General features: G+C 34.6%; 2 long non-coding RNA genes across 8 annotated transcripts; one reads left to right on the top strand and one right to left on the bottom strand.

The window, feature by feature from the left end:
- Window positions 1–16,804: 16,804 nt before the first annotated feature.
- LOC133179794 (uncharacterized) lies at window positions 16,805–44,716 on the bottom strand. Of its 7 annotated transcripts, XR_009720170.1 has the most exons (5): window positions 44,530–44,716; window positions 24,817–24,924; window positions 19,456–20,318; window positions 17,792–19,179; window positions 16,805–17,170 (listed from the first exon to the last, which is right to left on the bottom strand). It is a non-coding gene; the product is annotated as an uncharacterized LOC133179794 (long non-coding RNA). The 7 variants fall into 7 exon arrangements; XR_009720171.1 differs by lacking the exons at window positions 24,817–24,924; window positions 44,530–44,716 and adding an exon at window positions 23,080–23,496; XR_009720173.1 differs by lacking the exons at window positions 24,817–24,924; window positions 44,530–44,716 and adding an exon at window positions 23,195–23,496.
- An 8,533-nt stretch (window positions 44,717–53,249) lies between these two features.
- Window positions 53,250–57,437, top strand: LOC133180050 (uncharacterized). The gene is made up of 4 exons (XR_009720257.1): window positions 53,250–53,392; window positions 54,432–54,487; window positions 56,624–56,758; window positions 57,153–57,437. It is a non-coding gene; the product is annotated as an uncharacterized LOC133180050 (long non-coding RNA).
- Window positions 57,438–72,089: the final 14,652 nt, after the last annotated feature.

Here is a 72,089-nt window from a genome sequence, read left to right as displayed (position 1 = left end):
ATCAAACCCATACCTCTTACATTTCTCGAGATATAAGGTGTGACAGACGGACGGACAGCAAGACAGACGCCAGGTAAATTGATCGCTAAGTGCTGCTCTGCTCTGCAGGCGACACAAAAATGTTTGTTTGATTGTCTGTTTGTTGTTTAACGTCCCTTGAGCTGCCAGCATTTGCCAGTGGAGGGCTGCAAATTCAGACCTATACTCGACACTGAAGGCCATTGAGCAGTGCGGAATTTTTTTCATGCCGGCACCTACTGCTAAAACGTGACCTCGGTTTATACGGCCTCATCCGAAGGACCATACTCCACGTTCTGTAGTGAAATTGTTTGTTTGTTTGTGTGTTAACGTCCCCGTCGAGATTTTTCACTCATATGGAAAAACCACCACTTGCCGGTGGAGGGCTGTAAATTCGACACTCAACGCCATTGAGCAGTGAGGGATTTTTATCATCCCAGCACCTACTGCTACACGGGACCTCGGTTTATACGGTCTCATCCGAAAATCCAGTCTCCACGTCCCGTAGTGGAATAGTTTGTTTGTTTGTGTGTTGTTTAACGTCCCTCTCGAGATTTTTCACTCATATGGAAATGCCACCACTTGCCGGTGGAGGGCTGCAAATTCAGACCTATACTCGACAATCAAGGCCATTGAGCAATGAGGGATCTCTTTCGTCCCAACATCAACTGCTACACGGGACCTCGGTTTATACGGTCTCATGCAAAGGACCGGTCTCCACGTCCCGCAGAGGGAGTCGAACCCACGACGTAAAGATTAACTCCTTACTCCGCGACTCTAGAGCAAACACTCAAACCACTGCGCCACGCGGGCGACGTGGTGGTATTCGAAACCACAACTACGAATCGTAGGGGTAGAAACATTTTGATAAATGTATTATCATTATGAAAATCATGTTCTGACTTAAACCTGTAGAACGCAATTTCATTTTTTTCTGGGACGGGGCACAAACAATCAAATTTTTTTGATATCTAAGCAAAAAAAAATAATAAAGATAAAAACATAATTGCGGGGGGGGGGGGGGGGGGCACGACCATATAGCTTTAAGTTATATAGTGACTAAGAAGGAATAACTTGTCATTTGTCAAAGTCTTTTACCTAAACTCTTCACTTTTAATTGTCAATGACAGATTCTTGTTACAAAGTGAAAAGTATACATTTATATGTAGTACAGCTATCCATCTCATATGCATAATCTATTTAATGAATCGTTTTATCCTAAAGGGAAAGTGAAATCTCAATCAAAATTTGTCACAAATACTGGACTCTCTGATTAATTATAATATACATGTAAGAACGGATCGTCAATTAGGACTGCAGGTTTGATAAATTCACAGCATGCATCTTCAGCCTTAATTAAAACGTTGTTTCGAAATATTACACTGTATCTATAAAAGCGTAAAATTAGAATTGACCTAAAGAATATTTTACACCACAGGGGAAATGCTTCCGTGGCACCAGAAGTTTACAATTTTGATTGACAGGTGTAGCGCCGTGCATGGATTTCATGTAACTATGTACAAATAAGAAATGAAGGGATCTAAAGAAAAAAGTTATTGTGATTGACATTGTAATTAAAACAGAAACAATTAACAGTAGTTTGGCTGTGCTTGCCTTTCTGACATTTGAAGTAAAGTTTAAGAATAACTTATCATTGAAATGAAGTTGTAAAAGTGTATTATCAATTATTTTCATTTTCATCATTAGATGTGTGCTAATAAGTTTGTTATATTCAAGTCCATGTATATGTACTCCTTGTACATTTTTTTTTTCAACCGCGCTTGCAAGTGTAATTAAATTATAAAAAGTTAACATACTTCTTAAATGCATGGCATTTACGTTACACAGTTCTGGACTTTAGAAATAATTAAGCTTATAGTTTTGGCGATATTTTATCGTATGCTAAAAAATATGTATTACATAAAACACGTATTTTAAAAAATTCAGCACAATATAGCCTTTCAGATACTTATACATAGAAAATCAGATTACATATAATATGAAATATTTTATTGAATATTATGATCTCTTCTCTGTAAACAGGTGTGTTTTGAAGAGGACATTGAAGGCGAAAAGGGGCTCGAATAGCCGCCAGTTTTTTTTTCTTCGGAAAGCTGTACAGTTATCTTGGACGACATATCGCGTACAAGTACAGTGTACAAAACAGCAGTGAAAATAAAAATAATGAACTCAAAGTTTAATTCTCTTCTCTCAATTACTTTGTGAAACATAATTACCAACAAAGATATAAGTTTTTACCAGAGTGTATACAAAGCGACTTTTCAAGCGGTACATGAAAGCGTTTGACGCGTGACCAGGTACGTGTAATTGCTTTCAAAACATGCATACTCAGACTACAGTATCAGGTAGCGCAGGTTGCTGACCTGTCAATCAAATCAGCAGCTATTGTTTCATTTTTGTATGATTGGCGGGCGGTATGTTATCGATCTTAAGCTAGGTAGATTTTGTGGGCGTTAATGGAAAATTGGGTGTTTAATAAAAAGCACATGTACTTGTCATATGCTGGAGTTACAAAACTATAGTCGACAGAGTTTTTCACACAGCATGTTAAAAGTTGGTGTAATCATAAAGATAGCCATTTTAAAAAGAAAATAATGTAAAAAGGTTTAGCAATGCGTCTTGTTTTCAAAATATATCTCTTTTGAATTCTTTGTCTACAAACCTTGTGTGTCAATTTAGAATTATCTGCAGAATTAACCACACGCAATGAATCTCCGAAATTAAACACATAATAACACATAATTGAGAAATAAATCGTTTATTAAATACATGTATGCAGTTTAAAGATTAGGATTCATGAAATCGGGGACCTTTATACGTCCTTAATAAAATGTTTTGGATTTAAATTAAATCAAATTAAGATAAGAATAAATGATTTAATTGAATGATCCGGTCTGATTTAAAAAATAATTTTCCGTAAATCATTGTGTCAGCAAAATGAATATAGAACGACAATGTTTTGTGTATGAGCACTAAAAGCTGCTTCCTCGGCTACATAATTAGGTTACATAATTGTAAACAAACACAAAACCCGGGTATATGTGAAACGCAGTTAAATGCAGTTAAAGACCGATTTATATTTTGCTTACTTTTTTTAAAAAATTTAATATAGTGTATGTGTCAACATTAAACGACGAAAAGATGTTTTGTTTACGAACGCAGGTCACTGGTTCACACGCAATGGATCTCTTGTAATTTCGGCCACAATAATTTAATAAGTATATCACCAACATGACCAACATAGATAAGATGAAATAATTTGAAAGATCCGATTTGACTAAAAAAAAAACAATTATCCGTACATAGTTGAGTTTGCAAAATAGATTTAGAACGGCAATGCCTGTTTAGTGTATGGCCACTGATCACTGGATCTAGGTCACGCGTGATCGGGGGATGGCCGGTTACGTAATTATAAACAAAAACAAACCCCGAGACGTATTGAAAATGTGGGACTCAATAATTTGGAATGAAACCACAGAACACGTAAAAACTTATTTTAAAGTAGTATTAGTATTTATTTTGGATAGGTTTATCATTTATAGCAAGTTTATTTCAGTTATGCGCATAAAGATTTCACCTTCACTTGTCTAATGAAACTAGTTACCTGTATATGGGTCAAGCTTCTAGCTCATTTATTAAAAAAGACTCGAACAAAATAACAAGTTCACGAGATCAATAATATGTTAAAGAACAACTTTTTTATCGACAGCTATATCGAAATATTTACCGTTTTTGAGTTATAAAACGAAAACTTTCAAGGACCCTAGATCCCTAATTTAAGGGACCAGCCCCTTTTTGGAGGTGCCAAATGAAAGACCTTAAAATTGTGCACAACTTTTATTCAACATGTTTTAACAAAATATTTTTAGTTTAAAAGATACATAGGAAAATATGTGTAAATTTTCGCGCTTTTAGGCGTTCTAATATTTGACCCCTATCTAGCGCCATTTTGAACACAGAAATCAAAAAACAAAAATAGATGTGCACAACTTCAATGCTTCTATTAATTAAATTCGGTAGAATTTCTTCTCCAGCTTGTGTAGTCTCTGAGCCTTTATCCGGAAATGAAGAGTCCTAAATTTTCATTTAAAGGGAGATAACTCAAAAGCGGAAGTGGATTTTTGACATGTTTGACAGCATTCTGATAGAGTTTTGTAACGTCTACAAACCCTGCAAATTTGAGCAAAATCCGTTGAGAAATGAGCGAGATATGAGGCCTCAAAGTTGGCGTCTAGAAAGGAGAAGAAAAAAAAAAGAATAATAATCTTAACCATCAGAATCAGTAGAAGGTCTTCCGTTGTGACGGAAGACCTTAATAAGTTTATGAAATTTTTTTGGATCAATACATTTGTAAATGAACTTCTCCGAACAAAGACCTTTCTCTTGTCGCAGACATGCTTATGTCATCAATATTAGAGTTGCCTGATAACTAGCATGGCCACAGCAGACATGAAATATATGAAAATTACCAACATTATTAAAGCTCGAAGGTACATTCAAAGTATACAGTCATTCTCCCTGATTCCAACAGATCACTGGCAGAAACGAACTCTAAAATCTTGGACTCAATTGAAGACATCCTACCCAGCCGCTTAATATACGCCAAGCGTAAGGAGAGCATCTCACGAATTAAGATCGGGAAGTATTTCGTCTTGATTTAGAGATAAACTCCACTGTGAACTTACCTACCTACCTAAGAAATACATATTTTTCCAATTTCTCCACATATTTTATATTAAATGTAGTTTTTGATATCGATCACTGTTTGTTATTTTGTAACTTTTCATTTGTACAATATTATAAATGCGAGGACATATTTTCAGAATCTTCAATCTTCCTTTAGAATTGAATTATCATTTAATTGAACGATGTAACTAGTGAAAACAAAAAGTGTACACTTTTTAAAGATTACCTTTACAGATGGAAAAGTTAACTATTTTAAAGAAAAGGAAAAAAAAAAGCATGCAAAACGTGTTTATATTTCTTCGTCTATATATATCGTCTCTCTCTCTATATATATATAAAGCCTTATGAATAACATGCATGAAGTTAAAAAAACAAATTTGATTACTTTAGAGTGGAGCCATCAACATTCAGAAAAAGGAGCTAGTTGAGAAATTGATATGACAGATTCCCTGAATGCTCTGAATGTTGAACGCAGTAATCAGAGGAGGGGATATTGGGTCCTGCTAAACCGGATAACCAAGTAAGAGCCATGACCATCCGCTCTGCCCGTCAGCAGAAAGATGTAAACATTGATGCTGATGTGCTGGAGGCATGAACTTCAATTTGATAAATTCTGAAGACAGATTTTTAAATGGGTATTACAGATATTGAATATGCTAGTTGGATTATAAAGAAAATGGATATTAGGGCTGCAGAATAAATGGAACCTAACGCTCCATCCAAAGATGCAAAATCCATTAAGAAAGAAAAGTTCCGGAAGTAGTTTTTTTTCCTGCAGATGCAAAGAACCTGTGCGAAAAAAAAAAATCACACAATCAGCTTCCCATTCTGTGCTTTCCACTCATCCTGTACCATCCACTTCTTCAGGTGCAAAAGTTTCAGCCATGACATCTCTTACACTAATCCGACATACACCACCAAGGAATTTTGTAGGAGAGAGCCTGGAGAATCTCCACGAGTAAACCTTGTAATTATAAGAAATTGTAAATTTATTTAATTTGTTTAGTGAACAAAGTAAGTTTTAAGAGCATGATATTATTTTTTATATTATTATTAATAATAAAACCGTAAACTTGAATGAGTTAAAGAATGAAGAAAAGCGTTAAAATGAAGATGAAACATTCAAAAGTGTTGATACGGAAATGATCGAGAAGAATTTGACAGATAATTAGGAACTCTAAAAATAATCATTTTCAAAGAGTAGTAAACATTTAAAATACTCTTCTTATCAGAACTTACCACGATTTCTTTTTTTAATCCATCCCTATGATTGGTTGTGGAATATGTACCACGTCTGTTTAATGCATGTTTAAGTCTCTTGTTGAAATATAAAGATGACCTGAGCGAGTATGTTGTTCAACAGCTTGATATTTTTCAGGGCTTACATGCCTGTAGCAAAAGAACGAAACGTGAAATTTCCCATCAGCATACTTTGACCCTTTCTGTTAAAAATGTGTTCTAACTGATCACACGTTCGCAGCTGATTTTACTGTAGGGCGAACTTCGTCAACCCCAACAGCAAGAAAGTAGCTTTGGTTCTACATTAGTATCCATTAGTATTAGCACATTAGTATCCACGGAGGAATTGAAAGATAAAGCAGAGAGGAAAGACATGGATGTTTGTATGTTGTGATGATAGACCTCACAGCCTTTATCAACGCCTGTTTGAAGGACGCCGTGATCAGTGACCTGTGCAAGGCATCCTTTATAACCCAATCTGCCTACAGAGAACACCACAGAAAATCTCCACAATTATTCCTCACCATCATGGTCAAAGGAGTTTGATTGGCTCTATATGAGAAAGGCGCAGGGCATTATGAAATGAATGCAGTCAAAGCCTTTTTTGAACTCAACTGGGTTCCACTTTTAGAGAAAATGTGCAAATTGATGGGGTTTGTATCAGAAAATGCGAAACACTTTGCAAAAACCTGCAAAGATCAACATGTTGCTGGCAGCTTCTGCTTACATTGCATACAACAGTTTTACAAGAAATAGTCGTCACATACGCTCGATTTGCAAATAGCAGTAGTCAGTCAATATCTGTAGAGTCTTTTATTAAATTCTATAAAGAAAAAATGACAGGAAAAAACAAATTGTGCTTATCTAAATATGCAAGTGTTTTGATTTTTTTAGGCAATCATTAACTTCAGAATGGGAATCAGAAGTAACAATGCTACACTTGTTTGAAGCGCTAAATTTCATAATAAAGAATTATTTTATGGCCGTTTTCACACTTATGATCTTTTGATTGATTGTATGTTGTTTTGTCTCCCTTTCGAGAATTTTTCACTCATACAGAGACGTCACCATATACCGGTGAAGGACTTCAAATTTAGACCCTTACTCGGTTCTCAAGTTCATTGAGCAGTGAGGGTTCTTCATCGTGACACCTAACATCCATATATTACAATTATATGCATTTGATTAATTGTATAATCCTTTTGCCAATTTTTATTTTAAAAGAAAATTTTGATTTGGTTGTATAGGGTCATGAAGGTAAGAAATAGCAATACATGTAGAAAGATTAACACTAGACATGTACATTTTTCTAAAATTATTCCCAAAATTGTGTATTTCGCCGATTCCATGAGAACTGTTCAGTTTACATGTGGGTAGTACGTGACCTTTGTGTACGAATACAGTACAAGAGCGGTATATCGTGCCCGATGTCATATAAGCGATATATTTTTGTTTTTACAAATATAATCGGGCGGGTGCTTCAACTACAACTAGCTATCAAAGGAATCGAAAAAAGAAAAGCTAACAAATTTAGATACTCATGGTACTTCCCGAGTCAGGGATCGACACTAACTTTAAAACCTTAGTCGCCCGCCGGGCTAACAATTTCTCATTTCTACTAGCCCTGATCATGAATTAGTTGTTCAGCAGCTAAAAGCGACGAGGGGGGGGGGGGGGTAGAGATGCCAAATCCTGCATTCTGGCTATATTTTTCGGTAAAATTATGTCATTTTATGACCGAACCAAAGACTTTTATTTCACATTCACAGTCATTCAGGGTATTCTAAATCATTTTTTTTTTACATTTTGACTGCAAACAATCTGATTAAAAAATTATAACTGGTTATTTAGTATTAAAGAAAAGTCAGGTATTCAGATTTCTTTACATCAAAACTTCGTTTTATAAAAGAAATACATCTCGATACCAAAAAATATCTTCTTAAGTTGCTGTGTTGCATGTAGAAGCGTCATTATATAAAGGGTCTCTAAGTGAGCTCTTAAATTTAGATACCGGTTGACTCCGACACATAGTGTTGAAATTATGATGGGATTGTGCAAGGGGAGAGTCTTTTTCATTTCGAAGATGTTGGAGAGAGATGACATCTGGTATACCAGAAGAAAATATGGACAGACTGGAAGCTGCAAAGGACAACATCACCTTAGCGTAAACTATTTTTAAGAAAAAGGTTTAAGAAGAATGCTTCTACCAAAGTCCAGAAATTTAAGGAAATGATGGTCCTGTGCAAAGCAGTGACCGATTTTGCTTCGCTGGGGACAATTGATTTTAATGAAAAGATGGATACTTAAACTAACATGTATGATGCGTGGCTAAGTGGGGAGAAAGTCATCTTTACAACAGGCGATTGAGATGTAGATGAACCGTATTTTCGCGTGAAGACACCAGAAACACCAATAATATCTCCATCTCCAACCAGCAAAAATAATACGGTTCCCTCATCTTTTTCTAGTGAGAGTATTAGGGATTGTCCTTCACCATTACCTAATTAGTTCTTACATCTCCACTTCTACATGAAGACAGAAGAAAAACGACGCCTGCGCCTTCACACCCCCTTGTGGAACTTGCACTCCAGAGAGAAAGATAGCACCTATGCCTTCACCATCATCTTTTGTAACTTGCATCATAGAGGATGTTTCAATGACAAATCTTCCACAACTAGTTAACCCCCCCCCCCCAAAAAAAAGAAAATGAATAAAGTTTAGAGAAATTATCACCAATATTCTCTGCTTCAAAGATTATAGAAGATGATTTGCTGACATCGGAGAGCCACGAAAGTATTGCATGATTTCAAGACTCTAAAACACCCCCCGTAAGAAAAAATGTTGGGTTCAAGAAAAGGAAAGAAAATTGGTACCAATCAAGACAGAGATTATTGAAAAAGAAAGAGTTAAGGTGACGAGAAAAAGAAAGAAAATCTGAAAAGAGTAACCATATTGGATGAGAATTAATTAGATACCCAAGAGAGAGGTTCATTTACATCTAGATCAATGCTGCTCAAAAATCATTATCAGAGCAGTTCTCAAAGGTGCATGGACTACAGGGCACAATTTTGGCAGTTACCTTCAGTTTTCAGTTGAAACTTGTGATTTTGTGCAGATCCTTCGTGATGATGATTAATTGTATGTTGTTTTACGTCCCATTCAAGAATTTTTCACTCATATAGAGTGAAATATATGGAGATAACGAACAGTATTCAAGCTCAAAGGTCCATTAAACAATACAAAATAGGAGCAGAGCAAACACGGACCTCTAAACATCAGAGGTGGGATCAGGTGCCATGGAGGAATGAGCATTCCCTGCCGACCGGTCACACCCGCCGTTTGCTCATTGTCATGATCGGGAAATAACGGAAAAATCCGTCGACAATTCAGTGTGTAAATAATGGCCTAACAATTAGTATGAAAAACGTCAGTCAGCATTTGACTCAATGATAAATTGTATTTGCTGACAAGGTCATTGTATCGACCATAGAACTTACGAAATGAGACGTCACCATATACCAGTGAAAGGCAGTGAGGGATCTTTATTGTGCCAACGCCTGCAGTGACACGGGGCCCGGTTTTTAAGGTCCCATCCGAAGGACCTGCAGTTTTCACTCAAAGTGCCGAGCGCATGGCGAAGGAACAGTTGCTACCCATTTTAATGACGTCGAGCTCTTGGAGCTAGAACGTCATCTAGCAAGCGCCCAGTTGAAATCGCGACCGAATGTAAGCGACCGAATGTGTCAGTCGATGCATCCGCAATAGAAAATAGCAATAGTTATAAACCAATTTCTTTGAAAACGCTCAAAATGAATAAAAGCTTGAAAATAAGATTGCATCAATTATATCTGCAATTAATTCTATTACAAAACAAAGATATTATGTTTAATTCTGACACACACAAAAAAAAATAATGGTTTTTGCGGATGAATTTCTGTAGAAAGGGTTCGTTGAATGACATGAGTAACATTTCAGAACGATAACCGTGTAACACAAACAACAGGATGTAAAATAATTAGCAAATTACATAAACACGAATACTACAAGACTTAAAAGATTGAATTTCTAAATCTTAGCTTTACATATACAATCTTCTAACCAACTCTATCCTAAAAACCGATGATATTGACCAGTATTGCTGTATTTCTCCATTTCCTAGTATACCGTATACCACGCCCGATCGTAACTCGATCGTAATTGTAACAGAACAGAATCTTGGTTGTAGTTTAGATGCAATCACTAACACAACGCTTTGACATCGGCAATTAGAAAAAAATATTATATAAATTCATGAAATACTTCATAGTTCTTCAATTGACGAAAAAGAATTTAGCCTAAACATGTTCGACGGTGTCTGGTCAATTCGAACCCTGCTCCATTCGGACCATGACATAAGGCCCCAGACTGTAATTGTGACATTTTGTTTAAAACTATTTTTTTATTATTATGTCTCCTGAGTCACTCAATTGACTTACTGCTATCTTCAAATTCATAAAGATCTTTTGAAATTGTTTTTCTTGTTCGACGTCAGGCTTTTGATTTATCGACTTGGGTCAGGCGCGGCCGAGATTCGAATTCGCGACCTCCCGATCACGAAGCGAGCGCTCTACAGACTGAGCTTCCTTAAACGGTTTGCCTATTCGAAGTAGACATTTTAATAATGTGAGAACGATGTATGAACCCTTTACAAATATAAATGTGAATACAATTTTAGAATATTTACATGAAACTGATTTATACAGTAAAATTTAAAAGTGAATAATTTTAGCAATTTTGATGACAAATCCATAGAGCAATTTATTTTTTGAACAGTTTACTAAATTTTTAAAATTTTATAGCCGTTGGATGGGACGTTAAATGGTGCCCCGTGTCAAGGATTACAACCCCCTTGGCACGTAAAAGATCGCTTCTCTGGATTTCGAAAAAGAGTAGGCTCACTGAGGGCCCCCAGCGAAACCAAAAACCCTTCAAATACCGGTCAAATATACTTAATTTTCCGTCGAAATAGGGCTGAAATATTGCCGACTCGGCGTTAAACAATAATCAATCAATCATACTTTGCACACTGAATTGTCAACGGATTGTCCCGTTATATCCCGATCATGAAACCAGAGATGAACATTGGTAATGGAAAAGAGTGGTAGCTGAATTTACCGAGAAATTAACTAGGATCAGAACCCTTCGATTATTTGTTTCAACAGTTGAGAATAGTGTGGAATCTTTATATCAAGGAAAACCTATTTCGGTAGACAGACACCTCGGCCCAACGACACCTCGGCCCGTCGCGCTTGACACCTCGGCCCTGACAGGTCGGCCCAAAATTATTGACACCTCGGCCCATACTAAAGACACCTCGGCCCAAGGAATTTTTTTTTAGAATAATTATCTGTATTCACTATGGTAATATAAATGTATGTATGTTTATAATGACGATATGTATACGATAAACGGGCAAATAATTTCAGAATTTTTGAACGAACGACAGCATAGATGTCAGTTGCTGTATTTATTGAGTGGGAGATAGGAGATCTATTTATTTATTTATTTTGTTGCTTATGAAAATGCAACTTTATTCATTTCATAATATTTAGAATTCTTTTACTTAAAAATCACTTTGTAGTAGGGGCGTATTGTACAAATAACTATATATAATAATTATATTTATAAACCAGTGCACAGTAGCATATGTCCTTAGGTATTCTGTCCTGATCAATAAGATGTCTTAATTAAGGTCTTCCGTTTCAGACGGAAGACCTTATAGTGATTCTACTGTTTCTTTTTATTATTATTTTTTTTTTCCCCTTTTCTTGTAAATCGGATTTCTCAGAGATGGCTGGACGGATTTTCCTGAAATTTTCAGGGATGATAGAGAATGAAAATACGCTCAGGCGTTTTTTTCATTTTTTCAAAATTCACTTCCGGTCGTCAGTTATGTCCGATTTCCGCTTTTTTCAAAAAAGTTTTGTCCGAGTCATATCTCATAAACGGTAAAAGATGAAGACACCAAACTTATATGAGTAATAGATCTTGATAATTAGGCAAAACCAATCGGGTTAACATCGTGCGCCGTCACTTCCGGTCGTCACAGGAAGTGATCAAAGAAATCGAAAATTTCAACTTTTTATTTTTTGAAACTTTTTTGCATCACATTATAGCATCTTGTTTGTAGTTTCGAAATATATCAGTCTCACTGGAAACAAAAACGACAACTTCCGGTTATAAGAGAAGAACTGCATATTTTCAGTATTTTTCTCTCCCATAAATATTTTTTATGCGTAATGTATTTGAAATGGTTTCTAGATATGTTATTCAGACTGCAAATGTCTACAGTAACGTCAAATATCCTTGTAAAATTTACTTCCGGTCGCCTGGTTTCCTGTCCTCAAAATGAGAAGTTATTATAGCTAGATCTCGTAAACGGTAAGAGATAAAGACACCAAACTTAAAGGAGAGATAGATCTTGATGAGTATGCAAAAACAATTTGGATAAGATTGTTCGCCGTCACTTCCGGTCGTCACAGGAAGTGATCAAAGAAATTAAAAAAATCAATTTTTCTTTTATGAAACTTATTTTGCATCAAATTAAAGCATCTTCTTTGTAGTTTTGAAATGTAGCAGTCTCACCGGAAACAAAAACGACAACTTCCGGTTATAAGAGAAAAACTGCATAGTTTGAGCATTTTTCTTTCCTATAAATATCTTTTATACAAAAACCATTTGTAATGATTTTTGGATATGTTATATAAACTGCTAATGTCTACAGTAACTTCCAATATCTTTATGAAATTCACTTCCGGTCGCGTGATTTCCTGTCCTCAAAATGAGAAGTTATCACAGCTAGATCTCAAAAACGGTAAGAGATTAAGACACCAAACTTATGAAATAATAGATCTTGATAAGTTGGGGAATTCCTTGTTATAAGATTGTTATAAGATTGTCCACCGTCACTTCCGGTCGCCACAGGAAATGATAAAAGAAATCGAAAATTTCAACTTTCCTTTTATGCAACTTTTTTTGCATTACTTTTTAGCATCATATTTGTAGTTTTGAACCATATGAGTCCTACCGGAAACAAAAACGACAACTTACAGTTATAAGAGAAAACCTATATGATTTGAGTATTTTTCTTTCCCATAAATACTTTTTATAGATAAAGTATTTGAAATGATTTTTGAAGAAGTTAATCAGACTGCTTATGTCTACAGTATCATCCAATATCTTTGCAAAACTCACTTCCGGTCGCGTGATTTTTTGTCCTCAAAATGAGAAGTTATCATATCGAGATCTCGAAAACGGAAAGAGAAGAAGACACCAAACTTAAAGGAATACTAGATATTGATGAGTGGGCAAATCCAATTGGATTACAGCTGTCACTTCCGGTCGTCATAGGAAGTGATCAAATAAATCGAAAATTTCAACTTTTCTTTTTTGAATCCCTTATGGCATAACAGTTTTGCATCTTATTTGCTGTTTCGAAATATGTCGATCACTCCCACCGGAAACAAAAACGGCAACTTCCGCTAATATGAGAAAAACAACGTAAATTTGAGTATTTTAATCTCCAATAAATATCTGTTATAGAAAGAGAATTTGAAATATTTTTAGATATATTATTCAGACTGCTACTGTCTATAGTAAGGTCAAATATCCTTGTAAAATTTACTTCCGGTCGAAAGATTTCCAGTCCTTAAAATAAGAAGTTATCATAGCTTGATCTCGAAACAGTAATAGTTCAAAAAACCTAACTGATATTATTAATAAACCTAGAGGAGTAGGAAAAAGATATAAGATTAAATGCATCAGCATTCTGGTTTAAAGAGATAGCATCTTTATTTCGATGTTTAACTTTCCCATAAATATCACTTATAGCCGAAGTATTTAATATATATATATATATATATATATATATATATATATATATATATATATATATATATATATATGAATAGCTGCAGAACTGTAGCTCTCTGCTTGAGAAAATTCGGACAGATAGAGCAGAGAGCTACAGATCCAAGCGTTGTAAAAACCTTCGATTTACGCCGACCTTTTTTCGTCGCTCATTATGGGTATTTTTTTGTGTATTTTATACTTCCCCAAGCTTTGGAAATAATTTTAAATGGTATTTAATAATTATTCATACATTCAACTTCAATTCCTGATCATTTAATTACTTACCTCTCAACGCTAACAAATGGCTGTTTGTGGTTACGGACGTCGAAATGGAACTCTTTAACCGACATTACAAAACTATATACAGGACTGTTTCGGACCGTTAAAAGGTAAACAAAGGTCAAATATAAGAGTTAAAATACGTGGACTGTTATAGGATACCATTCTAGAAGCATGAGAAAGATTAATCTACACGAAATAAATACCTAAAGTAGCGACAAAAAATCGTCGGCGTAAATCGAAGGTTTTTACAACGCTTGGATCTGTAGCTCTCTGCTTTATCTATCCGAATTTTCTCAAGCAGAGAGCTACAGTTCTGCAGCTAATATATGAAAGGTACTCATAATCAAAATTCGATTATCGTGTAGACTTGAAAATTGAAGAGTTGTGAATTACCTGCGTTTTCATCACAGCGCGAAAATATATATTCCGTAAAACAAGTTTACAACATGAAAGATATACACATTCGTTATAATTATATACTTAATGTCAACAGTTTTATATTCGGAACTACACATTTGGATGTTTGACATATCTATATGAAGAAAATGAAACTGATATCACTACAAATTTCAATTATTTGGATCTACAATTCAAAAAATCATGTTTACAAACATACAATTTGTACAAGCCTGGATTTATGAAGACGATTACCCTCATTACGAAAATTATTATTCTTGTCATTATGGGTATTTCCTGTGTGGACAGAGTGGTGGATCTGTGTGGTTTTTATGTCACGTCATATTAAAATAGCAGGTGCGTGCTTAAAAAGATAACAAGGAATAGATATGTAAAGTATGAAAGCTTAACCCTTCATATTAAAAGTTAAGGTCAAGTTTTTTTTTTAAGTAGGTCAAATACAGAAGGTCAAAAATCTTGTTATCCAATGAAATGTGTTGTCACAAGGAATAAATGTGTGACGTATGAAAGCCCTGGCTCTTACCATTCAAGTGTTTTTTTAAAGTGGGTCAAACTCCAAGGTCAAAGGGTTTAAGTGCTTGCTATCTAATGAAAGGTCTTGTAACATTACATATGTGAAGTATGAAATCCCAAGCCATAACTCTTCAAAAGTTATAGCCAAGGTTAATTTTTATAAAAAGTGGGCCAAACTCCAAGGTCAAGATCAGAAGTCAGAGTTCTCCAATGAAAGGACTTTTCACAAGGATTACATATGTGAAGTATGAAAGCTCTAATTCTTTCCGTTTTAAAGTTATGGCCAAAGTTTTTTTCCATGAGATGGAAATCTCCCAAGTCATTGTCAAAGTTTTTGCTATCAAATGAAAGGTATTGCCACAAAAAAAAACCTAGGTGAAATATTAAAAAGATAGTATTTACCACTCAAAAGTTATGGCCAAAGTGAAAATTAAAGATGTATGCGTAAAAAGTGGGTCAAACTCTATGGTCAAGTTCAAAATTGGTGGTACCTAAAGAAATGTCTTGTCACGAGGAACAAACCTGTGAAATATGAAACTCATAATTCCAGTAATTCAGAAGTTATGGGCAAGGTTTAAATTTTTGTGATGGACTGACAAACTGACGACTGAGATTTAATGTCACCACGCTTTTGGTTACGATGTTCCCTGCGCTAACAAATTTCGAGAAAACTCGCATATAGATCACAGTCAAGGTCACAAGGTCATTGACCTTGGTGTCTATTTAAAGAACTTAAGGAGGAATGCCACACCAAATTTTAATTTTATAGATCTATTAGTCAACCTTTTTAAACAAAGGTTTCAGCATTGAAAGGCCGATTTTAGCTCTTAATTTTTTATATGATTTTTTTGATATTTTTCCAAAGAAAATGGAAAAAATATGTATGAAAATAAAACATGTTATTTGTGAATATTTTTTAAACTTGTGGATAAAAATCTTTTGAAAACCAGTCATACATGTAACTGGGGAAAACATGTCTGTTAATCATATTTATAAAAGAAATTGAAACGAAATAGCCAAATTTTAAATAAATTAATCATTTAAACTTTGACCAAACTCGATCAAAATTTAACCGACTCCAACCATGAAAGTACAATTAATGGAAATAAATAACATTTCCCCAGCAACACTAATCTTATTAGGTGTAAAAAGGGTCAAAGATTATTGAGCTTGACAATCAAGTAGATTTCTTCATTGTAGCTACATGAAAGAGGCAATAAATTAGTATTTTATTCATTCTGTGTTAATTTTGATCGGGATCAGTTTTATTTTGATTGGGTTAGTCCAAATATTAAAAAAAAAATGATTCTCTAGAATTTCTCAATTTCTTTTCAATTTCATTTTAAAATATGATTAACAAACATGTTCTCCCTCGGTGCTTAAAAATATATCTAAATCCAGGAATCCATTTTTTGTTTGCGTCATCTCATTTTTCATCTGCCCTTAAGCCTTTGGTGCAGGTGACAAAGCTAAGTTTAATAGAAGTACAAGAGAAAAGAATGTCGTGTCTGTAATCCCAATATACATCCCAATTTGGCTTTGTTGTTCTTGAGAAGATTTTTTCATGTATATTCCTTTGTAAAATATTGTTAACTCATATATATTCACTACCTGTGGATGCTTTCATATCAAATGGGTCAAACATCAAGAAACTCGATTTTCACCAATATCTTAAAACATTCCAGAATATAAGGACCATAACTTTCATAAAAAATACAAACTTGAAATTGATGTGCAAGTCATCTTTATTAAATTAGCATATTATCTATATACATGTATAAAATCCAGAAAACTAATTACATATAATAGTATGTTGGAAAAATAGAATGACTAACAAAAATGGTTATCATTATAAGCCTATTCCTTTTTACGACAGGGTCATTTCTATGTTTAATTAGCACCATAAAATATGGCAAAAGTGAATGGTGAACTTAAAACATCTGCCATTTAATTAAAATCAGAAATCTTTTCAAAAGTTTAACTCTTTCACTCAATGATATTCATTCATTTCACTTTGAAGAAAACTGGGAAAGATAAAGTTGGTTCAAGGGAGTTGTTCAACATCAACAGCCGTTTCCTTTTTTACTTTTCTTGAAAAACAGTTCTGAAAATAAATTGGACAGATTATTCACAAATAAAGCCGACATTTATTTGTTCGTTTTTTTTTTTTGTTTTGTTTTTGTCTGATTTCAAGTATTGTATTTGTTATATTATGTTTTTTTTTTAACTTATAACATTGGTGAATATTGGCATAAATTAGCAATACAAATGCATGAGCTTGCAATTGGTCAATACCAGGGATGGCATGGGAATTACAATGCATTTTTTATTGACAGGTAACAATTTACATTCAATATAGAACAAACTGAAAAACAATATAAAATTCATTATGTACGTTATAAAAAGTTTTCATTTGCAATAACGAAGGTTCACTTTTGCCTTTTCTGGCCCTGTGAATATCTGACCCCCCCTTTCTAGATCCGCCAATGAGAATCACTTATAATGTAGATGTCTTATATGCAAATAGAGGTTACAGTATCATAAATATTTTTTGCGATTTTTAAAACTTTTTTCTCGTATCCAGGTAAAACATTTTATTTCGAGTATATTAATAAAAGAACTATTTATTATATAAATAAAAAAAACATGCCAAAGTTCAAAAAGGGTCATAACTATGGTTTCAAACCTCAAAATGTGCCCCATAATAAGGGAGTGAAAATTTTACCTGCACGGTACAACAGACTGTCCCAGCAGATGCATCAGATGGTTTCAGAAACTCCTATAGCTGCGGAAGGGCAGGAAATGCTCGTGCGGCGCATGTGCCACTATCTCCTTAGGCCGAAGGGACCGAAAGTTGAAAGCCCTCCAAAGTGCCTAAATACAAATGAATCAGAACAGTAAGTCAAATTTTGTATAAAACATTTATAATTGAGCAATAGTTCATAAAAATTCTAACAAATCAAGTCTTACTTACCTTTCATATAACTAAATATGGGAAAAAATGGACAATACTAGGGTAGGATACATATTACATACTATTACAAGTAAATAAATGTAAATTAATACATGCAAAGTAAAATGTAATACATGCAGTTGAAAGTCATATAGGTACATAAGAAAAGAAATCAGAAGCATTCATTTCAAAGAATTAAATTTATATGATGTTAAAATTTCTTATGTCTTGTCAGACAGTCTAAGGGAAGTAACTCTAATATGTGCTCTCATGTACTGAAAACTTCCATCTGTCTCAAGCAAATGAAAAATGGTATATTTAGGCTATGTAAATTTAATTCCTTGGTTCTCAGGCCAACTTTCTCCAAAACAGATGCGGGAGGGCGGCATTTTATTTTTCATTTAAATGGCAAAAAATTAGATGAGGGAGGTATTTTTTTAATTTTTAATTTCCGAATTTTCTTAAACATAAAGATAATTTTTTAAATTACAGATATACTTTCCATTTCTGGTCAAAATTACTGCTTTATCCATTGCTTAACAACGTAAATATCGTAGGTAATGTCCTTGAATGTATTTTCAAGCGAAGGAGCCAAAATCTCATTGTAAATTGCTACCGGAAGTGATATTTGAATACTAAACTACAAAACAAATGAGGTCGGAAATTATTTTCCCGGATTGGTCTCCGCAATATCAACTTTTTATTTTATCAAAAAAACAATAAAATCAGCAATGCGGTTACCTCAAAACAGATGCGGGCGGGCCTGAGAACCAAGATTTCAATTTTATTTGGCCTTACTAAGATTGGCTAATCAAAATTCCTATTTACTGCTACACCTTGAGAAAACAGCCGAGATCTGGAATGAGGTGATCTCTCTCCACCTGCAAGGGAATACGGGGTGCGATGGAACGCTTGAGTGAGATCTGGCATTTGATGAGAGGCGTGGTCTGGGAAGCCGGATGGGCCTTCAATGTACCAAGTGTCTATATGTATCAAGGCGGTACAATCTGTATGAGGAGGTAGAGACCAAATCCCCAGGTAGGAAAGCTGCCACTGTTAACTATGTGCTTCAAGTTGGCCTTAGTCAAACCCCTATAGGCAATGATGGAATGAGGAAAATCTTTCCTTCTACCAACACTCCCCCTCCTACGAGAAAGTCTCTACAAAAGACATCAAACAAAATTATGCCAATTATTGGAAACCTTAACGAGGCTGACATGAGTAACCGGCTGGTGGATGTCAACACTCTAAGGGGAAGTGGCTCCCCACATGCCATCCCTGTACAGTGCGATGGCATGTACAATAACCCCTTGTACTCGGGGGTGGGTGAGACACCCTTCCAGTCAGCGACACAGACTGTATACTCATTTGCCGAGAATGTCACAACAAGACATCAGATGATAAAAAAAAAATTTGTTCAAAGCATGGACACTTACTTGATGAGGGCACTTCAAACCATCAGTGTAGTCCTGGGGGGTGTGTGGGGCAAATCTACCCATGCACCATACCATTCAGGATGACTTCACTTGGACTCGGGAGGGGATGGCGGAACTCCTCTGCAAAGATGGACTCAAGGTAATCATTGACATGGACAGCTCTGTTGGTTGAGCTGCAGATTCCCTCTATAAGGACAATCTGCTGCAAAATATCCCAGTTCACTATATTGACACTCGACACTTGTCCAAGTCAATCAGAAAGTCAATTAAAAGAGATCAGAAACTTTCAGAGGTTATGCCAAAGAGAACCAATTAAAGCAGAAAAACACCAAACTTTTGCATAATTTTGCCCTAGATGCTGTTGACAGATGTACAGCTGAGATTAATCAAGCTCATGCAGTACATATGCTGGAGATGCAGATAAATTAAAAAACAAGCTCTCATATGCCAAACTTGCAATTGTGAAATGTTACATGGGAGACCATGCATCATGCAGAAAACATTCTCTGGTGTGCAAAGGGAAAGTAATAAATAACTGGGTTAGCAAGATTTCTTATTTAGGTCAAGGTTTTACAATACCGTCTTCCACGGAAAATGAGGCAAGGCTCCATGCCTGCATCTCTAAGAGGTTGTCTCCAGCTGTACTGGACAGGACGATCAAAAACACCAACTCGCAAAAGGTTGAAAGCTTCAACAGAACTCTGCGACGATCCCTGCCTTGAAATGTTACTTTCACAAGAAACTTTGCTGGTCGGACCCACAGTGCAGCTCACTCATCAAATCATGGTCTGGGCAGCCCACTCCAAAGTCTCTGTGCAGGGGTTGGTGTCCCCATCCCCACTGGTGGCCAAGTGGACCAGACCCTGAATAAAATAAAAAAATGAGCATGAATAAAATAAATCGTATCAGAAAACTCAATCGTATAAAACAAAAAGGGTAATTAAACGTAAGATATTATATAAACTTTAAGAAGAACATCAGGAAGAAGTAAAATACAAGAAAAACATGATGTTAGCTGAATGCCCGAGGCAATAAGAGAAATCCCCCTGAACACAATTATTCGAAAACAGGAAATAAACAAGTTGATATTCAAAAAATATATTTTAAATTACTATAAAAAATGCATTTAAGGTGGTGAGCCCCACAACAAAACCCCTGGTCCTTGCAGTGGATCCTCTCCTGGTTAGTTGCATGCGGCTCCAGAGTAAGGTGCATCGGGTCGATGCATAACTTCTCATGGCAGAGATAACTGACCTCCAGGCCTGCAAGTGCAAACTGCGACCTAGTCTGTCTCTTCTCTTCCATAAGAGCTACCTGATGCATCCTCTCGACTGTACTGCCCTCCTCCGGCCAATTTACCCTCATCTTCCAATACCCATTTCTAGCCCTCCCCCTTGTCCAAAGCCAGCAACCCCCAACCTTTTCACTTAATGAGGCTAATTTCTCCTTCAGGGTCTCAAATATATCTGGCATTATTCTTAGCTTACTCGATAGGGAAAAGAGTACCAATTAATTTCCTACAGAACTCAATACAAATCTTAGGCCCTCTGAGTACTTACCTATTGTAATTTCAGACATATCCTTGGTATCATTGGAAAAATTTTTCTTTGCACTTACAAAATATACTGAAAACAAGAGGCCCAGGGGCCACAGCGCTCACCTGAGCACATCAGCTAGGAAAAAACACATATCAGATCAGAACTGAAAGTTAATTTAAATTGGGGGGGGGGTGAATTTTAACCCCCAAGGGGATCATAATTTGAACGAACTAGAATCTACATTACCCGAGGATGATTCCATACAAATATTACTAATCCTGGCTTTGAAGTACTTGAAAAGAAGATTTAAAAGGGTTTCCCTATATATTTCTATGTAAAACTTTCGTCAGCTATTTTTGCCACACCCTTACCCCGGGGTCATGACTTGAACAAACTTGAATCTACACTACCTGAGGATAATTTCACATGAGTTTCATCTTTCCTGTTTTAATGGTTCTTGAAAAGATTTTTCCTATATATTCCTATGTAAAACTTTGATCGGCCATTTTGGCTCCGCCCTACCCCCGCGGGTCATGACTTGAACAAACTTGAATCTACACTACCTGAGGATGATTCAACATGAGTTTCATCTTTCCTGGCCCAGTGCTTCTTGAGAAGAAGATTTCTAAAGATTTTTCCTATATATTCCTATGTAAAACTTTGAACAGCCATTTTGGCCCCGCCCTACCCCCGGGGGCCATGACTTGAACAAACTTGAATCTACACTACCTGAGGATGATTCCACATGAGTTTCATTTTTCCTGGCCCAGTGGTTCTTGAGAAGAAGATTTTTAAAAGATTTTTCCTATATATTCCTATGTAAAACTTTGATCGGCCATTTTAGCCCCGCCCCACCCCCGGGGGTCATGACTTGAACAAACTTGAATCTACTCTACCTGAGGATGATTCCACACGAGTTTCATCTTTCCTGTTTCAATGGTTCTTGAGAAGATTTTTAAAAGATTTTTCCTATATATTCCTATGTAAAACTTTGATCGTCCATTTTGGCTCCACCCTACCCCCGGGGGTCATGACTTGAACAAACTTGAATCTACTCTACTGAGGATGATTCCACATGAGTTTCATCTTTCCTGTTTCAATGGTTCTTGAGAAGATTTGTAAAAGATTTTTCCTATATATTCCTATACAAACTTTGAACGGCCATTTTGGCCCCGCCCTACCCCCCGGGGCCATGACTTGAACAAACTTGAATCTACTCTACCTGAGGATGATTCCACATGAGTTTCATTCTTCCTGGCCCAGTGGTTCTTGAGAAGAAGATTTTTAAAAGATTTTTCCTATATATTCCTATGTAAAACTTTGATCGGCCATTTTAGCCCCGCCCTACCCCCGGGGGTCATGACTTGAACAAACTTGAATCTACTCTACCCGAGGATGATTCCACACGAGTTTCATCTTTCCTGGCCCAGTGGTTCTTGAAAAGAAGATTTTGTTAAAATGCCATTAATTTTTTTAAAAATCATGATTATCTCCCCTTAGAAAAGGGCGTGGCCCTTCATTTGAACAAACTTGAATCCCCTTCACCCAAAAATACTTTGTGCCAAGTTTGGTTGAAATCGGCCCAGTGGTTCTTGAGAAGAAGATGAAAATGTGAAAAGTTTACGACAACGACGACGACAAAGACAACAACAGACGACGGACAAATTTTGATCAGAAAAGCTCACTTGAGCCTTCGGCTCAGGTGAGCTAAAAATATAGGGTCCCATGGCGTTTATAGGTCAAAATGGCCCTTTTCTGCAACTTTGAGAGATCGGCAGTAAATAACATGTTATGTCAAAAATCAATCCCCACTCCTAAAACTTCCCCTGGCTTTTCTATACTTTCTATAATATTTCCCCATTCCATCATTCATTTCAAACATTAATATTTTTACTTTAAAATTAAGATAATTACTTACCTGAATTTAGCCAATCAGATAATGCCTACCCATTCAGTACTCGACTCTACATGCGCCACAAATAAAGCCATGTGCACATCCAAGGTTTGGTACTCTCACTCCTATACTCACATTGTTACCTACCTTGGAATTAGTCAATTTAGTAATTTTTAAAGACTTTAAGCTTACCCGAGTACATGTATGAAATTTGAGTCCTGCAACCTCAGCGTCTTGGGTACTGTGACCTTCTGAACTGATGACACCCTACTGCGGCCAACTGTGTTAGACTAAGATAATTACTTACCTGAATTCAGCCAATCAGATGATGCCTACCCATTCAGTACTCAACTCTACATGTGCACATCAGAGGATTTGGTACTCTTATTGAAAGAAAGCAAAGAACCAAAGATCCATAGCTACCTTACAGACGATTCGGCCTACTCAAGTATTAAAAGAAAATCACTTGTTTCTACTTATAGATTATACACAAAGCTTTTCAATTCAAAATCAAACTCCATGTATGTAATCATTTGTGAACCAGTGTTATATTTTCAAAGTTGCAAGTTTGTTGCATGACAGTAATTTTACTTGCTCTAAACAAGATTGTTTGAAATTTTAAAAATAATACAGGCTAACAGCTATGACTTTGGGTTATTAAAATAGTTTAAGACTCTTTTCCCCAAGATACTTTCAATATGCAATGTTGTATTATATATCTCTTTTAAAAATTATTTATACATGTATTTATAAAATGAAAGAAAACATAGGAAAATGCACACAGAGAAAAAAAAATCATAATTAAGTAACACGCACTGTGAGACTCGAACTCAAGATTGTTATGTCATCAATCCAGCATTTTTTTTTTTATCTTTTATGCAATGTTGTATTATACATATCTTAAAAATTATTTAAACATGTATTTATTAAATAAAAGAAAACAAAGGAAAATGAACACAGAGAAAAAAAAATGAAATCGTAATTAAGTAACGTGCACTGTGAGACTCGAACTCACGATCGTTATGTCTTCAGTCCAGCAATCATACCACCACGCCAGGAAGTCTTGATAACCAAATGGATAAAATTGAGACAGATGTGTTTTTCTGGTTAAGGGTGGTCTTTTCCTACAGTTTGTCATTGTTTAGGGGGGTACCTCAGTATTTACTACATTCTCCATATAAACTGAACAATTTTTATAACTATTATATTAGGGAACTATTAATAATTGAGTATTATTTTTGTGTGAGTTGCTTTAAAGCATGTATAAACTAACATTGTATGACAAAATTTTGGTTAAGGAAAGTATTTAAAAAATCACTACTAGAGTAGGCGAAAGTGACTATCAAATGAGCTATGGCTCTTTGATCTTAAATGGGCGACCAAAAAAAAAGTTATTGGGAAAAGCCAGAAAATTTGTGGAAGGAAGAATGACAGACAGACAGACAGAGTGATTACTATAGGGCACCCACAAATCCTTGCGGTGTCTTAATTAAAATTGAAAATTCTGTAAATTTTATTAAAAACTACTCCTTTAGTTGCAATCTTATTGCAATATGTATATTGCCAGAAAAAAGTGACTTAATCAAGGATTATTATTCTAATTGCTGTTTTAATGTTTGAAGAACAAACTGCTACTTTTCTCTTAGTTTGTTATAAGTATAAACCAGTAAAGCTACAGTCTCAACAGACACTTATGTCTCAACAGACACTTTGTAAGTAGGGCAACCTGTTCAATTTTTTGTGTAGTAAATCATCAAAAAGTGGTGTAATGAGCCTCCTTTCACATGTATGTTTGATGAAATATTTAATAAAATTTTCCTTTTCAGTTAAATATCTTTATCATGTTTATATCTTGCAAATAAACCCTCTCGAAATACTACACTGTACTACATGTTAGACATTCATCAAAACTTTATGTTGATATATTACCTTCAATTTGTAGATGTTTTCTATCTTCAAAACATGTAGACTTTACTGCATGGAAGTCTGATCATTGAAAATGGATGTGGAATCTAATCTTGATCTCAACGAAGATTTCTAAACACAAAAAAAAAACACAATCATTACCAACATATGATACATGTTATCACATAATTTCAACACTATACTCTTCTTTAACAAAAAATTTGCTTTGTATTTATTACTGATAAATTATTTATACTAATTTATATTACCGGTAATTAAATCATTCCAATAATGTCACGTTCTTTCAACCAATGAAAAGGTACCAAATAATTTTTTCATTGATTATAAAAAAGAGCTTAACTTATTATGAGGACCAGTGACTTTGAAATTAAGATTACTAGTATATGTGATAATAAACTAAATCCATTTTTCATCCAGGAAGATGACAGATAATTCCCGTTCAAAATAATGTCAACTCAAAATTAGTCTGAATCTTTATTTTTTTGAGTTCTCACATGAATTTCTATAGCTTCATGATAACTGAAAAACAACGATTTTTTGTGCACACAGGCTTCCAGAGAACCAGTAACATATACATGATCTAAAGTTGTTCCACCCTCTGTTGTGTAAAACTGCACCAACTGCATAAATCCCATAGATTCTAAGAATGTTTGTATGGGTCCTTGGGCTTTGGCATCTTCATTCATGTCACCAATAATGAACAAGTTGCTAAAACGCTTCTTGTAAAAATCCACCACTTTTTGCAATGTGTCAAGAAAATTGTTTACAGGTAGTACACTCGGTCGGTAGAGTACAATGATTGCAATATCCTCCTCATGGATTTCTACAGTTAATCCCTCTATATTCTTGTATTCCAAAGCATTGATCAAGATTGTCTCATTGGTTTTCTTCTTGTACACTCCAACCCCACCACCTTTAGCTGTTTTTAGTCTTGTCATCACATCTTCACTATCATCGTAACACTGGCTACGTGGAATATGGTGAAAGTCAAACCCTGAAATTTCAATATCTCGGATGTTCTCATTTTCTCTCAGCCATGTTTCTGTTAAACATACAAAATCAGCTTTCATCAACCTGCTGTCACAATTCATCTCCTGAAAGTGTCCTCTCAAACTCTGCACATTAAACAATAGAATTGTTTTGTAATTTTCAAACTTTGCTACATTGCATGTCAATTCTTCATCTAAATTGTATCTTACCATTCTATTAAGTGCTAACTTCACATCTAAATCAGCATAAATTTTTTTCTGCAGGACACTTTCATCATTCATCTCAATGAACAGACCATCTTTTGAAGTAACACGGCTGACTGCTACATATGCTTGACCAGGAGAGAAAGTCCGATCTAAGTTCACAACAACACTCTTGGCGGTCATGCCTTGAACTTTATGTGCTGTGCATGCCCATGACAGTTTCAGTGGAAATTGATGTCTGACAATACTCTTTATATTTTTCTCATTCATCTCTTCCTCCACTCTTTTAATTGGGACAATATTCCCTTTGGGTGTTTTCTTCCCTTGTATTTTACCAATACTTGAACTATCAAAAATGACTTCAACTACTTCTACTGCTGGTGCAGGCTGTTTTCTTTTAAACACAAAATTTGAAATATATCCCATTGCACCATTCACTAGTCCATCTTCAACACATACATTTCGTGTCAGCATTACTCTTGCATTCACAGCCAAAAGTAAGGTAGCAGAGAGGCCATCAACTCGGGTACTAACCAAAGGTTTGTCACGTAAAGTTAATTTCCCCGTTGTCTTATCTTTCTGATAATCATCTGCATGCACTTCAATTAATTCCTCACAATTCCCATGCAGCATTTTAAGATTGAATTCATTGGCCTCTTGGTTAGTAGAATAAACATGAAGAACATCATCTGGTCCTTCTCTGATGCATTCCCGCAGTGTTTCCAATGCTTCATCTGATAAAGGTTCTTCACATGTTCGAACACGCAATGAATTCAGAACAGTTGCAAATGCTTTATCTTCACGTTGTCGCATAATTTCATCTAATTCTACAATTTTAAAAAAATCTAGCCAGAAGTCAACTGGATATGAACCATTTTCTTTGTACAATCTTTCATCTTTTCGTTGTTTAACAGGTGGAAGTTGATAAAAATCTCCAACTGCTATCACAGATACACCACCAAATGGATCTTTACATTTTTTGATTTGGACAAGTCGTTCATGAATGTAATACAACAATCTTTTGTACACCATGGAAACCTCATCAATGACCAAAATCTGCAAATGTTCTAATCTCGTTCTTATCCCACTCAAACTTTGTTCCTTCAAGGGTTGATATGGAATTGGTAAAGCTTTTGTTAAAGAAAACACATGATGAATGGTATTTCCTCCAATATTGAATGCTGCTGTTCCTGTAAAAGCTGTGAGAATCACCGATACTGCATTTGGAGAAGGCAATGATTTTTCAAAGAGACGAGAAGCTTCATAGTGTATTGTCTTAATCAGATGGCTTTTCCCTGTCCCTGCTCCTCCAGTTATAAAAATGTGCATAGGTTTTACATTCTCTCCAGTCATTTTCTTGACACACCATTCATGAACAGCATAAAAGATGAGCTTCTGTTTGTCATTCAAACTGCACAGTAAAGGAAGCATCTCTTTTCTGGTGCTTTGAGTCTCTCTTAAATGATATATAGCATCATCAGAGCCACTACACTCAATTTCATTTGTGACCTCTGATTCTGTATTCTCCTGATCATTTCTTAATTTTTCATTCAAACATTCTCTTCGATTTAATTCTGTTTCTGGACATAAACTTGCCCATGCGTCCTCTGGTTCACCAAGCATTTCTAATGCATCCTGGGCATTTTCAATATCATCCTCACTTTTTGAGAAGTAAACATGATTACTGTCCACTATGCTTTTAACTTTTTCCAAGTTTGTGTTTGGTTTCACCCTCACATGTCCACTCTCATAAAATGTCTGGTACAAATCAAATCCAGCTGGTCTCAACTGATTCAGATTCCAGTATGGAAGGAAAAGTTGTAGCAGACACTGATAATATTTCTCAGGTGCGTTATCTCGATGGAATCTTGGATATCGTATTACAGCAGGTTTGCCTCTACTTCTCTTTTGAATGTAACCCTTTCCATTTCTCAATTCATACACACCATCTTTTTTGCCCGTAGGGATCTGAGATTTACTAAGCACTCTGTACTCTGAGCAAAATTCAGCAAGACACATTTTATGGAAAATATTTAACTCTGGGCGGTTTTCATACCTTTCCACAATATTTGTCATCCACATACTATCTTCTTCCTCATCATTGTCATCTGCATTTAAATCATTTTCATCAACCTCAATTTCCCGATTTTTTTTTATTTGTGCAAGAGGCTTACTCAGACGAGTTGGATTTTCCCCCACAGGAATGAAAATGACTTTTCTTGAACTTTCTTTCATCTTCAGATTGCACACCCTGTATACTGCTTCCTGTGCACTGACCTCTCTGTGATTGAGATAAGCTGATCCTACTCTCTTGATGGTATCATGTGCACTCAAATTTCCCTCTGCTGCTTCAAGTTGAGTTTGTTTTAATAGCATTCCCATCTCCCTTTCAGACTTTGAAATGTATGATATAATGTAGACAATGCAGCTGAAAGGGTCTAATACATACTGTATATCCATATTTGCATCCCAGCTTTTGAGCAGGCATGGGTTGTACTGATTTGTCCACATTTCTGTTGGATTTCGTTTCAAAACAGTCAATGTTTTAGAGGCCAATACTCTGTGTGCTTTTTCATACAAATCCTGTGATAAGTTTATATTGCTGAATATTTCCTCTGTTGTTTTAAATGCCTTTGCATCATCCATTACTTCATTCCACACCTTCAACAAAATCTCCTTTGCCTGCACACTACCTAACTCACTACTTGACTCATCCACATTTTGTTCTAATTGTCTTGAAATGAATGTGCACTCTGAAGGCGGTCTTGGAAAGTTGAATCTACATTCTGTTCCTTTCTTCCTGCATGATTTTGAGTGTCCTTTGCTGTGTTGTTGTACATCCAATACAATTTGTCTAAGTTCTTGGTCAGTGTCATTTGATGGCAGAGCACATGTGATATGCCTATCAATGAAGTGACAAATAGTCTCCTCACTGTCCTCATCTAATTTTGGAGCATTCTCAACCCAGTACAAGCAGTGCATATGAGGAGAACCCCTTTGCTGAAACTCAACTCTTACAAAGTAATCTACAATGGTTCCTATTGGTTTTGCTGGTGACATTATTACATTTTTCTGGAATATATGGAACCTGTGTTCAAACATTCTAGCAACAGTTACAGGATTGCTTCTTAGAATTTCACTTTTCTCAGACCAATCTAGATCAGAAGGATTTCTGCTGTCATTCATATGTAGCATAATTGAACCCAGTATTTCATTCCACCTATATTCTGCTGCAGAAAAAGAACAAAACCATGTGGGGATTCCAAGTTGTCGAAGCATAGCAAAAAGATCTTTTTGTGTACTTGACCAATATGCAGGTGTTCCTCTAATTGGTTGCATAAATCGCATAGCCTCATCACTCCTAAGCAGCTTGGCAAGTACAACAGGATTCTGTAACATTTCTGTTGTGACTTGTATTCCTCCATCAAGTTTCGATACAGATTTGCGAATTGAAATTTGTGTTTTCTCAATAACCTGGTTCAATTCAGATAGGTACTGACAAAAGAAAATGTAATTGGTATCCTTTGCAAATCTGTTATCTGCATTCATCAGCCTGTTGTTAAAATATCGAGAAAGAGTAATCCTTACATCTCGACTTTCATTCCATGAATATTTTCCAGTTGGAAATAAATGAGGAAAAGTTTTTGCTTCATTGCCCTCCTCTTGCAACATTCTTACAGGATTCTGTCCTTCACCCGGAGCAAGATTATAAACATCATCAAAGTAGTGATCAAGAACTTCCTGCGCAATATCTACAGGTTGTAAACACGTATCTGTAGCAACTTCTTGCATGGCACTGTTCTGTTCTTCACTTATTTCTTCACTGTCAAATGCTTCTGGCTGACTGAATAAGGTACTTTGGTCATTATCATTTTCCCATGTTGAGTTGATTTCGACATCATGATACCACTGATTGTTTTCTTTCAGGTAGTTAAGGGCTATCTTAATGTGATTTGGGTTCACAAACTGATATTCATAATATCCCTTGTATGACAACTTTCGTTTGAGTTTCACTCGTAACAAGAGATTTTCATTTTCATTCAGAGGTAAACTGCTTGTTTTCTTTACATTTGATGGCACACATACAACAGGCCCATGTACATTTTGTTGACCGCCTTTTGGAAGCATGGTTACTTTCATGAAAGGTATATGCAGAGCAATTAGATGCTGCTCTAAAGTATTCAGGTCATTGAGCTCTGGTGGAATATCTTCTAAACACATGTTGTTAAATGCTGCTTCAGCTGGAACATTTCCACTCAGAATTTTTCTATGGCATGTAAAACAAATCCATGTTCTTGATTTGGGACAATTAGGAGAACATCCAGATGCACAAGTATGAACAAACTTCTTATCAATGCATAAATTTGCAACATGAACTGCCTTCATACTTTTCTCATACATTTTAAGTGTACATCCTTGCACCTGGTTTTCAAACAAAAGGCGATGGCAGCAGCAACATACATATTCTGGTCCATGTATCACACATGCTTTAAATGATTTCACTACTTCATCAATATTTTCAAGCATTTCATGCAGTGCTTGTCTTTGTTTTTGTACCAATTCCTTTTTCTGTTCCTTTATTTCTGCACTGGAATGATATCTAACTTTACTGGCTGTTTTAACCTTCTCTTGATGCTGTTTGTTTGTTTTATACTTTTGTCTGCCTCTTTTTTTGACATCCTCTTTGTGTGTCTGGTTTGTTTTATATTTCTGTCTACTTCTTTGTTTGACTTCTTCTTTGTGGGCCTGGTTTGTTTTATACTTCTGTCTACTTCTTTGTTTCACATCCTCTTTGTGAAGCATGTTTGTTTCATACTTTTGTTTACTTCTCTCTTTGACTTTTTCTTTGTGTAGCTTGTTTGTTTTGTACCTATTAACACCAAGCTGTTTTAAATTTTCACGATACTCTTGATCATTTCTGTATCTGTTCCTAGCATCTGCAATGCATTTTATTTTGAATTTTGGTTCAGTTCTGTACTTTGCATTTTTCTTACTCAATTTCTTCTCTTTAGCACTTAAACCTGATTTTTGAAGTTTGCCTCTTTCACTTTGTTGTTGTCGTTTCTGTTTTCTCTCTGCACCAATTTTCCTTCCTTTTTCTTTCAAACATAACAGATTTTGTAATGAAGTCAGTGTACTATTTTCTCCACATGTAATAGATGTAACAACATTATAATGATTCTGATTTATATGATCTAGATAAATGCCACCAAATGAAGTCACATTTTCTTCTGAATTTACCATTTGTCCGGAATAAGTAACCCATCTGTTCTGTGAGTATGTATGAATTTCACTTTTCAGTAAATGGGATAGTGCTAGAATCTCTACTTCAGTTGCCCATTTTCCGTCCCTAAGCATGCCTGACAAGGAAATGTGGTTTTCTACAGATTTTTCACCTGGCCTTAAGAACGGTGAGAAAAGTAAACCATTTTCCAAGAGGTGATTGCATATTGCTAAACGTATTGTCTGATGGTAGTCTTGTATTCCCGTCAAACAGAATGAGATTGCTCGAAAGAAACAATTTCCATCTGGCTCAACTGGTACACTGTTCATTGGTACTGTAATTTCCTGTCCATACTGATGTTGATTTTCACACTGATTCACAGAAAATGGTATTCCTAAGATTTCACAGTGTGTTTTCTTTTGATCACTTGAAAGTGGTAAAAATCTTATCTGATGGTTCTCACTCCCAACAAATTCTATCTCATTATCATTTTGTAATCTTGAACTACTACATTGAAAGTCGGCAAAATCATTTAATTCTTTTTCTACATCACTGAACTGTGATTCTTTATCAGTGCCTTCTTCATTTCCAAATGAAAGCTGTCTAGCAGAGCATTGCACTCCAGTTATTTCACACTCAATTGCTTCAGTATAACCCATTGACCTAGCTAAAGACACAATATGATTGCATAAATCTTGAACAGTTTTGTACAAAACTCGTGTACTTCTACCGTTTACACTCTGAAATCCTGCAGAAGACCTGGAGTGGGAATCAAATGTGAAAAAATTATGGTGAGATTTCCCAATCAAAAATGTATTTCCACCAAAACATACAAAACACCCGTCACTGTCATCAAGGGCTATTTGAAGTGCCTCTAACAATTCATGAGCATTGAATACAGCATAATCCATTACAACATTTACTAAGTTTATCAAACTTGGTAAAGACTCGTTTGCTTTAAACTCATACAGCCTACCAAAGCATTCGAAAAACTGAGGTAACTCACTTACTAAAAGGTATCTGCTTGCAATTGTAGAACTACACTGTAGATATGAATACAACTCATCTCCTGTTGCCAATATTTTGTTCATATCTGCTGATTGCCATTGTTCACAATTCTTCAGTTGATGATATGCCAGTGCTGTTAAAGAGTTAGCTACACACTGAGTTCCTGCATTTTCACCAAACATTGGATCTCCCTGATGAAATGAACCTTGAACAGACAAATTCTGATTTCTTGAACATTTACCTTCACTTGCTCTAACATCTTTTCTATATTCCTGGACAGATTTTTTAGATTCTCCGTCACATATTTCTGATTTCTTTTCAAATTTCTCTGATATCTTTTCAAATTTCTCTGATTCCTCTATTATTTTCTTAGTTTCCTCTATATTTCCTTTGTTTTCCTCTACATTTCCTTTATTTTCCTCTATATTTCCTTTGTTTTCCTCTATATTTCCTTTGTTTTCCTCTCTGTGCCTTACATCTTTTTTTAAAGCCCTGCTGACCTCTTCCCCCTTGGGAGGTATCAGCTGCGCCTGACCTGCTGAACCAGACATCATCCAAATGTCCGATTCAGGTACTCTCGGTGGAGTACAAACCCACGCTGGGGAGTCAGGGGATGCTACCTTGTCCTTTGGGACAATCAGACGACTTCCCCGAGGAGGTGACAACCTCGGGGCTGAGTGCATTTTCTCACTAGGAGAGGCCTGCACCCTGGCCAAGGGTTTTAGCGAAGTAGGTGGCAACCCTATAGAGCCACATTCTGACCTAGGAGCAGCTGCATCCACTGTCAGTGTTTCTTCTAATGGAGGATCAGGGCAGGACTGAAGTCTCTTTTGCCTCTTCCTCATAGCATCCCTCTTGCGCTCTTTATTGCCAGTGAGTGACTTTCTCTTAGGCATCTATCAAAAAATTAACTCATTAACTAACAAGAGATGTTTGTAAAACATTTATGCCCCGTCCCCCCAAATTGGAATTCTTCCAAGTCCAAGGGGCATAAATCTGTCAACAAGAGGCCCACGGGCCTTATAGGTCACCTGAGTATTGTTTTCTATATAAAATTTTGATTGCCAATTTTCACCGCGCCCTACTCTCGGAGGTCAAAATTTTAACAAATTTGAATCTACACAACCTGAGAATGATTCCATATAAATACTAGATGTTGTCATGAGACAGTAATACTGAGACAGTAATACCCGCACTAAAGTGTTTGCCTCTAAATACACACTCGTACATATTGGGCGGCTTTCCAAGGAAAAGTCAAAATAATTCTAAAATTTACACAAACATATATATATTCGTTAAATTGACTATGAAAATTCTCAGACCCTGTGACATATGACTCAGAACCTCTTATAATATGTATTTTACATGCTTAATTCATTACCACTTTGAATTTAATTAATGACATAAATTAGATTTTGATAAATGTTTTGCTCATAATAGGACCTTTTAAAATTTACAAATCCCCCCCCCCCCCCTCAACACCACAAACACACAGCACATACCTTTTTTAGAATAGGCTTAGATATGAAAAAGTTTTGTTAAAACATCATTTGTTATGAATTAATTTAAAATTTGTTCTTGTACTTTACATGTTCACATGGTTAACATGTGAACTCCTTTTGGAAAAATTGTACATTACATTGGGTTGCATCATCCATTATCATATTTTTAGATTAAACACCATTCGGCCTACCTCTGTCGATTCCCACTTCATCTAATAAGGTGACTGAATGGATGAAGGTTTGCCGAATGGGATAGCATAAGCACATGCTGCAGTCTGGTGTGTATTGGATTAATTCATTTTGTGTTATAATTGGATTATATTTCATGGAGTTGACGAGACCAGTATGACAGTCAGTAAGTACAAGTTTAAGTATAGTGGGGGTAAAATAAATTCAAATGATTATAGGTTAAAGTTCAAAAAGGGTCAAAGATCATCGCTGCTACACTAGACAAATTTCATATAGTGAAGTTATCTGCCGTTGTCGATGTGACATTCAGTTACTGCCAATACTGATGCAGATCCAGAATTTTTTTTCAGTACTGGGGAGGGGGGTTCACATCTCAGTAAAAAAAATCCAGCCCACAATTTCCTGACAAACAGGAGAAAAAAAATGAAAACAAATGAAACTAGGGCTTTACAGATGTTCCCCAAACGCTCCCCAACTCCCTTTTGGTGCTATATTCCCTTTAAGCTCTATTAAATATGACATTATGTCTATCTTTATTTTAAATCCCATCCTATTTGGTTGGAAAATAAGGGCATATAACCATTCAAAGTTTAAGCCAATCAGATTTCAGCGAACATGCATGCACGTGATTTCATGAAAATATTATATATCATATTGTAGGATATCTTAATGCATGACTATGTTTAAATTTTAAAACATTTCGTCAAAAAACAAAAAAGATATTGAGATTTTTGTTTCAGCCAATCAGAGCAAACTGCACGTGCACGAACGTGCATAATGACTATATCTTCTTGTAGGAGCTTCTTATATCTATCTATGTTCTAAATCCCATCCTGTTATGTTGAAATGTAAGGGAGTTATAGCCATTTTAAATTTCAGCCAATCAGATTTCAGCGCACGTGCATGCACGTGATTTCATGAAAATATTATATATCATATTGAAGGATATCTTAATGCATGACTATGTTTTAAATTTCAAAACATTTCGTCAAAAAACAAAAAAGATATAGAGATTATTCTTTCAGCCAATCAGAGCAAAGCACACGTCCACGCAGGTGCATGATGACCAAACCTTCTTGTAGGAGTCAACTATGTATCTCTATGTTCTAAATTCTATCATGTTTGGTTAAAAAACAAGGGAGTTATAGCCCTTTAAAGTTTAAGCCAATCAGATTGCAGCGCATATGCACGTGCATGTTTTCATGACAATTGTTATATATCATATTGTAGGAGATTCTAAAGTATGCCTATATTTCAAATTTCATAGCATTTCTTAAAAAAAAAACAGAAAAGATATTGAGTTTTTTGTATCAGCCAATCAGAGCGAAGCGCACATGCAAGTTCGTGCTTATTTGAGTGTGTCATTTTATCTACGCTATTCATATATCCTTATATAATGAGTTTCACATTATTTCATCAAAAAATATAAAAGTTATAGCTATTTTAAGGATATAAGAAATTTTGCGTGTTGCACGCGCCTGCACGTGCATGCGTATGCGCGCAAAAATGACCTTCCCTGCGACCACCTACACTACACACCTATTAACCCTAAAAAGGTTTTCGCTTTTCGCTCAGTTGGATGAACAGTTTCTGAGAACATTTGCGGACAAAAAAGTCCGGAGAAGAAATAAGAAAAAAAAAATAAGAAGAAACACAGTAAAAACAATATGTTCCCAAACTCTGTTTCGGGAACATAATAAAAACAATGATAGTGGGGTCAAATCCGTCAATGTTTTTTAAGTTTTAGGGAGGAGGTCCAAATTTTATACTTTATTTGCTTCAGTAAAGTTTATTGTTTATTTTCTTCCAGTGACCTTCAATTTCCCAAAATGACCTTGGGTCAAGGTCATGACACACCCTTGGGTCATGGGCAATCTTTGTTTGAAATGAGAACCTACCAAGTTTATCCATAAGAAAGATATGGACCGGACACAAATTATGAAAATTTTCTTCCAGTGACCTTGAACTTTCCCAAATGACCTTGGGTCAAGGTCATGACACATCCTTGGGTCATGGACAATCTTTGTGTGAAATGAGAACATACCAAGTTTATCCATAAGAAAGATATGGACCGGACACGAATTATGATATTTTTCTTCCATTGACCTTGAAATTTCCCAAAATGACCTTGGGTCAAGGTCATGACATACCCTTGGGTCATGGGCAATCTTTGTGTGAAATAGAAACCATACCAAGTTTATCCATAAAAAAGATATTGACCAGACAGGAATTATGAAAATTTTCTTCCAGTGACCTTGAACTTTCCCAAATGACCTTGGTTCAAGGTCATGACACATCCTTGGGTCATGGACAATGTTTGTGTGAATTGAGAACCTACCAAGTAAGGGCAAAACGATTACACGTGTAAACGGAGACGTTTCGATTATATGCTCTAAACGTTTACAGTTTCAGTAAACGTTTACACGAAGGTCATTATCAATGTCTTCAGAAAAAATGTTGACCACAAACAAATTGTTTTATTTCAAAATTTACAAAAGAAACACTGACTTTGACAATTTGATAAGCAACAATCTAAACTGGAAACATATAGAATGAGAATATCTAAAACCCGATATGGGCTAACATAATTCATATTTCCGAGTTGCTAATAGGAGCGATGTTTTACGACACTTAAAATATAAAACTTGATAATTATATTTTGAATATATTTTTTGAAAGTCTTTGAAAAGTTTAAATATAGTCAGCAGGTCTTGTTTTACTTCTTTCATGATTAAAAGATCCATCTTTACTACGTCCGGTAGCCAAACAAACCAAGCAAATGGGTGACGAGGTCGTAAGTGAATGAATTTAATGCGCCTCAAATTCTTACGGTTAAATCACAATAACAAACAATAAATTTGTAAAAATAACTCAAACTTATATTAAAGTGAAAGAATTGATTATCAAATTCGACTTTCATGAGTAAGTAGCCATTAAAATCCAACATAGAATATCTCTCGTTTAAACGGAATCGTTTCAATTACTGCTATCCGTTTAAACGTTTACAAAATTTAGTAAACGTTTCACCCTTACTACCAAGTTTATCCATAAAAGATATGTATCAAATTGATTTATGAAAATTTTCTTCCAGTGACCTTGAACTTTCTCAAATGACATTGGGTCTAGGTCATGACACACCCTTGGGTCATGGGCAATCTTTGTGTAAAATGAGAACCTACCAAGTTTATCCATAAGAAAGATATGGACCCGACATGAATTATGAAATTTTTCTTCCAGTGTCCTTGAACTTTCCCAAATGACCTTGGGTCAAGGTCATGACAAACTCTTAGGTCATGAGCAATCTTACTGTGTAGTAGTACATTCTAATGTCCCTCTGTAAGAAAGATATGGACCGGACATGATTGCACAGACAGACGGACGGACGGACAGACGGACAAGGTGATTCGTATTTACCCCCCCAAACTTCGTTTGCGGGGGGTATAATTAAAATGATAAACATTTTTAGACTGAATTTAACAATTAATGGAGATTTATGAACAGTGTGCATGAAATTATATGTATAATACAAAAAAAAATACTTTATTATGATATATTAAATCACCATCAGGCGACCATAATTTGATTTTTAGTTTTACGGATTTTTTTTTCAAGAAAGGTCAAGTCGGAGGACGAAAAAAAAAAAAAAGACAAAAATCATTCTAGCAACGACCTTTTTCACATATAAAAAGTCATGTCCCATTTCACTGTAATATAAAACAAAACAAAAAACAACTTACAAGATATTTTTTTTTTAAATATTAATATACATTGCATGTATAAATGTTGTTATTTATAAAAACTACAACTTTTAATTCAAACATTGTTTAATATGAGTACCATGTAATATTTGAAATTATAAAGATTTAATTATGTTCTTCACTGTATAGTTTGCACTTTCATTTGAGCGTCATTTGAATAATATTCAGGGTAAATATCGAAGTTTAACTTGGCAATTAAACGAATTAATAAAATTCTGCAGATGCTCTGAGTTTCCAGCTTTCAACTGATGGATGAATGGATTTTTCTCATTATAAGAAACAAGAGATCTGTTTCCTGGATTTAATAAAGATCTGAAATTGAAGGAACTGGATGTACCTGTTAGCCAAACTTAAAACTTAAAACATTTTTAAAAATTACATCTGTAATCTATTGAGAATGAATTAGATAGATTCTTAGATCCTGCATTCTTTTTTTTTTTACTCTAAGTACATATGATATCAAAGCATTATTGTAGTCCTGTTCCAATCTGCTAAAATTATATTTTGAAATTCAGAAACTTTATTACCCTGTTTAGCTACATAAATTCAAAGAAGTCTTCTAGAGGTACTGTCAAGTTGCTCTGCAGTTTCAAGGGTTTTTATATACTGGTCTTGATGTAGGATTTGCTAAGTCACTGAATCTCGTAATCCGCGGTGTTCCCTCTGCAGACTGTCACTCTTTATTAGTTACCATGTACTTGCTTTCATTTCCTCTTTAAATTAATAATAAAGTAATCCTACTGTATAGCTGGGTTAGCTTGGGTAGAGTTCATGTCTTTCCTGATCACTGTATTATTTATGGAGGAATTATTGTGTTTTAGGCGCATATAAACTTGTTTGCAGCAAAGTATCAAGTAAATTCATATCGTTATTTACCATCCTTTTTGTGAAATTTCCACATCTAGTATCTCTGTCTTTGAAAAACAACACTTTTTATGAGGATAATGAGCAATTAGAACTGCAATTACATCTGGTAGCACAGTTAACATCTTGATTATTACCTGTTATCAGTGGCAATAAGCAGATTAGCTACCAGTAAACACTGCATGACAGCCATTTTTGTTTTGACTTGTCAGTATTTTACAAATCGAAGAAGGTAAAAAATCCGGATTTTTTCGAAATTGGTAGAAACAGCAATTAAAAAAATAGAGAGAGACATGCAATGGGGAGGGTTCAGAATTTGTAGACTCTCGATAAAATCATAGTTGACAGCTCACCTTCTTCTACCATTCGGCACATGTGTTTTTTTCTAAGTTTCTGTGATTTGCTTTTATAAACACAGGTTTGACAAAAGCGGATTGAAAATTTCCGATTTTATTTTTTTTTTGAAATGCAAATTTTTAGAGTCGGCGGATCCGTAAAATTAAAAATCAAATTATGGTCGCCTCACCTTCATTCACTTGAGAGCTTACTAAGGCGAAATGGGAATACTTAATTTTACAGTTTAGGCAAGATGGGAACAAACCCTTTAACCTTGCTGATACGTTTTAAGTGGAATGGGCTATACACACGGCTTCCACATTTCATAGGTTTATTTCTTGTGACAAGACCTTTTATTTGGGTACCATTAATTTTGACCTCTTGATTGCTTGACCTAGGATTTACACATTTTTACAAGAAAAATACCAAACTTTAAACTTGGCCTTAATTTTGATCAGTAGGTGCTTTCATGTTTAACATGTGTATTCAATGTGGATTGTCAACAGGTATAAATATGTTTGATCTTGACCCTAGAGTTTGAACCACTTTAAAGAAAAATTTAACCTCGTCAATTTACTTTGGAACAGGAAGTATTAGGGATTACTTATTTTACATGTGTATTCCTTGTGACAGAACTTTCTTCTCATACCTACAATTTGAACCCTTTGACCTTGACCTTCGAGTATGACATATATTTGAGAAACTTCAACTTTGCCTTAGGCTTCTATACAGGGGCATCAGTGTTTCACAAACACATCTTGCATTATTATTTGGTGGTGTCTCGATCCATATGAGGGCAAAATTCCCGAGAGAGATGTTTTCACAACAAACAAACAAATTACTTAAGAAAATATAAAACATGAATATCTTGGTCATGCACATCTCTGCATGAAAAAAACAGCTTTTCAAATACTGTAACCATATTTTAACCCTTTCAAAACACTCAGCTTTTCTGGTTTCCTTATCATATAACATCTGTCGTGACGTGTTGTCCACCTGTTTGTCTGAAAACTTTTTACATTTGTAACTCCTCTAGAACCACTGGGCCAATTTTACCCAATTCATATAGAAATATGTACTTTTGTATGTCAGACTGTCCATCGGTCTCAATATAAATATTAATCTTGGTCATCACGATCATATCTACTGAATGAGAAGAGACAAGGTATTCATATCAAACATGTATTTCTATTTACCTGTGAGAATGGCATTGTTTTTTTTTTTTTTTTTTTTTTTACACATGACCTAAAAGTTTGACGTACTTGTACAAAAATTAAATTGGTATAAATTCATCATTCTGAAAGATAAAAGTTACGGTATTCATATTATAATGCATGTATATTATTACCTGTCATAAGACCTTTCAAATAAATCATGACTTTTGACTCTGTGACCTTTGACCTTGAAGCTTAACCTACTTTTCAAAAATGTTGCATTTGCTTATAATTTTTGATTGAGAAGAGATATATGACTCTCATATTTGACATGCACATCAATTACTCATAAGAATTGAGATGTTTCCCAGCATGCGATGCTTTTTTTTTTACCCTTTGACATTGATGTTTTACATAATTTTAAAGGACTTCAGGGCTTTTTGCATAAAGAAAGTTCCACGCCACAGCAAGATACGCCCGCAGAAAATTACAATTACAACATATCCTAAGTGCAGGAAATCATTTCAATCTTGATTTTAAGATTTCAATGATTTTTACACATCTTAAAAAATTTGTTTATCCATCTCCTGTGGTGTATGCATTAATTATAACAAATATTGCATCATTCATAGATTTCTATACTGGTTGTGCAGGGTTTAAACTTAACTGAAATTTCCACGAGCCATGTGGGCTCCTGACATTTCAAATTTAGGAGCCCACTGCTAAATTTGTTAGCCCACAGTCTCTGTGATTTTTTTTTTAAAAGCATAGATACTGGGACAAAAAGTAGATACAAATGAAATACATATATAAAGTCATCTGTTTAAAATTGGAGTTCTTACTTTATAAAAATCAGATGTCATATAAATATTGAATCAAAAGAAATGAATTTGTATTCAATAAACATTTTTACTATCTTTTTTTTTTTTACTTGGTAATACATGTATATAAATACGTAGCTGTGGTACATGTCTTCAACTGATAAACTGACAATGACACAATAAGATTTTATAGGTTAAATATTTTAAATACAACATATCTAAATAGGTGAAAACACTTACTATTCATATGACTGAGTAGTTGGGAGTTAGTAAAATTGTATATCTCTCACGTATCAACCATTTACAGAGGGTTGGAGGAAATTCGGATTAGGAAAAAAGACGATCGTTTTAGGGAATTTCACAAATCCTGTAGTACTTTAAATGGAAAAGATGAAGGATATTTACGAACAATAGGACCATACTGCTGTGATTTATTTCATTTTTCTGTAGTTTTAAATCAAAAACCTGCATGAAATATCTGTTTTTCAGCAGATTTTCAGTAAGGTGACTGGGAATGAATTCGGCCCCCTGCAGAATTTTTATTCGCCACGTGGGCGAGCAACTTACAAATTTTATGAGCCCACACCAATTTTTACTCGCAATTTGCGAGTGGGCGAGCGTTAAGTTTAAACCCTGTTGTGTTAGACCTTGCCAAATGCCTATCATATCAAACACTATCAAATTAGTCTTCACAACTTAATTTATACCTAATTAATTTTGAAAATAAAAGACTGGTTATCAAATATAAACTGACCAACAGTTCTTCTGCCTAACTCCCAAAGGATACAGATAAGACCATTCTATGAAGAAATGAAAGAGCCATGCAGCTAGCCTTCCTACATTGAACACATTAATTAATCTTTAACTGGATGCTTTTCTACTCATTACTCCCAAAAGATTGTTGGATCTCCACTATCTACCATAAAACATTTTCAAAACTTATAAAACATCAATGATTTTTTTTTAGATATAATGTCACACAGTTTTCAATATGAAATTCATATGGACATGCTGATTTCACCCCCACCCCCATAAAATTAGTTTTTAAGTTCATAATACTATGTAATATCAAAATAGTTTAATAGGCAATATCAAATTAGTTTTCATTACTTGTCATAAAATTCATTTTAAAACTTGGGCTAGCCAACAAGTTATTTTTAATCCAACAGGCTTACCCATTTGGCCCAATACTCAAGGAATATAGATAGCACCGATGCTGTTACAGGCAGCTACTCCTCACACTAAACTCATTAATTTCTCTCTCTAATTTGACGATGCTTTTACAGCTACTCCTCACTAAAAAAAACTCATTAATTTCTCTCTCTAATTTGACATGCAATTTTCTGTTATCGAAATTCTTCTTCACCAGTGCTTGAAAATTACGTACACTCATGCGAGTGGTGGAATTTCTCTTAACATACATAATATTTGTTATAGATTGCTGTCAAGTATATGCTAAAAAAAAAAGTATTTTCTTGATTTAACATTTTTCTAATAAGGATAGTGCAAAAGTTTTAGATTTTTTGAATGTGTAAATGAATAGAAAAAGACATTTAAAAAAAAAAAAAAATTTCACTTAAATTAAAGGTCACAGTGAAAATGAAATAGGTCACGACACACCTTCTACCTTGAAATGACCAAGTTTAATGATTCTAAGTCTACTAGTTTTCTAGTTATGGACCAGACAGGGTTTTTCCATATTTGGCTATAATTTTTTAATTATAGGTCAGAGCGACCTACTTCTTGTGCGCAACACACCTTCTACCCAATATGTATAAGCTGACAAAGTTTGATAACTCTAGACCTTATAGTATTAAAGTTATGAGCCGATATGAGAAAAGCTAACAGACAGACACAAACCCTATAACATATTATTATATAGTCTATCTATAGTCCCTATATAATCTATACAAACGCAAACAGTTCATAACACTACATATTCACTGGATTTTAGGCCGTATTCACCGGAGGGTCAATTCGCATGCAACAGCATTGTGACGTCACAATCAAAATATCAAACAACGTTGTAAACAATGGATGCAACGGCCGCAGCGAGCTACGTATCTGTGCAGGAAAACGATTATTCAAACCTTTTTCAGGATTATTTTTTAACATCTGAACGTCTTACACATAGCCAAAGTCAGAAAGGAAAACACAGAGGTTACAAACAGTAATCTGGAGATTTTTTTTTATTTTCAACAATGGAAGATCGCAAATGAAAATGGTGTCGTCATACAGCCTTGAATGTCTTATCTATACAAATCCCGACTATATAATAAAACAATTATGGACTCTTTTAGTGTTGAATATGGTTTGTTATTCACCAGAAAAATATTCATATTGACCGAGGCGAATTTCTACGTCCAAGGGGCATAACTCTAACAAAAAGGATGCGATCATATTCAAAACAGAACTTGGCCTAGATATTTATCTAATATACCTGTATGCTAAATTTCATTTCAATATGTGCAACCTCTGCAAAGAAAATGAACGGAAACTGCAAATAAGTGGAAATTTTCTAAGTCCAAGGGGCATAACTCTTATAAAAATGGTGCGATCGTACCCAAAAGAGAACTTTACCTACATATTCAGCTCATAAATCTGTATACTAAATTTCATTTTAATATGTGCCACCTCTGCAAAGAAAATGAACGGAAACTGCAAATAAGTGGAATTTTTCTAAGTCCAAGGGGCATAACTCTTACAAAAATGGTGCGATCATACCCAAAACAAAACTTGACCTGTATATTTACTTGATAAACCTGTATAACAAATTTCATTTCAGTATGTGCAACGGTTGTGAAGAAAATGAACGGAAACTAAATGGACCAACAGACCGACCGACGAACAACAGCAAAGCAATATGCCCTCCCTTCTTTGAAGGGGGGCATAAAAAGTTTTACCCCAATTTTCAAGCTTAGCCCTCTAGCCCTTCTGGTTCCAACACCTAAGGCATAAGCAGTTGAGAATGCCAACTATTAATGCAATGATTTATAGCACTAAGCATTACAATGCAATGCTTCAAGATTTATTTGTCTACTCTCTTATTAAGCAGGTCTTATCATTAGTTGCTTCAATTTAAGCATGTAAGTCTTAAGGCCAACTTTTTATCTATGTTAAGCATCCACAAACAAATTGTTTTAGTTAAATATTTGTGAAATTAAAGAAAAACACACATTAATGTTGAAATGTCACAAATGTAAAACTTTAAAACAGGTTGTTCTCTTTTCGGATCAGCATCTCTCTTTTCTAGAATGGTGGAGTGCAGTTATACCATTTTTTTTTCAACATGTCCATTAACTAAATAATAGTTTAAGTTAATCAGTTAATAACAATGACAGAAAATTTCTCAAATGACTGAGAAATTTTACAACTGGACATAAAATGTGCCTTTTCCCTGTGGGTTTGTGTGTCTATTCAGCTTAGAAAGATAGCTTTTCAAATTTGGGGTGGATGCTACACAAATACAAAATATTGGAATGGCCTAAATAAAACAAAATAATGATATTTTAATTCAATTATTTGACGAGTCGACAACATCAATTTCCATGCGTTTGTGGCAATAGTTCTTAAATCAAGAAGACAAGAACTAATCCATCAGTAATTCCCTTGGTCGCCATATTTGACGAACGAAAATTTTCAATATATGCCTACACCAAGTACTTACTTTAAATCTCTTTGATCAGGCTCGAGCAGCAAGTTGGAATTAATAACAATCTTATCTCTAAGGATCTTTGAAGACTTTCTTGAAATCTTTCCAAAAACGATGTCAGATTGCTGTCTATAAAGTGTAACCTGCAAGTCTCTGTCTACTGCAGCTGCAAACACTGGAAATGACAATGACGTCACATTCGGGCAAGGGTAAAAGTAGACTTCCCGACGCCCGACTATCTACAGCCCCGGAACGATATGCACATAGCGCGAGACGAACGTGAGATTACATAAATGTTAAATATGATAAAAAAAATTGATCAATATAAATTGGAAAGATATTTTTTTCTCAAAAAAAGGGATTTAATATAAATATATATAATGCCCAAATGATTTTAAAGCCATTTTATCTGTCATTTGTATGTGTATATATGTACATGTGTTTTTGCATGTTAATTTATGCTGTAAATGTTTTCTTGTGATATTTTAACTGTGATAGTCGGTCTAAGAGCTCTACAGAGCTCATGTTTCTTGTTATGTATTGTATACAATGCCGACTTTAAATAAAATTTACTTACTTACTTACTTACTTAGGGGTTTGTAATCATATATATAGCATGTTAATGAAGACAATAGTCAATTGTCACATTTGTTACTTCAGTATATAAACAGTGTCACCCCTTGGGTAAAATATTTTTTTTTGATATGGTCAAAAACAGTAAAGGGAAAGACACCTCCCGTCGTTTTTGTGTTAATCCTGTTATTTTAAAATCACACTTTAAATTGTATTTTATAAAATTACTTTGGTATAAATAATTTATTTCTTTCACATATTTTTATAACGTATTTCATTTAAAAAGTATATATATCTTTCCCAATTTATCTTTTTAAGTTATTGTTAACAGTACCGTCATTTAAACGCATTCACTAAAATTCACAATGTTTAATGGAAAAGATTGTTTTAATAAAAAAAAACTCTCCACTAGGCCCTAAATATCCAATTGTCAAAGGTTATCAGAGAAAAACTGCATATTATGACCATTTAATTTATGAAATTCACATTCATATCGCTTACAGATAATTATATATAAGGTATTTAAAATTATTTTTACATAATTATTATGTTATAAAGCTTGACACTAAAATGTATCATTTCTTCATCTTTTTTTATTATTTTTTTTTTTATTATTATTTGTCCGTAATCTTTTCATCTCCAAACATTCGGATGGCCTCAGCTGACTACATCTTATAAAATTCACAATTTTTCGGTACTTTCCGACAAGCGGATAAACCACGAGGTTGTTTAGCCTGGTTCCCTGTCCCTATTTTGCTTCGTACACTCCGCGTCACTGTAAGGATGAGCCAGTGGACCAGGTTAGAGGTTGTTTCACCGACCTCCGACGGAAGGACCCGAATGGTTTTCCCGCCGCACGTGCAGCGTCAGATTAATTCCCGCGCTCAGATCAGTGAAACGAATGATGGCCAGAAATATGCTAAGAACAAAAGTCTACATTTTGACAGAAAAGATTAGGCGGAAAAACGACCGGGGCTCTTTCCTAATCACCATGGCCTATGTAGACCTTGAGAAATCCGTCAAACAAATTACATTACCACAGCTGAAGCACTTTGAAAGCAGCCTTCAAAAAGGAAAATATTATTTGTGCTCTAATGTAGCAGCCATCGGCGACACTGTCCGCCTTACAGAATCCTCAAAGGTAAGAACATTCTACACTTTATTCCAAGATAGAAATGCCTATAATTTTACTTATCATTGATGCTACCAACAGTTCAGGGCCCCAATATCTTGGTCTTTTATTTCTTGTGAAAGACAGAAAGAGGGATGAGAAGGGAAGAGGTATTTATTACTCTTACAGTTTACAGTTGACATACACTAAAGTCGCCAATATTACAGGTCACGTCTAGATGTTTCATTGCAAAGTTCTTCAATCCTGCTTTTATCACAAGGGGATACAGTTTAAGCTTTATTGTCCCCTAAAAATTTTGTTTTTAAAAAGTTATGAAATTAACATTAACAATAGTTGAGAAGATGAATATGATAAATCGTTAAAGAATATGAAATAAAGGAGAGGCTTTCTGGAAATATGACGTCATTTGGTACGTTTCTAAGTTTAATGCAGAAAAGCACGTTTCTTTCCTAATTTTCCTTTTAAAAATTGTCTCCCACTGTCGCCCACTTTCATTTTTAGCTCACCTGAGCTGAAAGCTCGGGTGAGCTTTTCTGATCAACCGTTGTCCGTCTGTCTGTAAACTTTTTACACTTTCAACTTCTTCTCTAGAACCACTGGGCCAATTTTAATCAAACTTGGTGCAAATCATCCTTGGGTGAAGGGAAATTTAAATGGTTTAAACCAAGGGCCAAGACCCCTTCCAACGGGAGATAATCAAGAAAATACAAAAATACGGTGGGGTCATTAAAAAATCTTCTCCTCAAGAACCACTGGGCCAGAAAAGCTGAAACTTGTGTGGAAGCATCCTTAGGTAGTGTAGATATTAAATTGTTAAAATTATGACCCCCGGGGGTAGGGCGGGGCTTTAATAGGGAATCCAAGTTTTACATAGAAATATATAGAACAAATCTTTAAAAATCTTCTTAGAAAACACTGGGCCAGGGAAGCTGAAACTGATATGGAAGCATCCTTGGGTAGTGTAGATATTAATTTGTTAAAATCATGAACCCCGGGGGTAGGGCAGGGCCACAATAGGGAATCCAAGTTTTACATAGAAATATATATAGAACAAAAAGATCTGCATCAGCTAAGTTACTCAGGTGAGCGATGTGGCCCATTGGCCTCTTGCTGGATATATAAAATGCTATAAACAGGTCCAGGAAAATCACTATATTTAGCTATATAGGTATATCTACCTATATAGCTTTATTTACCTATAAAATATTGCTATATTTAGCTATTTTGGAATAAGTTTCAGTTTTATGAAAAGCAGACAAAAAGTCGCACAATGAGTCAGTATTAGTTTTCAACATATATATCAAAATCTTTCTGAAAGAAAATTCCACTGAAAATTAATGTCTTGTGCAATTTTTAGGTCACCTGAGTAACTCGGATGACCTATTGCCATCTGTTTTCGTCCATCGTTGTGTGTTAACATTTGAACATTTTCAGCTTCTTCTCTGATACCACTGAACCATTTTCTACCAAATTTGGTATGCAGCATCTATGGATGAAGGGGAACAAATATTGTGAATTTCATGGTCCCCGTCCCCCTGGGGCCTGAGGGGTGGGGCCAAACCTACTAAAATTATTGCAATCTTAAAAAATCTTCTTCTTTACTCCCTGACATCAAGCAGACAAACTGTTAGCATGAATGTAATAAGCAATGAGTCCTCTACCTAAATTGTGAAATTTATGGCCCCAGGGTCAGAGGTTCTAGTGCTAGGGCGGGACTATATATATTATATAGTGAAAATGCATTATTTCTTTGAAAATCATCTTCTCTGCTTCTGGGTATTAGATAGTTATGATGAGCAAGAATGCCTCTTCCACATTTGTTAATTTTATGGCCCCAGGGTTAAGGGTTCTAGTGTTAGGGCGGGGCTCTATAGATTATATATAATGAAAATGCATTTATTCTTTGAAAATCTTCTTGTCTGCTTCTTGGTTTTAAATAAACTAAGTACATAGTTATGATGAAAAAGAGTGCCTCTTCCAGATTTGTGAATTTTATGGCACCAGGTTCAGGGGTTCTAGTGTTGGGGTGGGGCTCTATAGATTATATGTAATGAAAATGCATTTATTCTTTGAAAATCTTCTCAGCTTCTGGGTTTTAAATAAACTAACTAGGTACATAGTTATAATGAGCAAGAGTGCCTCTTCCAGATTTGTGAATTTAATGGCCCCTGGGTCAGGGATTCTAGTGTTAGGGCGGCGCTATATAGATTATATAGTGAAAATGCATTTATTCTTTTAAAATCTTCCTCTCTGTTTCTGAGTATTAAATAAACTAAAATAATTAAGCATAAAGTTATGATGAGCAAGAGTGCCTTTTCCAAAATTGTAAATTTATAGCCCTAGGGTCAGGAGTTCCAGTGTTAGGGCGCGGCTCTATAGATTATATAGTGAAAATGCATTTTTTCTTTAAAAATCTTCTTCTCTGCTTCTGGGTTTGAAATAAACTAACTGAATACATAGTTATGATGAGCAAGAGTGCCTCATCCAGATTTGTTAATTTTATGGCCCCAGGGTTAAGGGTTCTAGTGTTAGGGCGGGGCTCTATAGATTATATATAATGAAAATGCATTTATTCTTTGAAAATCTTCTTGTCTGCTTCTTGGTTTTAAATAAACTAAGTACATAGTTATGATGAAAAAGAGTGCCTCTTCCAGATTTTTGAATTTTATGGCACCAGGTTCAGGGGTTCTAGTGTTGGGGTGGGGCTCTATAGATTATATATAATGAAAATGCATTTATTCTTTGAAAATCTTCTTCTCTGTTTCTGAGTATTAAATAAAATAATTGAGCACATGGTTATGATGAGCAAGAGTGCCTTTTCCAAAATTGTAAATTTTATAGTCCCAGGGTCAGGGGGTGTTAGGACGGCGCTCTATAGATTATATAGTGAAAATGCATTTATTCTTTGAAAATCTTCTTCTCTGCTTCTGGGTTTTAAATAAATTAGCTAAGTACATGGTTATAATGAGAAAGAGTGCCTCTTCCAGATTTGTGAATTTTTATGGCCCCGGTGTCAGGGGTTCTGGTGTTAGGGCGAGGCTCTATAAATTATATAGTGAAAATGCATTTATTCTTTGAAAATCCTTTCTTTGCTTCTGGGTTTTAAATAAATTAGCTAAGAACATAGTTAAAATGAGAAAGAGTGTTTCTTCAAGATTTGTGAATTTTATGGCCCCAGGGTCAGGGGTTCTGGTGTTAGGGTGAGGCTCTATAAATTATATAGTCAAAATGCATTTATTCTCTGAAAATCTTTTTCTCTGCTTCTGAGTATTAAATAAACTAAATAAGTACACTGTAATGATGAAAAAGAGTGCCTCTTCCAGATTTGTGAATTTTATGGCCCTAGGGTCAAGGGTTCTAGTGTAAAGGCGGGCTCTATTGATTATATAGTGAAAATGCATTTATTCTTTGAAAATCTTCTCTGCTTCTGAGTATTAAATAAACTAATTAAGCACATTGTTATGATAAGCAAAAGTTCCTTTTCAAAAATTGTGACTTTTATTGCCCAAGAATCAGGGGTTCAGGTGTTAAGGCTCTTTTGATTATTCAGTAAAAAAAACATTAATTCTTAGAAAATATTTTCCTTTGCTTTTGGGTTTATGCTAATGATCCAAGTATATATATATTAATGATGAAGAAAGGTGCATCTAGCAAAATGATTATTTTTTATGCCCCCCCCCCCTCCTGGGTCAAGGGTTGGTAGGTGGGAGTTACATGGTCTGAAAACAAATTAATGCTTTGAAATGCCCAAATTTTGCATGTACACTAAAGTTAATGCAAGCTATATATTATATAAAAAGAAAGAGTTTCACTATTGTAGTTTTCACACAATAAAACTATAGTCACCCCCTTTAAATACTTGATAACAACCCTAATCTTCTTTATTTGTGTCACTACAAGACATTTTATTATAACCCCCACAAACAAAGTTTGGGGGGTATATAGGAATCACCTTGTCCGTCTGTCTGTGCAATGGTGTCCGGTCCATATTTTTCTTAGAGGGACATTACAATCTACTACTCCACACTAAGATTGCTCATGACCCAAGGGTGTGTCATGACCTTGACCCAAGGTCATTTGGGCAAGTTCAAGGTCACTGGAAGAAAAATTTCATAATTCGTGTCTGGTACATATCTTTCTTATGGATAAACTTGGTAAATTCTCATTTCACACAAAGATTGCCCATGAAACCCTATTTTGTGTCATGACCTTGACCCAAGATCATTTGGGGAAGTTCAAGGTCACTGGAAGAAAAATTTCATAATTCGTGTCTGATCCATATCTTTCTTATGGATAAACATGGTAGGTTCTCATTTCACACAAAGATTGCCCATGACCCAATTGTGTGTCATGACCTTGACCCAAGGTCATTTGGGGAAGTTCAAGATCACTGTTAGAAAAATTTCATAATTTGTGTTTGATACATATCTATTATGGAAAATATTACTTCTAAAAAATCCAGCGGGGGGTATTTTGTCCAGTTTGGACAGTTCTTGTTGTATCATAATAGATTTAGACAAGTAGATCGAAATATCTGAGTACCTTAACAAAGCACCTGCTCTACTAAATATTGCTGAAATCTGAACAAAATTGACATGTTTTAAGGTTTTTGAAACATCTCCATTCGAAATGAACCAATCTGTCATTGACACATACCTCAACCCACCACAAGAAACAGTCGAGGAAATTCTCCAATCACCACAAAAAAGAATGGTTTCAGTCAGAGGTATTTTACGAAAAGTAAGCATAAATTTATTTCTTTCTTTTATATAAGGCTCAAGTGAACTTTTCTGATCACATTTGTCCGTTGTCTGTCCGTCTGTATACTTTTTAGCTCATCTGAGCTGAAGGCTCAAGTGAGCTATTCTGATCACATTTTGTCTGGCGTCCTTCTGTCCGTCTGTCTGTAAACTTTTAACATTTTAGACTTCTTCTCAAGAACCGCAGGGCCAATTTCAACCAAACTTGCCACAAAGCATCCTTGGGTAAAAGGGATTCAAGTTTGTTCAAATGAAGGGCCACACCCTTTTCCAAGGGGAGATAGTTATGAATTAGAGAAAAATTAATGGCATTTTTAAAAAATCTTCTTCCCAAAAACCACTGAGCCAGGAAAGATGAAACTCACATGGAATCATCCTCAGGTAGTGTAGATTCAAGTTTGTTCAAATCATGACCCCCGGGGCTAGGGTGGGGCCAAAATGGCCGACTCAAGTTTTACATAGGAATATATAGGAAAAATCTTTAAAAATCTTCTTTTCAAGAACCACTGGGCCAGGAAAGATGAAACTTATGTGGAATCATCTTCAGGTAGTGTAAATTCAAGTTTGTTCAAATCATGACCCCTGGGCTAGGGTGGGGCCAAAATGGCCGACCCAAGTTTTACATAGGAATATATAGGAAAAATCTTTAAAAATCTTCTTCTCAAGAACCGCTGGGCCAGGAAAAATGAAACTCATGTGGAATCATCCTCAGGTAGTGTTGATTCAAGTTTGTTCAAACCATGACCCCCGGGGCTAGGGTTGGGCAAAAATAGCCGACCAAAGTTTATATAGGGATTTATAGGGAAACCTTTAAAATCATCTTTACAAGTACTTCAAACCTATGATTGGTGATATTAATATGGAATCATCTTCAGGTAGTGTAGATTCAAGTTTGTTCAAATCATGAACCCCTGGGGGGTTAAAATTCAATCCCCCCCCCCCAGTAAACTTTCATTTCTGATCTGATATGTGCTTTTTCGTAGCCAATGTGCTCAGGTGAGCACTGTGGTCCCTGGGCCTCTTGTCACATTTACTTCTCCTCAAGAACCACTGGGCCAATTTTGACCAAACTTGGTACAAAGCATCCTTGGGTGAAGGGCAATTTAAATTGTTAAAATGAAGGGACATATCCCCTCGCAAGGGGAGAAAATCAAGGAAAGACAAAAATAGGGTTGGGTCATTAAAAAATCATCTTCTCAAGAAACACTGGCCCAGAAAAGCTGAAACTTATGTGGAAGCATCCTGGTATATTATAGATTCTAAATTATTCACATCATGACCCCCATGGGAAGGGCGGGCCCACAATGGGGAATCAGTTTTATATAGAAATATATAGGAAAAATCTTTGAAAATCTTCTTCTCTAGAACCACTGGGCCAGAAAAGCTGAAACTTATGTGGAAGCATCCTGGTATAGTTTACATTCCTAATTGTTCACATCATGACCCCCGGGGGAAGGGCAGGGCCACAATTGGGTATCAAAATTTTACATGGAAATATATTGGAAAAATCTTTAAAAATCTTCTTCTCAAGAACTGCTGGGCCAGGAAAGCTGAAACTTATGTGGAAGCATCCTGGTATAATGTTGATTCTAAATTGTTGAAATAATGACCCCCAGGGGAAGGGCGGGGCCACAATGGGGAATCAAAGTTTTATATTGAAATATAAAGGAAAAATCTTTGAAAATCTTCTTCTCAAGAACCACTGGGCCAGAAAAAGTGAAACTTATGTGGAAGCATTCTGGGGTAGTGTAAATTCTAAATTGTAGGAATCATGACCCCTGGGGGAAGGGCGGGGCCATTGTAGGGAATCAAAGTTTTACGTAGAAATATATAAGAAAGATCTTTGAAAATCTTCTTCTCAGGAACCACTGGGCAAAAAAAGCTCAAACATATGTGCCCATGGAAGGATCATTGGGTAGTATAAATTTCAAAATGTCTAAATTATCATCAGTGGGGTAGGGTGGGGATGCATTATGTATAACAAGAGGGAAATCCGGTAAAGAACAGAATGGTCAAAGCTTCTCAGGTGAGCGATGTGGCCCATGGGCCTCTTGTTATAGATACTTGTGAACATTCTTTTTAGAAAACATGATCATAATGATTATAATGTACAGTAATAATGTACAAAGATCACGTACATTTTATATTTTTACAATTAAATTGTATAACATATTTCTAATATACAAAGTATTTGTTCAAGTCATCACAGATCATAGAATCGCCCAATGGTAAGAGGAAGGAGATAACAATAGAGTCGATGGAAGGTACTTCCCGAGTAGTTTGTAAATTGTGGGGAGACCATGCCGACAAGTGTCTGCCGCAGAATGATGAAGTCGTGACTGTCTGCAACGTAGAAGTTGCAACATTTAAAGATATAATTTCACTAAATTCAACCCTGCTTACTTCCATAAAGGTATGAACTGAAATTCTTGTTCTCTTAACATTTACATTTTTAGGTCACCTGAGTAAAGTTACATCACCTGAGTAAACTCAGGTGACCTATTCCTATCCATTTTCATCCGTCAGCGTACAGTAATGTTTGAACATTTTGAGCTTCTTTTCTGAAGCCAGTAAACCAATTTCAACCAAATTTGGCATAAAGCATGCATGTAAAACAAAAATTGTTAATTTCATGATCCCTGTCGCCTGCAGGATGGAACCAAAACCACTCAAATTAGTGCAATCTTGAACAAGATGTGTTTGGAAAACACTATTCACCCATCTTCAACACAATTTAAAAAAAAAAAAACACTTTTAGCATATGGGCCATAGTCAAGGGCACAAGATCACAGATCTTGATGTCATTCAAAAGAACTTGATTAGTAAAATATGCATACCAAATATGAAGTCTCTATCTCTCATTGTTCAAAAGTTATGCTGAAGATTCAAAACAGATATTTTTAGCATATAGGACACTGTCAAGGTCACAAGGTCATTGACCGTAGTGTTGTATGAAACGACTTAATCAGTGGCATATGCATACCAAATTTAAAGTCTCTATCTTTTATGGTTCATAAGAAAAGGTGAAAGTTAAATTCACAGAAAAAAAATATTTTTAGTATATCGGTCAAGGTCACAGAGTCATTGCTCTTGATGTCATTTGAAAGAGCTTAATTAATAATTTTTTTCTTCCTTTATTTTAATAACATACCAGTTGAGCTAAAGACTTAACACACACTTCTGGTTTATTCATTCTTTTGAAACCTTGAAAAGTGGCCACATGTGTAGCCAATTTCTTGTTCTCAAACAAGTCATCTCTTAAATCAGGTTTGACTGTAGTGAAAATGCATGCTCCTGTCTATTTTACAAATAGAAAAAATAATGTAAAACTTGCAGATCTATAAGAAAAAAAATACATTCAAGTGAGTCTTTTCAAGCAAAGGATTAAGTTGCATGAACTTTCCACTTTAATGCTTTAATTAAAAATCATTACAACAATTTTTCTATCATAGGAATCCGAAGAGAACACCATAGTCGAAGGAAAAGTCGAAGGGGTAGATTTTAGAGAGTAAGTCATTAAATTTTATTCTTCTTCACTGACTACAGCTGAAAGATTACTTGACATTTTGTGATCACATATCCTATTATTTTTAGGTCACCTGAGCCGAAGGCTCAAGTGAGGTTTTCTGATCACATTTTGTCCAGTGTCCATCTGTCTGTCTGTCCGTCTGTAAACTTTTCACATTTTCGACTTTTTCTCAAGAATCACTAGGCCAATTTCAACCAAAATTGCCACAAAGTATCATTGGGTGAAGGAAATTCAAGTTTGATCAAATGAAGATAATTGGCAATTAAGGTCCCAAAATGGCCGACCAAAGTTTCATATAGGAAATATAGGAAAAGTTTTTTTAAAATCTTGTCTAGAATAGCATAGTCATTATTCATCATATTTACATAGAAGCATCCTCAGCTGGTGTAGATTCAAGTTTGTTCAAATCACCGCTTAATGTTTTTTCAAATCAAAGCTTAATGACCAACATTCAGTAAAAACATTCCACAAATTTTGCTTCTTCTAATATTTTGTCATCAGTTTAACTCTGGTTTTGAATAAACATGCGTATATGTAGGCTCTTTATGAAAGCACATTAGCTTTAATTTCTCATAACTATCTTTGAAAGTTGAAATTGCGATTATTTGTCTTTCTGAGTAACAATCATTATATTAGTCACAGGATCCCAAATTACCTCGATCACATGGTCATCATATTACTTACCAATGCAGCATGAGACTGATATTATGCTAAAGTCATAGGTGCAGCTTACTAATTTTAAATTGTTTAAATGAAATGCATATTTTTGAAATCAAAATGATGTTTTTGTCGATTTCCATAAGATACTCTGCTCTCATTTCTGTTACATATTTCTATAATAACACTAACCTGGTTCCCCTAACCAGTTTACAAATGCATTTTACAAGAACTAATTAATAGTTGTACATACAACTAGTTTGTTTTGCTTAATTCTTTGCAAGCGTGTCTTGTTTTGGCATTGGGTTACGAATAGAAATTAATGCAGCTTTGTGGATATTGGACACCTGAGCTTACAATAAGGCCACAATAACTTAATTTGTTATAGTTTAGGGTCCTCCACACACCCACAGCTTATGTTCGCATATTATTGAGCATTACTTTTAACAAACATATCAACCTTTAAAAACTGTCCAGGGATTAAGATATAATTTATACTGATTTTTTAAAATAATTATTTCACAAGTTTCAAGAAATTTTTCCCGAGGCGTTTTCATACCTAGCAAAAAAAATTTGCCTTACCCTTTCGTATATTTTTAAGCTCACAGAATAACCATAAAAACTCAATTTTATCGATCAACACATTTTTTACAGAAATTTATTTTATTTATAAGAAGTACATAAAACTCTTTTTCTTTGAAATACATCACGAGAAAAATCAACAAGGACTCCTTTTGAAGAGAAGAAACATTAATGAATTAGATTACATAAAAAAATTGAATTAAAATTAAATGCACTGATGTAGAAAAAACATTTTCAAAATCTCTGGTATCAAAGTTCCTTTTTGGAGTTATCTTTCCTGTTGCTCGGGACTCAAAAACTTTGGCAAGTCTCCGCTTACGTCACCATACTATTATAATTTAGTAATATACTAGCCACTGAACCGGACAAAAATAAAAGAGAAAAACTATAAACGCACACTATTTTATCAATATTTATAAACACACAATGAGATAATGTATTATTGAAACGTACAAATTAGTGTGCCGAAATTTCAACATGTTCAACTACACAGTATCAAAAACAGACTCGGTTGATTAGCCTGAAAGTGTAAATAACCTATACTTTTCTCGTCATACACATCGGTACCTGTTGTCTAGGAATTATTATCTTTATAATAATAATCCAAGACGTCTATTGTTCTTTTATTGAAAAAAAAAAATACCGCAATCCTTTTCATCGGTCACTCCGTGATCATCATGCCATGTGTTTATTGTTTACAAACAGTGGAAGGACAATTTGTTCATGTATTTTCTCAATAAAATCGGAAGTAAAAGTATTTTTTCTCTATATACGTCACAGGTCACATGGTGTGGAGGACCCTTAAATAAAGAAATTTGAAAAAAAAATTCTTAAACTAGCCATAGTGACTCAAAGATCATCTTTTTTTTCATCTAGGGACTTCAGCTATCTCATCATTGACACAAAAACTTATAAAGTAAAAACAACGGAACTGGAAAGAATATTTCCCAGAGGGTTCGAACAAGACATACATATCAAAGGAAGCGCTCATGGATTTACCATTGTTGAACTGTAAAGTTATTTATATAACTATATATATAATCATGATCTCAAAAACTCTCATTAAAATAATTATATAATCATGATCTCAAAATCTCTCATTAAAATAATTGCAAACATTATCAATAATGCAAAATTTCAACTTTTTACTTTTAATATATCTAGTATTACAGATTGTACCTCTTCAACAAATATAATTATTTGGAAAAAAATTTCTTCGGTATTATCAATGAGGTCAAAAATTTATATATTACAACATTGCAAATACTATCAATATAAAGTATATCAAAACATTTTTACTATTAATCCATTTTTAATGAAACTCTTGAAGAAATAGATCTTCACAATATTTTTAAAGTACTTTCATGCAACTTTAATTTTCATTCATAATTCTTCATTTTTCCAGAGAGAAGATCAACCCAGCAAAGAAACCTAAGAGAGATTAAACTTTTCAAGAAAAGTACTTCTTTTGAACAATTTGAACAACGCCCATTTCATTTCAGCTATAATTCAAAGCTCAAATAAGCTTTTCTAATCATAATTTGGTCGTCTGTCTAGCTGTCCGTCTGTCTGTAAACATTTCATATTTTTAACTTCTTTTCAAGAACCACTGGACCAATTTCAATAAAACTAAACACAAAGCATCCTTGACCACAGAAGACTCAACTACTATCTTCATATGAAAGGCCATGTATGACCTCTTATAAAGGGAAATAATGAAGACATAATTAAAATTTTGTGGCATGTTTGTAAACCTCCTCATCAAGAACCACAGAGTTGGGAAAATATAAAACTAATCTGGAAACATCTTCAAGTATTGCACATTACAAAATTTGATTTTTAAATTATGACCCCCAGATATAGCCTGAGGCCACCAGATATGATCAAAGTTTAACATACGAATATATAAGAAAAAACTTTAAAAAATCTTCTTAAAGACAACAAATCCATGATCTTTGACATCTTATATGTATGCATCCTCAGGTAGTCATTTAATTAGTTCAAATCATTAAATGTCCCCTCATGAAAGGGTGCTTTTCAAATGAAAATCATATTTTTAGTACAAATATTTATAGGAAAAAATTGAAAATCTCTCAAGAATAACAAAGCCAAAATTGCTCATATTTACAAAAAAAAAAAAAAGTTGTGTTATTATATTTGTATAAATCATGACCCCAAGGGTTAAGGTAATTAAACAGTGGACAATCAAATTTAATAAACGAATATATATTAAACAAATATTTCCTTCTGAAACAGCTTCAAAAACATGCCATTGGAAATATACATATCAAAACATACACAACGCCATCCTTAAAGAAATGTTTGTTTAGAATTGCCACCTGGGGGGTTTCAGACCCATGAGGGAGGGAGGTTTTTTTTTTTTTTTTTTAATTGAAGCTAAATGATTAAAAAATCTTGGTGAACAGTAAAGATTTTCAATAATTTTCTTTCTTTTATTTATTGATATGTTTTGTTTTGTTTTGAAAAATTATATATAGCACTACACAGAATGGTACTCATATATCAATCTAATTCAGATGTTAGATCTGAACATTTATTAGAATTCACCTTAAACGTCAAACTTCTATTTTATTTAAAAAATCATTTTTTAAACAATTTTATCAGTGTATTTCATAGCATTGCTCTTGTTTAACATTACATTTCAAAGACTAGCTTGTGAGTTGTCATACTGTCAGATATTTTTCATTTCTTATCCTTGCAATTTTCTAACTGGGATCTGAACAATCTTTTTTATTTCAACATAAGGGACTTAGCCTCTCAAGTTCAATGTTGAATCTATTGAGATATTCAATACCAAACAAAGTATAATTTTATTTTGGCCCAAGTATTGTAGATTCAAATTTGTTTACAACATTACCAAATGATGGAGAATGGGGAAACAATGCTGAGTCAAGGCTTTACATATAACAATAAAGGATTTTTTTTATAAGTTTTCTCAACAACATAATCATGATTAGTGATCTTTTTATGAAAACATCCACACATAATTCTGTCAACATGTTTTCAAATTTTAATTCCTAGGCTTCAAACTTTTATTTAGAAAACCCATAGCACATCAACACATTAACATCTATATTAAACCATTGTCATTTAGTGTAGATTCAAGTTAATTCATATAACCCCCCACCCCCTTAAGTTGTATGTTTGGACGTTTTAGCCACACTGGATTTCATTTTGCTTTCTTCTTGGCCGTGACATGTATTACTAACAGGTGAGCAATGTCACTCATGGTCGCACCACTTCTTTATTGCTGACCTTTTTCTTGCAGAAGTGCACATGTTTTTATTGATTTTTATTATCAAGTAACCTTGGTAAACAGGTTTCAAGTTTTCAAGTTTTTATGGCAAATTTGAAAGCATTTTTTTTATACCTCACTTTTTATAAATATGATTAGAGGTCATATTGTTTGGTCTATGCATTCGAAACAATTTAACAGAAGAAATTGATCTATTATTTTGAAACCCTATTTCCCAATGTGTAGGGGTAAAATATTTCAAGTGCACAGATATTGTTTGACCAATTGACTTCTCTAGGTCATAAACATGCTTTTCTTAAATTTGTCACAAGTTCAGTTTTACAAGCAAAAACACTTTATTTACTCATTATTAGTGCAACAAAAATTAATCAATAGCTTCTAAGGCTACCACCATATCATTTCAAAAACAACCGCAATGATCTTTTTCTTTTTTTTCTTTTATAGTTTTCCAGGTTTAAAAAAAACATTGAGTTATTCCCCACCTCATTAATTCTATCTTAAATGATAGATAATTTATTAGAAAACGATATATATCTTCAAAATTCACAATATTTTATGAATAAATATTCAAAGAAATATTTGGAATAACATAATTTCAAGTTGAATACATATTACAACTTAAAAGAAAACCTACCTGATGCATTTAATTTTTGGGCCTGAGAAACTATTAATTTTTTTTTAGCCTTAATGAAACCTGTATGCAACATTTATGTCCTATGGACTTGTATTTCTTTTAAACTGTGTCAAATACAACACACATCCATCTTTGAGATAAGATGTTCCAAAAAATACTGGTAACCACATTGTATAATGTGCTCATCGATACTGTTTAACATTTTATTCTTATTATTTCACAAATGCAACCTATTTTTGCAACATTATTAATGTGTGTGAAAAAATCATTACTTGCCTATATCCTGACCACATTATGAAACTTTTTTTTTTATTATATTGTGAACATTTTTGGTAAAGTCCTTTCACAGGATTTTTGAACGAATGTTATCAGTTCTTATTTTGTTGTTTTTACACATAATTATTGTTCCAGCTATTCCAGAAAAAATGTAGTTGGTTGTGGGGGAGGGGGCTAGAAGGCACTTAATACATTTTTTTAGGTAGTAAAGTATACAAATTACTTTCATTTGAAATTTACAGACAGCATACAATGTTCCATCTCAAACACATCACATCGTACAATTTTTGTAGTGAGTATCATTAACTTTGACGAGCGCTATCTATTCAACCTGTAGCAGAAAAAACGCAATTTTTTTATTTTGAATTTAGATGAATGGTGCTATATCAAAAGAATTTCCAATTCAATGTAATGCTGATTGGGGGGAAAAACAATTAACAATACAAGTGGTTAGGTAAAATTAAAAGTGCCTTTTAAACTTTCCATATTACATTTTTTACCTGGAATAGCTCAATGTCAAATTGAAATGACATTACTGAAATAAAAGAATGCAAAATTTGTATATCTCTTCTCATTTGATGTTCTGACTGAAACTTTAGAAAATGCACAATTCAAGTACTAACAGGCGAACTAGTTTACATACATTTTACTCTTAATATTTCATTTAAATTGTGCATTTATTTTTAGTTACATTTCATTTTAGATTTTGGGCATCACTTTTCCCATAACTACATTTTTAGTTTACCACAGCAGAAAGCTCAAGTGAGCTTTTATCGATTGTCTGTTGCTGTAAATGTAAACTTTTTAGTTTCATCTTCTTGATATTGCAACAATTTCTTGAAAAATGAATGACATATACATATTTTAAAATTCTTCTAAAGAACCTCTGTACCATCAAAGATGACTTTGATATTCTCTGGTAGTATAGATTAAAATTTCTTACAAGCTTTACCCCTGAGAGAAGGCAGGCCAAAATGGAAGATAAAGGTTTCACATGTGCAATACCTTCTCAAGCACAGCAAAACAAGAATTAATCATATTTATATGCAAGCATCCTCGATTGTATACTTTCAGTTATCTTTGCAAAATTGACTTCCAATCGCGTGAATTTCTGTCCTCAACATGAGAAGCTATCATGGCTAGATCTCGTAAACGGAAAGAGATTAACAAACAAAACCTGTAAAATTGTTAGATCTTGATGAGTACGCAGAACCACCGGGGATAAGATTGTCCGCCGTCACTTCCAGTCGTCACAGGAAGTGATCAAACAAAGTGAAAATACAACTTGTCTCTTCTGAAACTTTTTTTGCATCACATTATAGCATCTTATTTGTAGTTTCAAGATGTATCAGTACCACCGGTAAAAAAAACCGTAAACTTCCGGATATAAGAGAAAAACTACGTAATTTGAGTACATTTCTTTCCCATAAATACTTTTTTAGATAAAATATTTTTGAATATGTTATTCAGACTGCAAATGTCTACAGAAACTTCAAATATATTTTTTAAAATATTCACTTCCGGTTGCCTGATTTCCTGTCCTCAAAATGAGAAGTTATCATAGCTACATCTCGTAAACGGTAAGAAATTAAGACACCAAACTTATAGGATTGGTAGATCTTGATGAGTAGGCAAATCCATTTTGGTTAACATTTTCCGCCGTCACTTCCGGTTGTCACACGAAGTGATGGAATAAATCAAATATTGAAACATTTCTTTATAGAATCTTCTTAGTCAAACATTTAAAAAAATAAAACTGATTTTTGTAAATGTTATTGAGACTTTAATAGTTTAAACTTACATCAATAATCTTGGTAAGTTACACCTCCTGTCGTTCGTTTTCCCGAAATCAATTAAAAAAATCATGTGCCTTTTTTAACATATATAAAAGTTCATTCATGCAGATCAATAGAGGAGAACGGAAGACCTTCTTTGTTGCTTTAGCAACAAGAGTTTCTAGTTGATTCTTTTTTTTTTTTTAATTTATAAACTCAACTTAACCTTACACAGATATAGAAGTTACGTTAACCTGATAGATCTTTGCGTAATATTAGAGCATAATGTATATATTTCCCTAAACCAACCAAGGAAGATATGTGGTTTGTACCCAACAATTGGATTAATTAGCCTGCTCGTAATTAACTCCTCATTGTCACCACCCCATATGACACACGCTTGAGACTTCGAAGGATGCGCTGCGTCTTCTTGTTTGTTTAACGATTAGCACAATGTGATAGACATTTTTTTTTTAATTACCGTCAACTTACTCTCGGAAGATTATTCAATTATTTTCTTTTTTATTTCATGGATATATATAATAATATAATCCGTCGCATATAGTCCCTATAATAATAAAATACTTAAGAAAATATCAAATAAATATGTTTAAAATAATACATTTTTGTTTGTGCCGAAGTGTCTTTTACGTGAGCCGAGGTGTCTCAAATCTTGGGCCGACCCGTCGGGGCCGAGGTGTCAATGGGCCGAGATGTCGTTGGGCCGAGGTGTCGTTGGGCCGAAGTGTCTGACATTCCCTATTTCATAACCTAAAGACTTATAACAATTCTACAAATCCGACGTACAAGAAAAAAAAAAAGAATAAAAACAAAGCCACTGTTTCTCAAAGCAATGACGAAATTCGTCTGTTAGGTATAATAGCTTTGGCTTTGATCGAATATTTGATGTTCGCATTTACATTGCAAATAAGCATTATGGTTAACTCGTTCTCTATCTAGCTCGTAATAACAGCGAAATATGGGGTGAGTCATTCAGAAATGCTATCAATTGACAATGTATATAATTTTTCAGCACCCGACAAGCTACATTTGAAGTTTTGTAAATTTATACTGGGTGTTCATAACAAAAGTGCAAAATTTGCAGCATTGTCAGAACTTGGGTGATTTCCATATTATATTGATATCATAAAATCAGTGTTATTATATTGGCATAGATTGGAAAATTGTGATAATAATTCTCGTCTGTACAATGCTTTTATCAATTCCAAAACACTTAGTACAAATAGAGACTCCTGGTTCTCTTATATACTTGAATTTTTTAATATTTTAGAAATATCACAAAAAATGCCTCCTCCTTGAGTCTATCTAAATTCAAAATTGTCATCAATAATTAAATCAGCAAAACTTGATTTGCTTTTGGTTCAGTCGCGGCCGTGATTTAGACACGACCTTCCGATGATCACGGAGCGAGCGCTCTACCGACTGAGCTACCGAGACATTCCAATGTTCGATGTGTTCCAGTAGATTTAAGAAACACGACGACATAGTTGGGATGGTCGGGCATATGGTGTAAGACTAGCCCGTGAGAGAACAATTATGAAGACCAAACCCAAAGAGCAAACATATGAATTCCAATTTCATGAAAAGTGGCAGGGGGGTCTAAGAGACCTAAACCGCGGGTTAAAGAGGTTCGCTTCTGAGCAGATTTTTGTCTTGACCATTATTTCATAAATTCTGCAGAATGTTTTAATTATTACAATAAATTTGGATTCTACAATGCCAATTAAATTGTATTCGGTTAAAACCCCATGATTGAATTTCATACCAAAAGCATTAAATGATGAACTATATTTTGTGACGGAAATTTTTTTTAAAGAAGACAATGATCATTTTTCTCTTTCGAAGTATTTACAGAATTGTTAAGTTTAGATTCCTATTTTTCCATGCAGCCTACACACTAAGTTATTTTGTGCCGTGAACTGTTTTATGCTGGTCCAAGATCACATATTTATCTATCATCATATTTGATAAATATAGCAAATATATTGTGAAAATCCAGAAAAAAATAGCCCCAATTTAAGCTTAAAATTAAGACTATTTTAGTAATATCTAAAAATTAACATCACAGACCCCCACTTTTAATTTTCTTTTCTGAATATAAAAGATACTTTTAACCATTCTTCTTAAATTCAGTAAAATGTAATTACCTTCAAATGATTTTTTTCTTTGATAAATTGTTAGTGCCAGAAAAATGACATTTTTTGAGTGCAGAGAGGTCAAATAATTGACCATGCGAAGTAATTTTTAATTTTTTGTTTGTCACAAATTTTAATGTGTCTATTCAAGATGAAATAAGACTGCGTTTGTTCCCATAATTTATTGGAATAAAAAATATTGGAGAAAAAACTTGATTTATGTGTTAGACGTAATTTCAGTGCAAAAAGGTCATACTAAATGCTCCGTAGTGCCAAAAGAAGATCATTGACCCCCATTTTTTGGTTTGATTTTTAATCAAGCTATGTGTGTAAATTCTAAGAATAAACTTGATAAAAACTTCTCATTACTTTTAATATCAGGATCCACCCTCCTTAAATGGAATGTTTAAAATGGCTTCGAGAAAGGCCACCATAAGCCACCAAATCAACCACCTGGGCCGCGTCGTGGTCCATCATAAGGACTTGAAAGCCATTGTGGTCCCCCTGAGACCTCTGGAAAACTAAACGGCTCCCATCATTATGGACACGATTCAAAACATTTTGAACATTCTTAAAAAAAAAAACTAAACGGCTCCCATCATTATGGACACGATTCAAAACATTTTGAACATTCTTTAAAAAAAAGACTAGATTCTACTTTTCACATGAAGTAGGAATCATTTTGTTACTGAAAGGTGGGACCAAGGTTTACAATAATTAACTGATGGGCGAGAACAATTCACTCACAAGAACAAAAATGAATTTTTCAAATCGTGAACGGCAATGTGTATGGCTCGTCTGATATTTCTTGCTATGTAATTGTTATAGTTTTGTTTACAGTTCTTACGTTGATGAACCAATTTATCTCTTCACCAGTAGTTGGACTTCTTTATTAGTGACCAAGCCAGCTACAGTATATATTGCTGATATCTATGAGAACGGAAATGTTTTACTGGTAATGATAGACGTTGCGTTGCGCAAAGAATGTTCAAATATAAGTTTTGTGATATTAAATAAGAAAGACAATTTGTGTTTCATTCAAAATCCCTCTGATTTCATAACACCCTCCAAACAAAAACGAATAATAAAACCAAGGAACTTTAGAAACTGTATCTCAGAAAACATTAAAACAAAACAAGTGAAAAACAACTCCAGAAGCTTTGAAGTAACACCAACCAAAACAAAGCAATACGAACGCTCATTTTTCATAGACACTGAGATTATATGTGTAGCGCCGACCGAGCGGTCGTCTTTAATTAATTAAGTCTATTTTGGTAGCGTAAAATCCTTCCTCATCTCTCGAAATGAGACTCAAGTTCATCTATTCTACAGTTTATTTACACATCTCACAACTATATACAATCACTAATATCAATCACAAAATAAATCCAAGTTATATAATCCAAATAGTAACATGAGCGAAGTTTATAATCCAAGTGTCAAAGTCATAGTACTGAATCCTGTTAACGCAGTTTCAGCGCGGTATTAATACTAAAGATCCGCTCCTGACAATAAGGAGCTCATATTTTGGATCCCTAAGATTAGGAGTCAATGTAACAATTACATGAATTAATATGGCAATCAGCAGGCGGTACATAACATAGACATGTGGGGTAATTGAGATACACATTAAGGATAAAGATATAAAAAGTGTGAAAATAATATCAATTTACGAATTAATTAAGGTAACATATTTGAGACCGCTCCATATGGAACCCCCTTGACGAAGACACAGTGCGCGCAAAATCTGTCGAAGCCTTCAAGACCGCCCTCGACAAGATTTGTCAACATAGACAGGGCCTCTCTCCCGTCGTTTTAAAGCCAGTATTGGTTACCACGACGTAACATATATAGATACAGTATTGGTTACCACGACGTAACATATATAGATACAGCTACAAAAGTTAATTGGAAATGTTACAAGTGTGGATACAGAATTAAAACTTATGATTGTTAATCTACAACATAAAATATGAGTGGAGATTGTACAACTTACACACCAAAAAGTATAGTGTTTACTCAACGAAACGAGACCGAGGACAAGTTAATTTTGAAAATAAAAAAAGGTGCTTTAATTAAAGCGAACATAAATGTATTCGATTTTAATGGTACCTAAGCTAAATCATATTTTAGTACTCGAGCATATCATAAATTTAAAGGCTTTGCTGTCTTAAACAAAATAATTCTACAGTTTGTTTATATAACAGGAACACAAGTGGGTGTGACCGGTTTATAGGGGATGCTTACTCCCGCCGCCTGATCCCACCTCTGACTTTTTAGAGATAGCATCGTTTTTAGTAGGGGAGGTTTAACCAGAGACAAAAAAAAAATAACTAACCTGAAAAATAACACAAGCCAAGGAAAATGGAAAGGTTTCTCAGACTCGAAAATCCAAGGGGGGAGGGTGGTGGTAATTTACAACTCTTTTAATAATCATTTATTTTTACACTTAAACTCTTACGAAACTTTAAACTGCAACAAAAAATTGGGGTGGGGGGCTTCTAACGAGCATTTCCAATATTAACTAGAACTGTCCAAAAGGGACAAATACCCCCCGCTGGGTTTTTCAGAGAAGGTACCAAATCACTAATGTTTTCTAGATGTGAGAGGTGTTCACAATTTGCCGAAACATTTAGTGAAAATTTAATTACTCATTATATTTTTTTTAATGTATGAAACTAAGGTGTAGCCTAATAAAACATTAATATTAATAATTACAGTAATTACATAATTACATATTCGGTGACTTTGACCCTGGGATATGCAGAGGTCAATGTCAAATAATAAAAACTTGCAAATGCAAAAATAATATTAACCCATCCATGACTCTTGGAAGTGCAGAAGTCAAGGAAGAAAATAAACATAGTTTTGTTTACTGTCACAATATTTACATGGTATTCCAACTGTTCCTTCGCCATGCGCTCGGCACTTTGAAGTAATAGTTGCGGGTCTTTCTGATGAGACCTTAAAAACCGAGGCCCCTTGTCACGGCAGGCGTTGGCACGGTAAAGATCCCTCACTGCTCAATGGCCCTAAGTGCCGAGTAAAGGTCAAAATTTGAAGCCCTTCACCGGTATATGGTGACGTCTCTATATGAGTGAAAAATTCTCGAATGGGACGTAAAAGAACATACAATCAATCAATCATTTTCATGGCATTCCACTGTGACCCTGTGTGGTGCAGCGGTTCAATAATGAACAAATATTATATGATTGTTAAAGTGGTGTATGCCGCTCAGTTCGCCACAAGACCCCAGTCGTATATGCGTTATCAAAGCATCTACGCCGCCACTTAAATAGTGGGGGTCCTGAGCGGCCTGAAGCAGCCGTGACCCTTCCTCTCCCGATATCAGTCATTACTGTGATGTATAAAACTTGCATCCATGCCTAATAATCGCTTCTAAACTTGAGATGAAAAGCCAATTCCGTGCTTGCTCCGATACGAAAGGAGTGGGATTTGTAGCCCAAACAATCAAGGTTATATGCCGATATTGCTTTGGATAAAACCGAGGTAAACGGGTACGTAGAGAGAGGAGGCAGAAAAGAAGGTATTTTCATACGCCGCCATTCCGCAAAAAATATAGTCCATGCTAAATTTTAAACTCAGTTTACCATTTCTATTTAAAGTTGTTCAATTGTGATGAGGAAAGAAAAATATTATCTTTTAATCCTCTTACATCTAAATATATAAAACATACAAGCAAATATACTTTGAATATTTCATCTAGTCAGAAACCAGACAAGAATCCCTCCTTAAAAGTCTTTAAAAACAATGCATTTTGAGTGTTTCAATGCTGAACTAAGTGCAATAATAATAATTACATTTAGAAATTTGAGTGTAATAAAGAAATTCAGTAGTACATTAATAGAATATGTAATGTAGAAGGGTGAATGTACAAAGTTCAAATGAGCTTCTTCACAATACATTGTATGAATTCATTTGTTTCTTTTTGATACACATCATTTAACAAGAGATTCCTGAAAATTGACTAGACAACTTGCAACAAATACTAATTGATTTGCTATTGGTGATAAAGTCAATGAAATTTTTCCACTCAGAATTTTAAACTTTTTAATTCTTTCTATTACTACATGTATCCTTGCCTTTGCTATTCGTCTTGTTTTTAATTCTTCCTGAGAGGTAAATTTTGTTCGATTTCAAAAGAATGGAGGAATGTTTAATGAGGCTTGCTTGGAAATTAACAAATCTTCAATAGTAAATCCTCTATCAGCTAGGACCATATCACCTGGGTTAATATAATTCAGAAATCCACACTTCTCAACAATTGCTCTATCACTTATACAACCTTCATATAGATTATAGACAAAAACAATTGAACCATTTGGGGCTACAGCTACAAGACATTTAAATGTATGATTTTTTTTTGTTTGATGAATAAAGATTTCCTTGTCTTTTAAAAACCTTAGGCATCTGTACAAAAAAACTGAGTACACTCAATTGTGCATCTTATGTTTATCTTTGAAAGACTTGAATACTTTAGGCAAATTGGATTTGAAATGCTGTTTATCCGGAAATATATCTTTGCGCATATCATTAAAATGGCAATAAAGCAGTTGTATCCATGCGTTGAAAATTGTACTAACAGTGGTAGCAGAAATTCCAAAAATATGTGCCAAAAAATCTAAACAATACCCACGCCTTACCAATGTAAGAAAAAGTTCATCTTCAGGTTTTAGCTTCCTACTTTTTCTTTTTTGAGTTTCTTTAGTTGGCTCTTTCCCATCCCAGTATGTCAGTTGATGTACACTTTTACCAAGAAATTTAAAAAGAATTGGAAATTGCTCGAAAGTTAACCCTGTAAACAGCTTCATTTTTACACTATCTGTTTTAATAGCACCCAATGAAAGGTATGTATCTGCTTGAATTTCAGTGTTAGTACAACTTTCTTTTTCACTTGTACTTTTTAACTTATTCTTAATAGCATATTTTCAATTTTTGCATTTAGAAGTCTTTTTCATATAGAGTTTGTTGTTCTTTGTCTAATATTGCTAACTTTATTGTTTGTGTATTTTTATCTTTTCCTGCATCGCATGAATGAGACTCAGAATATGGAATGATTACATCACACGTATCCACAGTAGCCTCAGATCCAAGTCCCAGAAGACCTGCTGCACTTTGGACATCTTTGTTGCTGATCTTGATGTATTTAGTTCTTTCTTTAGGTGCTTTTCTTTTGCGCTCAAATCTCTTCACCTGTCAAAGATATCCAGTATTTTCCGATTTTCTTTTCCAGTATCTAATATAAGCATAGATCTATAAAATTTGTAAAAAGTGCAATAGAAAATTATATAAAATACATCTTCGTCAGTGTGCGACAAAGCTGGTATTGGATCTGGGTTTTCAGTCGTTCGTCCCTGTCCACCAATAAAATGTTTACTATACGAGGGGTTATCGAAAAGTTCGTGGACTGATGCGATAAAATTAATACTATGTAGTCTGTGCTTACAAAATTTATAAGGAACATAAATCAACAAAGGTTAAGAAATGTTGAAAATTTTAGCTTGATACGTTGATCAATTGCCAAATTATTCTAAAATAAAAAAGATACTATATGATCACCCGGCGCTGTCGCCGTTAAGTTTCATGACGTCCGACAACGTCATCATGTCTCAACGTCCGCTCTCTCTCTATACCTCATACACTTATCTTGATGAGATTACCTGGAGTTGAGTAAGGACTTAAGTCTATCTTGTTTATATGACTTTACAATGTCATGAAAAGCTGCTTTCAATGCATATAATATTGTAAATGGATCTATACATAGGGAAAGATCCTCACTTGATTATGCCAGAATACTTAGTGTGATGGAGTTCAATTTCTACCACACATGATCAACGTCACTTTTCGACTGACTGACTTTTGACATCCTGACAAGTCGACAATATATGTGCATCTTTCATCTCTCTGGATCTTTATGGGTATTCAAAACAAGTACTCTGGATGCATTTAATTTTTCTGTAGACTGTTTAAACATTCCCTAGGTCTATACCAATTTTTCCAGGTGCGAAACTTTATAGAATGTTGGAAAAAGAAACCCTTCCCCCCTTTTGACGTCATTTTCACGCCCTTAATTGTTTGGACACTCCGTATAAAATTTACGATAAAATTTCATAGAACGTACAGAATGGGGAAAATAGAACTTATGGAACTTACAGAATGGGGTAAAAATTGCAAATTTTACGGAACAATTGTGTCGTACCACATGCCTGAATAAACGGGATTTTTTAATGACAAATGCTGATATCAAACGATTTTTTTCAGTTACGCTCAGGGGGGAAAAACGTCATATTTGAGGTGCGCCGCCTGTACATACCATTGCTTACAAAAACATTAACAATTTATTAAAAAAAATAAAATAAATGATTTATGTTTTATTCTATAGATAGAAAAGATGATGCTAAATAAATGTTTTAAAATTCATTGATGTACCTAAAGCGGTTTAATTTTATGGCGCTAGTCCACGAACTTTTTGATAACCCCTCGTATATATATGTTGACCGTTTACTCCTATCAACATTGAAGTCCTCCACTGGACGACCACATAACTTAATCCATTTCTCACATTTCTCCTTCTGGGTTAATGGCTTTGGAAACGGAATAAAAAATACGCCAGCCATATCTTCTCGGTGCCGATATCGCTTGTCATTGTTACATGTGCCATAACAGCAATGTTTATTTCCTTCGGACTTAGTTGTTACTCTTTTCAGAAGCCATTTAAGTAGAACAAAATGTGTTAAATTGTTTGCATGACATCCGGGCACTGTACCAATGATAACTTCTGCATCTATTTTTAGCACAGCCGATCTCGGCTATTGAAACATTTGAAACACTTGAGTGGTTCTTGAAGACATTGATACGTGGTGTGACAGTAATGTTGTAACTGATACTGGTGGGGTTGGGGGAGAAACATTTCTCAAATCGGATCCAGTCATAAGTTTCTCCAGGGTCGTTGCCGCGTGACGACCTAGCCAGTGACTAAACATATGAAAGACGAATGCATAATTTAAATCAATGCTTAATAAATGTCCGAGGTACAGTGCTACCTCGGTATATTACCCTCCGTTATATTGCCACCCCCGCTTATTGCCAGGAATTCTCCAAAAACGGATTTCCCCCTGTGTTAATACACCCGTTATATTGCCACCCCCGCTTATTGCCATCCGCCACTAGTTTGGGGAAACAAAAGGTCAAATTATATAAGGAAAACCCTCGGTAACAATGCCAATTATCTAGCGCGCGTCGGTGGACGTCACACCCGTGCTTTGACAGTGGTTGCGGTGAAGCGTGACTGGCTGAACAAGTTCAGCTAAATTAAAGATAATCGTTTTATAAAACTCAAAATTAGCAATTTCTTTTGTGTTGTTTTTATAAGATAGAAGTATTATTTCATCACAATAATGGGAAAGTCAGGGAAGAGAAAGCGTACAAATTTAGATTACAAACGAAAATTTAAAATAAACCCAAACAAATAATTGTACATTTTATTTAACTGTAAATCGCCGATTGTTGCTTTCACCGAACCAGGCCATAATAAATGAAAAAATCATTTTATTCCCCATAGATCAAAAAAACCAAATTCTAAGGAAATCCCATCTCTATTTTTAGACTACTATAATTCCGCACGTGAAAATAGCATGGGATTCCGTTACCCCTGAAACAGTCATCAATTGTTGAACACATAATGGATTGATTGATGAATATCAAAACAGATTAAGAAGAGAAAGTACTCAGGTACTAGCAAACATGAGAATACGTGTATATTACAACAGGTTCATGAAGATCTAGACATGTACCCTGGCACGTGACTTTCCATTCTTTTTTAACTGATCTAGTATTATTGAGATGGTGAAATAATCTACTTCCGATTCAGATGATATTGACGATAAACCTCAAAAACTTTTGTAAACCGAGAGACTATAACTGCTATTGACACCGTTATCATCGGGTTGTTAAATTCTTCGACCCAGGATCAACAGAAGAGCGGAAGAGCGGGAAATTGAAAAATGTCGTAATATTGTGACATTTTCATTTCATTTTAAAAACAAATACATTAATGACTTTTTTCCGGAAGAAATGAAAGTTGCGCTTGAGTGTATATGTATGTACACACGCGCAAAAGCATGACATTTGATTTTAACTAAAATAAATTACGTATTCATCTTGAACTGGGCTCATTGCATTGTAATTTATGACAGAACTCGTT

This window comes from Saccostrea echinata, unplaced genomic scaffold, assembly GCF_033153115.1.
Source record: "Saccostrea echinata isolate AGI-Se365-2 ecotype Australia unplaced genomic scaffold, CSIRO_AGI_Sech_v1 ptg000005l, whole genome shotgun sequence".
In the NCBI taxonomy this organism is placed as follows: Eukaryota; Metazoa; Mollusca; class Bivalvia; order Ostreida; family Ostreidae; genus Saccostrea; species Saccostrea echinata.
The sequence above is the reverse complement of the archived record's forward strand: the minus strand, read 5'-3'. Positions and strand labels throughout refer to the sequence as shown.